Genomic DNA, 69,990 nt, shown 5'->3' with positions numbered 1-69,990 from the left:
ATTATTCATTCTTCTTTTCAAATTACCTTACTCCTTTTTGAACATTTCACAAAGCCTTGTTTTTCAATCAAACTTATTTTGTAAATCAATCTCATTCTTTTTCAAGAAATCATTTTCAGTTTTCAGCATCTTGTTTTCTTGAATAAGGCGTGTATTATAATGAAGAACAAAACTAATTTTGTGTTTTAATTTCTTGTTTCTAGCATAAGATTCTTTCAAAATATCATGTAACTTTTTAATGAAAGATTCAAGATCATCATTAGTTTCATCATCACTATCAAATTGAGAGTTACAAATTGTTATCTTATCATCTCCAATGGCCATAAAAGTCAATTGAGCAGATTCATCTTCCCCTTCAATTTCACCATTGGAGTTGTGTCCATTCCATGTGAACTGAAAATTGTTGAATTTTGGTTTTCTTTCACCGTTCCACTTCTTCATTGGACATTCACTTATGTAGTGTCCAAATTGGGCACATTCATAACATTTGTCACCTTATTTTTTGTTGGTCTCATATCTTCCTTTGTTTCTTGCATTGTTGAATTGATTAGAATTTGAATTGCTAGGTCCTCCTCTTCTAAATCTCCTTTTGTTGAGAATCCTCTTGAAACTTCTTGTGATAAGAGCAAGATCACTGTCATCAATTTCCACATCTTCTCCATCCAAGAAAGCCGAATCATCTTCATATTGAAATGCTTTTAGAGCAATGCTCCTTCTTACCTTTGCATCTTCTTGCTCTTGTACCTTAATCTTAAGTTTCATCTCATGAGAGGTCAAAGAATTAATAAATGATTCAATAGGCATAGTATTCAAATCTTTAGCCTCTTCAATAGCAGTCACTTTATTTTTCCAATCTTTGGACAAGACATTCAGGATTTTTCTATTTTTCTCACCTAGAGAGTATTCTTTTTCCAACACTTCTAAATCTTTAATGAAATCATTGAATCTACAATACATTTGATCAATATTTTCATGAGCCTCCATCTTAAACGACTCATATTTAGTAACTAAGATAGATTTCTTTTGTTCTCTAACATTCTCACTACCTTCATGAATTTCTTTCAATTTATCCCAAATTTTCTTAGTTGACTTGCAACCCTTGACTCTAATAGATTCATTTGAATCTAAAGCACAATATAATACATTCATGGCTTTTGCATTTAATGTGAGATGAGCTCTATCCATAGTAGTCAGTTCACTTCTTGTTTTTTGTATAGATCTATGAGTATTTTTATCTATAAGAGAGGCATCATATGGATTTTCACTAATAATAAATCACAATTCAATATCAATTGATTGCAAAAGGATAATCATTCTTTCTTTCCAACTCATTTAATTTGACTCATTAAACATAGGTGGTCTAATGACAGAATATCCTTCAAAAAATATGACATTATTGGTTGTCATTTTTACTCCTAAGCCAATTGAGTTTAATTTCAAGGAGACCAAGTTCTGATACCAATTGTAAGGATCAAAAACAACCTAAGAGGGGGTGAATTAGGTGGTTTAAAAAAATTGGCCAAAATATGAGTCACTTTTTGAGAATTTGTCCTCTTTTTCTAAATGACCACATAATGGAGCAATTGATGAGAAAGCACAAGTGCTTGGGAATAGAAGAGATAAACAATTTATATTGCAAGACAGTAAGTAAAAGGATAGAATAGCAAATCAAGTTTCAAACTCCACTTGAATTTGAAAATCACTTATATAGCAAGATTCTTCAAGTTGATCAACTTACAACCAATCTCTTGTGTACAAAAAAAAGATCACTTCCTCCTCCCCCCAAATCGCACTTGGTCAAACAAGAAAGTTTTACTATCATTCGGATAACCCTCACAAATCTACACTATTGAAGAAATAGAAACACACTTGAAAATTTTATCGAAAATTACACAACTAAGAGTACAAATCTTCTTTAAAGAGTATTTTCACACTTGAATCACTCAAGATCTGATGTAGTCTCAATGTGCAAAAATTATTTAAAATTTCTGATCATACTCTATTTATAATAGATCAGGAAAGTATTTCATTAATACTTCCAACGGATAGAAAGTAGGTGAAAAGCCAACTAGCCGTTAGAGTATTGGACGTCCGGTAGTCTGGTTTCTTGCGTCCGACAGCAAGCAGTGAGTTGAAAAATCTTCTTCAATTCTATCTGACGTTCGGTGCTTGCATCCTAAAGCAGACAATGAGTTAGAAGAAACATCTCAATTCTATCGGACGTCCGGTATTGTCCTTATGAGCGTCCAACAACTTTCGTCGAATTTGAAGGATCCTAGCTGACGTGCGATACTTGCGTCCGATCGAGATCACTAAGTCAGGGGGAATGTCTCATTTTCTTCGGACGTCCGGTGGTGGAGTTCTTCATGCGTCCGAAATTGCGCAATGATTATCGGACGTCCGAACCAAGCGTCCGACAGCTTTCAGCAGCCTTTGTCCCTTTCATTTGCACTTAATCTTTGAATCTGATTTGTTTCATAACTGAAAATATTTCTTGAAGAGATATTAGTATTATCCATTATTTTGTAAATATCAAAAGATACGGATCAAGATCAACATTATCATGCAAAATGTCAGCAATCCAGTGATCATTGATCAAGAATATTGCCCAAACAACCAATGCACAAACACTGTAAGTTAAAAAACATGCATGCAAAGACAATCAAATTCTAAAGTGCATTTCTTTTTGAGCTAATTTTTTTCTTTCCTCGTTGTTTTGCTTTACAGGCCCCATCAAGTGTTAAGATTGCTCAAGTCAGCTTCAAGAACATCACTGGCACTTTAGCAACACCAGCTGTTGTGACTCTTCTTTGCAGTAAGAGTATCCCATGCGATGGTGTAGAGATTGCTGACATTGACTTGGCATACAATGGCAATCAAGAAAATGTGTCAAGCAATTGTGCCAATGTGAAGCCAGCTCTGAGTGGCAAGCTGAACCCTCCAATCTGCGCCAATACCACCATTCCTGCTCAAGCTGCTTAAATTCCCTCAAGCTCAGGAACGAGCTCGAAATTTTTTTCTCCTTCTTTTTTTTTCTTTCCCCATTTTTTGGACTAAAGAAAACATTTTAGATGTTTTCTTTTCTATTAATTCTTTGATCTATCGATAAGAGCCAATGCCCCTTGCCAAAAAAACATGTATATTTGATCCGAGATCTATTGTAGAGCTCTCCATGAAAATGGGAGCATGTTTAATTAGTTAAGTTGCAATGTCGAGGTTATTCGATATTAATGTGGTACATACTTTTATCTGTGTACCAAATGATAAATTGCAGCACAACTACACAAGTGGACAAGCCTAAGTTGGTTCCTGAATTTGCTTAGGGTAGCCAATCGAGTTGTAAAATAATATGCTCAAAGAAGTCAATTCCAATTACTTGATAATTTTTTCTTGAATATAAAACTTATGAAGGGCTTGAACTATCTTATTTTGGCTCTTCTGAAAAAATTATGAGACGAATTACTGATGAGAAAGGGACTTACTAATTACCCAAAAAAAATGAGAAAGGGACTTACTAATTACCCAAAAAAAATGAGAAAGGGATCATAAGTATGTAGGCTTTGCACTTAACCCCTAAAAAAATGTTGGGTTTGTTACTCTTGTTTTCTTGCACTTCTTTGCCATGGTATTTCGGGTGTTAGTGTTGCACTCCACTGCAAATACGTTTATTAATTCTATTAAATGTGCTTGAATAGATTCTTACTTCAACGATGCCTCTCTTTGGTATATCATTGTTTTTCACAACTTGTTACAGTAATGACAACCCTAGTACTTTTCAGGCTGAGCCTTATATATAATTAGCTCTAAGCATCTTATATCGTATAAATATATAAAGTAGAACAGTATAAATATTTAACGGGTGTTCTATGGGCACTCACTAAAATGTATTTCAAATGTTAGATTTTTAGAAATATAAAATTGTTTAGGGAAAGTGTATAAATATAAGGGGATTAATTAAAAAAAAGTGTAAAATGCAAGAGAAAATTGTAATTATATGATAGGTTTAAATGCAAGAGAAAATGTATAAAATGCAAGAGAAAAAGTGTTTAAATGTGTGTATATACAATAGGTTGATAGGTTAGGTGGAATGTAAATATGTTAACAAGTACCCATTTAAACACCTGTTAGAAAAATTCTATTATTAATGCAAAGCATGCTTAATGAGTATTGTGCTTTATTATTGACCGAGCTTAATGGCAAGCTGGGACGAGAGGGAAGTATTAAATGCAGTTGGCAAATGCCAGCACACAATGACCAAACAAATTAAATATAGTGGGCTACTGGCCACCACCAAGCACTTAATGCTTGGTGGGATGGGAGAAACCTTGCCTCCCACCAATTGCCACAATAAGTGGCTCTTCTAAAAAATCTAGACGGGTGTGTAGTGCACATGTCTGGTCAGGTGGTGGTTCAGTCCCCACCTGCCCCCCGTAGGTCCAGTTGGGCCTCTCCCCTAGATAGATTAGGATAGAGTAGGATATAGATATAAAGTGACGAATGACAAACAAACAAACAAAAAAAAAAAGCAACCTGGGTCGGCCCACAACTGCTATGGGCTGCTTCTTTGATGTGCACTTTCCCCATGAGGCTTTCCAAACGTTTGGATCCATGTTGTATTTGTCAATCTGTTTGGAGTTAAATCAAGCAAATTATGTAGAAGATGCCACGTGGACACCTGTTTCTCTAATGACTAGTTAAAAATTTTATCGTAGATTGAAAATTTGTTAGATTCTTCCGCTTTAAGGTGGGACTAGAGGCTAATATGCAAATAAAATAAAATAATCTTTGAGCAAGTTACATGAACCTGTCCTTTTCTCTCTTTTTTCCAGTCGGAGACCCAGCACATCTCCGGATGTTCGTTGTAATCTCTTTTAAATATAAAGTTTAGATAATTTGCCTCCGGCCATCAACTAGCGTAGGTCAAAGTATATTCGGCAATTAAAGCAATTGCGGAATTAGGACCTTTGGGGAAAGGGACTATTGTATGAGGATGGGCAAAATTATCTACTACTCCAAAAACCTTCCATATCTGATTCGATTCGAAAATTAGGATATCCGATATGCATTATTTGATCGAGTCAAGAGAGAGTTGGGTACTCGCTAAGATATGGGGCGAGTTAAGGTCACATAATTAAAAATTTACAGGTACCCGACCCAACCCGCATATATATATATATATTTATACACATACTATAAAACAATTTTAGAACTAAATAAACAATTTCATTGAACAAATTGCATTACAAATATGAGAGACTATAGTTTATTTACAAAATTTATTTGTCGCGGTCATGATCTTATGTTTTATAGAAAAGAGTTTAATTAATGTAGAACATATATTTAAAAAAAATGCTACTTATTTCAAACTTTTATTGATTTTAAATTTTTTTTCTTTATCTTGTATTCTCTTCGCATGCTTGTTTCTTAGTGAGAGACTTTTTTGTAGAAAAGAAATCTGTATTAAATTTTAGATGAATATGTAAAATATAAAATTAACTTAGTATAAATTATTTTAAAAAAAATAAAATGATAAGAGAAACGAAGTAGGTACCCGTTGGTCTGACCTTGTCTCAGCAGATACTAGTAAATATGCGGGGCGGGTAAGGGTCAGAAAATGGCTGACCGGAAAAGCGCAGGTCAGGTCAGCCAAATGATGGACGGGACGGATACCCGACCCGCGCCAACTCCTACCATTGTCAACTTACAGTTTATTAGTAGAGTTAATTAGCCTAATTGTTTTCCAGCTAAAAAAAGGTTGAAATTTTTTCCCTTATAGAGTGGCATCCATATTTAATTTAGAATTCATCCCGTAATTTTTTTCAAAAGTAATTAGTTCAATATTCTTATATAAAGGAAAGAAGAATGTAGTGCTAAGAAGGAAACGTAATAAAGGTGTGAACTTTGTAAGTTTCCAAGGGGTTAGTGTGACGAATTTAATAAAATTATAGAGAGAGAAGGGGGCAAGTATGTAGGATGCTTTTACAAAGTTGGGAGACAAATAAAGTAAAATGTTGACAATATTGCAAAATATTTTGGTCTTTCATGTAGTTTTCTAGAACTTGAAGGGTGGCAATTGTTCACTCTCAAGTACACGTAGCTTCTTGTTGAATCAAAGGTTACGCATGAGATACGTACAAGTTTGATGAGAGATTATATCCATCAAGAAGTTTGATTATAAAGAGAGATTATATGCACTAATGGAAAAGAGAGATTATATGCATTATTAATGGATAACTTGTACGTGTCTCATGCGTAACCTTTGATTCGACAAGAAGCTACATATATATATATATATATATATATATATATATATATATATATATATATATATATATATATATCTACCTTGTATATAAGAAAAGAGAAAGGTTTAGTGTTTGCCTCTACTCTTGCCACGTGACTCCTTCATTGTTTGACAAGTGGCAAGGTAAAATATTTTCTACAAGTTGTCTGAAGCCTTGTCTGAAGCATTCTCTTGCTTTTGGCATTGGACCGTTTCTTTTCTTTCTCATTAGTACACTAGCCAGTAGCCACTCAGAGCAGTTGCGTGACCCATGAAAACAATACCAGAAGCCGCAGCCCGCAGCCCGCATTTTACCATGAAAATAAATATTTTTTTATCATAAATATTTAAGTTTTATGTGAACATGTTTTTTAATTATCTTTTTATCATACATGTCTACCTTGTGTATAAAAAGAAATCCAAATTACTGTAGCTAACCATTTTTTTGACACATGTATTGCATGTATTTTTGACAAGTGGACCTTTGATTATTTTACCTAAATTTTTCCTTCCCTTTTTTGATTCAATTGGGTTAAAGGATTAAAATATTTTTTCTCCTTGAGAAAATCAACTCCATCTTTTCTTTTTCTTCTTGCAGTAACTACTGTCATCTCTCACCTTTTTTATTTTTTATTTTTTAAAACTAATCTAACAAAAAGATTGTTGTCATGTTCTTTTTCTTTTTTTTTTGTCAAGATGATAGCTACTTAGCAAAAAGTATTCTTTATTATTTTTATCCCATTTTGCATTTTCTTTTCTTCCTTTTTTCTTCATCTCTAATCTCTCATGTTTGCTCTATTTTTTGATCATAATGTTATAGCCAACTGGCATTTGTTTGTTAAATTTATAGGATGATGTTTTTATTTGATAGTTCTTCATGGATAAAAGGTGAAATATTAAAATATCTTAAAATTCATTTTATACCAATGATCATTTTCTATGAATAATAGAACAAAAATTCATTCTTTTATTTTCTCCTCCCATGATTTGATTTCTGACTTCACATTTTGTTTCCTTTTCTTTGTTTTTTTGGTTCCATTTTGTAATTATCTACAATTTTGTGTATTTTTTTAGGAGAAAGATATATCATATGATGTTTCCACCAAGATAAATCTAGCTAGGCATTCTTGTATCTCCATTTTTCTCCATTTCTTTCTTTTTGCAATTACTTTGTGGCCTATTCAATTTAATTGAAGGACCCAATAAGATTTTGTATATATTTAAACTAAAGTTAATTTTTGTTTGTTTTTTAAGTACTCTAAGTGGTGTAGTATCAATTGGGTTGGTATTCAAAGATTGCAGTCGGTGGTGGAAGTCACAAACTCACAATTGAGGCTTTCGGCCTAGAGTGTGATTTGACAAAAAATTGTTAGAAAATTCAATTTTGATTAGGAAGATGGTTTTGCAATAAAAAATAGTTAAATTCTAATTTGTATATGTAGATCAAGAAACATAGCAATTCATATTTTTATCTAATCTTGCTATTTATATTCTGGAGCTGCAGGATAATGTTGTCACCTCTTCTATCAAAAAAAAGAAAAATATGAAAGTTTATAGTAAGCTATATTGATGTTGAAGTTTGTGCCATGTTTTAGCAGCTTGCTAAACTTTTTCTCATTATTAAAGTACTAAAAGTATTACGACTGCTTTTGATTTAGTTTTAACTAAAACTATACTACTATTAATACATCAATGCATTTATAGTGTATTAATTTTCTCTCCTTTTTGGGTATCATATAATAGTGGTTCAAAAATCTTTATTCAAATCACAAAAAAATAGGGAGGTTGAATTCATAGATGGGATTTCTCTTTACAACAAATTTTCAGAAAAATTTTATTTATTCTCCATATTTTGTTAATTGTATTCCTACAATAAACAAAAGCTATATGATAAAAATAATAGCGGAAGTATGATTAACAAAAATGAGAGTTCAAATAATATTTGTCAATTTTAATTGCTTTGATAGTCAATTTTTCTCCTATATTTCTATTCATTCATCATGTGGCAAAATAATTTGATGCCATGCATTCGACTAAATTTCTAGGGGGCCCAAACTGTGCTTTGCACAGTTCAAATACCTCTAGTATATATATATTCTAGTGGAGAGAATGTGAAATTTAAGGAACGGTAAGGAAAAAAGAAGATTTGAATTCAGAGCTTTTACCTCTCAGGTCCTCGACTTTCCATCAATACAGATGTTCGATGGGCAAGTTCAGTTGTTAAAGAACATGAAACATAGTCAAATATGCCACGGTTATTTGGTTAAAGTGATTGTAAATTCCCTTCTTTTTTTTATTAAAAAAAAAAAGTTCTAGTAAGGAAAAAGTAGAATTTAAGAAATAGGGAAGAGTAAAGGAATTTGATCCTAAGACGTCTAAGTTTGACGCCTCAACTTTATTACTAGACCACTGCCTCTTCGGCATAAATTTTACTCTTCACCATAATTTAGTATTTTTCAAATTATAAATTGTTAGAGCTTTTTTCAATCATATATTTCTCCCCGAGAGTATCTTTCTCGTGGGAGTATAAGAATTTTTGCTGGTGCTTCGTTGAAATCTATTTTTATAAGTTAGTATCCCGGTTGCGAAGGTTATCAAGTAAACATATTCTTGCTACTGATCAAGGGAGCAAGAATTGAATTAGATAGGGAATAAGGGTAAGAATTAGATAGGGAATAAGGGTAAGAATATAGATTCAACAAGTTAGACGAAATTTTCTATAACTGAAATTTGACTAGCAAGTTTTCTTGCGAGAACAAACTCATTCAAGTCATACGATTTTATCTAACCAATTATTTCTAAAATAGTTGGTCACCAAAAAAGATTTAATACTTGGGTATAGGTCAAGAGATCAAATTCCTTGTCCTGCATTCTACGCACCCGTCTATATCTAACAAAATATATCTCGATGTGAAAATATAGAAAAATGTAGAAGCATAGCTATATCTCAATGTGATTGATGTACGTTAATTTTTCTATTTTTTTTGCTGAAAATGGTACTAACAAACCAGCTACTCCATAAAAAAGTTCCAAACAAGAAAATAGAATCCCACATTAAAGAAATGAGAAGTGAAAACTTCAACCAAGAGATGCCATGTGGCCACAAAATTAAATTAATTGAACAACTTCGGTATGATTAAACCAAAAACAAAAAGAGTAATCTTATATACACTAACGGTGTATACACTATCATGGTTGGATATACGCCACATATACAAAATTTGAGTTTTAAATCCAAATTTATATTATGTGCCAAATATATGGATGAAAATAAATTTGAAGTAGGATATATGCCAAATGGGAAATTGCCTCTTTTAGTATACACTGGTAAGACACGCATTATACACGGTGACACGGATTAAAGTGAAAGCGAAAACTGAATTTAGAGCAGAACATTGCTAAAGAACAAAAAAGCTTTTCTTTAACCATTTTAATCAATGTTAAACGCGCCATCTAAGTTCTAACACGGCTGCAGGCCTCTGTATTATGTTTATTACCTGCGCTGGTTTTCAACTGCTGCTAATTAGTATTTTTTTTTAAACCCCAAACAGAAAAAAGTACTATGGATACATTCAGCACAAGGATGATGTATCATAATAGTCTTAGTTAAGTAATGTGGCCTGCAGATTCATGTTTTCATTATTCGGAGATATGAATGCAAACAATTCATGTTTCTAGTTCACTTTTTCAGTAGTGAATTCTAAATTCTTTATGTGGTTTGTGTCACAATGTACAGTGTCAAACAAATCTTAGCAGTCCAAAATATATTTATTCAAAAGAAGAACAAAGAATAGACGTTTTCTACCATGATTTAATGTTTGCATTATCTACTAGCTACAAAGCAAGAGAAGCCTCTTGGCATAAATGTTTTCTATTAATGTTATTTTTCTAAAATCCTACGTAAATTTTTTTTTTGGTACACATTTTCCAAATCATGTACGATGGTTTTTGCATTAAGCAACCTATCACTAAACCACTGGAGGGGTTGGTTCAATAATTAAGAAAGGGTTCCTAGAGTTCTTTCCATTGTTATATTTAGATTTGAATCATGTGCCTGATAATTGGGGACGGAAGGGTGTGGGAAGGTGTGAGAAAGCTATATATATATATAGATATATATATCACTAAACTGTTGCCAATTTTCTTTACATTTTAATTGTCCCTAGTGATATCAAAAGAATATATAGATAAGTGCAGTGCATTCAATCCTGACAACTTCTCGAGGCTTCAGATGTCGAATATATTTTGTGTAGAGTCAAAAATTAAAAACAAATGAAAAGAAAGGTAAATAGATTCATTTTATGTTACACAATTGTTTTTTTTTTTGGGTCACTTTTTATACTAGTAGTACTTCTACGCTAACTTATCTAAGGAAGAGTCCAACTGAATCAGGAAAAATCGATAGGCATTGAACCATTATCGGTCCAGAGATGTACACTATACAAATTCTGGACTAAATTACTATCGGACCATACATGTACACCACATAAATTCTTGCTCATCGTTTATTGCATATCATTAAACCATTGGACTATGGGCCACCAAAGAGGAATTTAAGTTACCCAACTCCCTCTTGGGTGTGTTTGACAAAAAAAAAAGTCTCTCTTGGGTGTAGGTGGAGGGTTCAAAGCCTCTTGCATTCCTAATTCTAGGAATTTCTGGCACTTTCTATTAGTGAATATAGTTGCATCTGTTTGGTTTCCATAGTACAAGAGTAAGTGTAGATTGTTGTCGTTTGATGAAGAAAAAATGTTTATTGCATATCATTATGGATAATGCAAGAAATATAAAATTCGCATTTATTCAATCCAGTACCTAATTTTTTAACAGCTTTTGAACATATTTTTTAAGTGTCCATTTTCATAGTAAACCCACTAATAAAATTTGACCTATTGACAAAGAGGTAAAGTGACACAACTATTGAAAATATGAGGAGAATACTTCAATCATAATAATGAAAAATAAAATACATTTTCTTACCAATAAACTAAAATAAAAGGTTAAGGAGAGATGAGAAAAAGTTGCCTAAATGCATGGTTTGTTTCCGGTCAAAGTCATAAACCCCGCCGATGGCCAATGCAATATTTTTTTATCTCCTCTAAATTTTATTAATTTACATTTTTTAAATCAGCCACCAAAAACTCATACCCAACCCTTCCTTGGAATGGGGCAGAAGAAAAGCCCACTTTTCAGTTAGTTTCACTTTTAGTGCGTGTATATAATTTTTTCATACATATAGCATATTCTTTCTTTACAGCAAAGGAAACAATAACAACTTCCCCCTCAGCCTCTCCTCTCTCCCCCGTCTCTCTCTCTCTCTCTGATCTGCGCCTGCCCTTTTCACCAGTCTTGAAGAATTTTCTTTTTGCTTTTCTTCTTGAATTTTACCCCTAAATTTGTTGTATTCAAGCTAGAAAATTATGGGATTGTCATTTGCCTGCAAAATCAAAATCCATAAAGTCTGATTATTAAGGTATGTCATGGACTTTCCGCTTGATTTTCATACATGTTTTAGCCTTTATTTCATATAAGTTCTGCTTAAGATGTGGAATTTGTCTAATGTTTTTTGCTTGATTTTCAACATTAAATGTGGAGTATTTGCATATAGGATTAATGGGCTTTTTCTTTTGTTGGTTATTGTACAGATTAATGGTGTCAGCATTCATTGAATTTTGTATAAAGTTTGCAACTTTGGACACGGGATTGAATAGTCGGGATAGAATAGGACAAAAACTGGGGTTAGGCTATTGGAATAACAAGTATTTGATTTTGATTGCTGGTTCGTTTGGCTGATTGACTATTTAAGCATAATATGTAAAGGGATGGTGACCACTACATTGAGAAGGATTGTATCGCCTTGTTGGAGACCTTCTGTTCAAAATGAAGGTCAAAATAGTGGTAGAGGAGGTGATTTGGGATGTCGAGTTGACGGATTATGGTGGTATAAAGATTCAGGGCGCCATGTTCATGGGGAATTTTCAATGGCAATAATCCAAGCTAATAATGTACTGGAAGATTATAGCCAGCTTGAATCTGGGCCATTGAGCTTGGAGGAGTCAGGTCCTCAAGGAACTTTTGTTGGAATTTATGATGGCCATGCCGGTCCTGAGGCTTCTCAGTTCATAAGTGATCATCTTTTTGACAATATCAAAAGTACGTTTTCGTATACCCCTTGTTTTATACATAATTTTGTGCCTTCTGTAATTTTCTGCTTTCACGAAACAAATATAGTTGCATATGTGTTAGTGTTATTATGGTGCTTTGATTAGCTTCCATGAGACTATCTAGCAAAGGAAATATGGGTGTACGGTGGACCTTTTACAGTCAAAATTATCGTCTTATTGCTGCTGCTGAGTTTTCATGCGGAGTTTAAGGTGTTTGTTGACAAATGCCTGCTAAAACTTTACTTTGTTATTCATATTATTGTTTTTATCTGCAATTATCATGAATTGAATAGCAAATAATTCTTTTAATAGTAAAAATATGAGGTCAAAATCTGGTCAAGTGGAAGAGTGGATATTTTAGTTGCTTGCTTTCAATAATTGAGAGCATATGCAGTTTGTCCAGTGCGTCTTCAAATTGGGATATTTGATTCCTTTCTCCAACAAACAATGTGTTCATGATAGTCTTTCTGTGCAAGTTGAAAGGGATAACAATGCTTTATCTGTATTATTGCCCATTAAATTCACAGAAAGGGAAAAATAATTGATAGGTTTTGAGATATAGTGGATCCTATAAATCTGGAATCAGCTTTGCAATTATGGGAATATGGGAATCTTTTAGTTTCCCTAGTGTAAACTATATTGAGATACTATTTGAAGCTACCTTTCTGGATCATGTTGGGAATATGTTGTTGCACAACTTCCCAGTGCCCCTGTGCTGAATAGGATTCTAGGTAGCATAATTTTGTAGCCCACTTGACTTGCTGAAGTTTCCTTACCTTCTAAGCTTGAAGTCCAAGACTAATCTTGGAGAATCAGGTTTCTAAATTACAAGTCATTCTCAAGTAATGTTATAGACAATTATTCCTTTTCCATAGATTAATCCATGTAATGATGTAAACTTGACAAGAAAAGTTGTAAACAGTGATTTATTGTTTATAACATCTTTCGTCCATCTCTTCTCCCCAGTTCTTTTCCCGTATAGTCATTGGTTTTGATCCTTTCTACTTTCTAATGCATATTTCACTCACTTAACAGCTATTCATGATGCAGAATATACTTCAGAGAATCAAGGAATGTCAGCTGATGTTATAAGTAAAGCTTATTTGGCAACAGAAGAGGCGTTTCTTTCTATGGTGGAAAAACAATGGCTAATTCAACCACAGATGGCTTCTGTGGGATCGTGTTGTCTAGTAGGTATAATATGTAGTGGAGTGTTATACATTGCAAATGCTGGTGATTCTCGGGTGGTCTTAGGGAGAATGGACAAATCCTCAAAAGAAGTGAAACCTGTGCAGTTATCAACTGAGCACAATGCAAGTTTTCCATCTGTTAGGGATGAGTTGCAATCCTCACATCCTGATGATCCACAGATTGTGGTTCTAAGGCATAAGGTTTGGCGTGTAAAGGGTCTTATTCAGGTGATTTTTTTGCTTTATGCTCTGTAGCGTACTTAAGGATTACCTTTTGGTCCTTTTCATAGAGTTGAACTTATGGTATAAATTCCTGTCAATATTGATGCATGCATTTGGTTAATCTTCAGATGCTTTTTGTTTGATAGAAGATTTTATTTTTTATTTATTTATTGTATGTTGAACCTTCGGATAATTTGTTACGAACAATCATCTTTTAATTTTAACCATTTCCTCTTATCTCATTCTTTAGTGTCTCTTCTTTTTGATGGTGGACAGTTACTTTTTAACAAGTATTTTGTTTTTGTAATGCAAGTTCGCACATCTTTTATGATTTATTATCCTCTACCTTTTCTGCCTGGCTAGAAAATCACATTTCTTTCTTTTCTGGCTGAAGCATAAATATAATGAAATTTTAACTCTTGTTTACCATTTTGTACATATCTGCATGTACTCAACAACTTTGGAGTAGAAAGTTTTTCTTTTTGTGGTCCGAGATTCATCATTAGAAAGTAGCAGTCATTGTTACAACTGATGGCTTTTATTGCTTGTGTTTGAACTTAGTCAATAATGATGGCTTTTATTGCTTGTGTTTGAACTTAGTCAATAAGTTGGGGATTTATCCAATTGAATAATTATGTTCTTAAGCAATTTCCCCTTCAAAAGAATAGGTAAAATTGAATAAAATAAAGAAAACCTTGACTCTGTTAAATACTTGATGAAGAGTGAGATCTAGGGCAAAAGTTCTTGAAGCATCATGTCATCCATGTGAAAGAAGGGTGGCCTGGTCTCTGGGATTTGAGTATGAAGCTGACTGGCAAGTTGATTGTATTGCTTGAGGACATGGGACTATGCATGCCTGAGTGAAAATGATGGAGCTGAAATTCGGGGCCTTTCCTGAGCTGAGGGCACCTTTGCTATATTGATCTTAGAGATAACATCATTTGTTGAGACGATGCTGTAAACATACTGTCCCAAGTAAATGTCTTGATTCTTTAGTGGGACAAAGAATTGATAACTCTAGCTATTTGGAAGTGGAGTGGAGCGTTTAAGGTTAACCTTTCAGGTTTGCACCATTAAGACAATGATTTTGATTTGTGTGCATGAGCATCATATGTTCAAAGTTTACAATGTAATCTTTTTTATTGAATAAATTTTGAAATGTAGCATTTCATTAATGTTGACAGTGTATAGTTTCATTAATTTGCAGGTTTCAAGATCAATTGGTGATGCTTATTTGAAGAAAACAGAGTTCAACAGAGAACCTTTGTTGCCAAAGTTTAGGTTGCCTGAACCTTTCCAGAAGCCAATTCTTAAAGCTGAGCCATCAATATTTGTGCAGAAACTCTACCCTGAAGATCAGTTTCTTGTATTTGCTTCAGATGGACTTTGGGAGCATCTGAGCAATCAGGAGGCAGTTGACATTGTCAACACCTGCCCACGCAATGTAGGATTCTTGTTCATCTTTTTGGGCTTGTTCATTTCATTGACATTGTTGCTTGGTAAAAAGATGCACATGAGCATGGACATAAGAGTCAAAAGGCAACATGTAATCATATGCTTTCTTATGTCATCTGTCTTGATGCATAGTTAGTCATGTCTACCAATTGTCCCATTGTAGATTCTATATAAAAATTTTTGAGTAAAGAAGGTGGCATAATGTACCTGTTTGCTTTATAATCCACATCTGCATTTGCCACGTAAGACTTGGGGTGAAATTTTGGTAGCTATCAGAGGCATGTGTAGCATTCTTTGAGCACCATTATCATGTGCTTTATCATCTTGGAACATTTTTGCATATTTTAAAGTTTGCCTGATTCAAGAAATCCGGTGGCCTCATTGTGTTTGCCATCATTCTGTCTCTGGTGTAAATGTGTTGTCTATCATTCTGTTTAGTCTTTTATTTGCTGATGTTATTTCAGCTACCTAATATTCATGTATTGATGCAGGGCATTGCTAGGAAACTTATCAAAGCTGCACTTTGTGAGGCAGCAAAGAAACGGGAAATGAGATATTCTGATCTGAAAAAAATTGATCGAGGGGTCCGGAGACATTTTCATGATGACATCACGGTTATAGTAGTATACCTGGATTCCCCTTTGATTAGTCGCAGTTCGTTGAGGGAGTCGGTGGTTTCAGTGAGAGGAGGTGGAGGTTCTGTTGAGGATGCTAATGCCTAAGGAAGAGGAGCTTTTAAATGGTGCACATTGTCCCGTTTGGGTGGAGAAGTTTTATGTTACCCAGAAAGGTAAAAGGAAAAGATGAGAAATATGCATAACTTGGCCTTGGGGATCTCACCGTAAATAGTGGGGTTAATGATTATGCCAAGAAGATGCAACGAGAAAAGAACACTGAAAACTTGCTCTGCTGATTGGCATATGAAACTCAGAAGGTTCTGGTTCATAATGTTGATATGGTTTGCCTTCAGAGGTAATGAATGGTATATGGAGATTAACTGATCACTATTTTGTTATTGAACTGATCACCTCATCTGGTATTATGTTCTTTTTCTTGGTAAAAGTTATACATATTTCTTCTTCGTTTATGGAGTTGAAACTAAATGTCAAAATTTTGTCTCTCTCCCCTTGTACTACATTGTTATGGGACGAAAAGTATTGGATGTCCATAATCCAGTATTCGTGCACCTTTCTTTGTTTGTGATTCTTTTGTGCTCCAATTCTGGCCGCCCGCGAGTCTTGATTGATGCTGCAATAGGCATCAATTCTACACCTACTTCTTGATGCAGCAGCCATAACTGATGGATTAAGCACACTCACTTTACTACATTCTCTTGAGCTTGTGTGGTTACAAATTCTTGATGATCCGAGTTCCAAAATTTGCTTCAGAAAAGGTAATGAGAAATCACATGTAATGTGGTACCTGACTAAGAATGAAACAAGCAAACATATCAAGCATTCTAACAAAATTTTACTACTTATTTGTGTGTACTAAATTGGTCGTTCGTCCATTTTAGCAAGTATCACAGGACATAGCACGCAAGTAGCAAGAATCGAGGCTAAGCAACCCTTTTACTTCATTTTGTTTGGCCGACTGGCGTGTCTTACCTGTGGTGTCACGTTTGTCATTCCTTCAATTCGCTAGTTCTATGAACTGTAGCCATTTTTGTAATGTATAATTGACCTTCAAAGTTATCCTACCATATAAGTACAAATTAAGCATCCAAAAGCACTAAATGATGCGAGTTAGACACGTTGGAATTGGAAGTGTGTTTTTTCATATAATCATTAAGGTTAAATGCAGAAAACTCTCACGAATTATTGTGGCCATTACACTTCACACCCTAAAGTATTGTAATAGGCAATTTATACCCTTGATCAACTAAAAAAAGACGGAAAAATCGACTCTATTATAAGTTATTGATGAAATGACCAATTTATTCTCCATTAAAAGCTTAAGTTCCAAAAATTATCTTTTTGGTGAAAAAAAATTGTGGCATAAAATAGACTAATTTTCACTTCATAATAAAAAACCAATTGAAAATACATAAAAATAAAATTAGGGTTCACTTTGAATGGCAATTAAAAAAAAAAAGAAGTAGAATTAAAAAAAAAAAAAAAGGAGTAAATCAACTTCAAGAATCTCAACAATCCCATTCCACTACATATTTCAAGTCAACGTAGGTAAGAAAAATTGCTATAAAGGAAAAAGCACTGTGAAATCCCTATTTATTCCTCCAATTCCAAGTTACAATTTCGATTTCTTTCTATATGCATATAGCTAAGTGAATAATTTAGCTGTTTTTATTGAAATTTCTAAAGCCAATATTTTGTTTACTAATATCTGGGTTTTAATTTAGGTTTGGTAATGTTTATTGCTATTATTGTGCTAAATTCATATGAAAATTTGTGGGCTCTATTCTGCTTGATTCTTATGAAGATTTCAAGTGAAATTTTGCCTATTATATGAACCTAAGGAGTTATGATGCGTTGAAAGAAAATGATAAGATTTTAGAAAAAGTAGTCCCTCAATTTTTTTGATTTTTTGCCCCCCTCGCCCTACTTTTGACAATTGCCATTAAAGTGACCCTATATTTTTATTTTTATGTGTTTTTAATTAGATTTTTGCTAAGTGAAAGTTAGTCTATTTAAAGTGATATGTATTTTCCACCAAAAAGGTATTTTGTTGGTATAGGTTTTAATAGAGGATAAATTAGTTATTTCATCAATTACTTTGATGGAGTTGAATTTTCATCATTCTTCTTAGTTGACCAAGGGTGTAAAAATAAAAATAAAAAAAATTGAGAGAGAGAGAGAGTACCAATGGTATAAAGTATCTAAAATACTTTAGTGTACAATTCAACTAGTATAGTAATTTATGAGGAGTTTTGGCATTGAACCCTAATCATTGGATGCTATGAGTAAGAAAACATGTACACGTTTAGGCATGTTAATAGGTAGAATTTGTAGTAGATCCCTTTCACCCAAATTCAAATTCATTAAATTTAATTAGACCTAGACCCAGATTCAAATCTGTCTAAATCTGAAAAGTACGTCAAAACCCAGACCCTCATAGATCTGGATATTCAATGAGTATCCGTTATATTTTTCTAAACATTCTAAAGTAAAAATATATTAAAAATTTAGAGTTCAAAAATAACATAAATATCATCCAATTTTTATTTTCAAATAATAAAATTATTATTCAAAAAATTAAATGAAATATTATAAACTCAAAAAAAAAGAACTATTATCAATTAGTTCTATTTATTTTCAAAGTTTCAATTATATCTACGTCCAATCTTTTATTACTTTGTCTTTACTTTTACTTTTTTTTTTTTGAAAAAGTTTGTACGTACCGATTACAAGGACAACTATGATTAGCTTGAAAAAGAAAAGAATCATGAAATCTTACCGTATTTGATCTAATGATCATAGAATAATAGATTTTTTGTTTTTATAAATTTGCCAATATACATGGGTCTAGATAGGGTTTGATATAGATCTAAGTTTGAATATGAATTATTAAAAAACCAAACCCATGACTCTCTTACATGATTTGGCTTGAGTAGAGAATGGATCTGAAAAATTAAATCCAAACCCTACCTAAATATATTAGGTGATTAAATCTAAATAAGACTCGATCCACTGACATGTTTATATACTTTTGTCGATTTTTATCTATATTTTCAAATTACCTTAGCACGTCTCTTTCTGTAATATCGTACGCACTCTTAGTACCTTCCATAGGCAAGGATTTGTATAGCAAACGACCGAGGATATACAAGCAAGCACGTCCCTATCATAAGCATTGTTGCTGGGCAAGATTCGGCTACTCGAAGAACAGAAACATTTTGGCATGGCCCTTTTCCTCTTCCAATCACCAATACAATTATTGTTGAAGTATTAGATCAGCTCCCCAAAAACTTACTTTATTTTTTTAAAAAACGACAACACATGCACCATTCTACTCTAAGAAAAAGGGAGAAGCCCATTTAAACCAAACGGGTGCATTAAACTCTCTTAATTGCTGGGATACAAAGTCTAAACCCGCAACGTATAGCCTAGAGAGAGATTTTAAATCCCTTCTTGTGACCCGACTTGCCTTTGAAACAAAAAAGGGGAGAGAGAGAGAGAGAGTCTAACAAGGAAAATTAGAAAACAAGGTGTACTTTTGATCAGAATACACTGGTTGATATCCACAAGAACTATTAAGCAAGATCACTAAGATATAAATAAGCAATCATGGCACTACATCCTTGGCAAGAGTTCCAAAAAAGATAAAAGGTTGTTCTGTGATCTGTGTTGAATCATTCCTATACCCACAAATATGACAAGCGTCTACAGACCTTTCATCTCTGCAAATGCTACTGGCCTATCTACGCAAACCAAAGATTGACAAGACCAGAAACATGAAAGATGCAAACAACTGGTCAGCGCCGAAACTGTTGTAACATTGTGAACCTGAATTTGTTAGAGAGTTACAACTTACGATGAAGAATACCTATTCAATCCACTAACAGTATCAATCAGTAAGTGTAGTTTAATGAGTAAGTGCAGAAGATTCCAAAACAGAGCCGCCTGTTGTCCTTGTGATATGAAAAAACCTCTCTTGTATAAACAAACGAAGGATTTGGTCAACAAGATACCTCAAAGATAAAATATTAAGAGCTCAAAGCAATGCTGATGCAGAAGAAAGCTACATCAACAAAACTTTCCAGATCTTTCTCATATACACGACCAAAGACCATACAGAGAGCCATGCGGAGATGTAGAGCAATACAACACCAGAAGCCACAAGTGTTCCTGCCCCTATCAGACTAAAGAGAAAGAGAGGCAGAGAAGAAGTGTGTCAGTAAACCACAGTTTTAAGGTCACTTCTCGATTATGTCCAACACTGCCCCCACAAAAAAAAAAAAAGGTCGAGCTACAGAAAGAGGACCAAACCTGCTATCTCTGGTGGCCAGCAATATGGTTAACGCTGTCATCTGAGTGGCTGTTTTCCACTTCCCCAAATTATTTACAGCTACAGCCTGGAAAATCAGTCACATTATGAGTTGCATTCAGAGAAGATGTAACTTGATTGGTCTACAATCACCAATGCAAACAAAAAAAATTACATGTAGTGGTATTTACCTCTGAGAGTTTGCCATCTTGAGAAGCAGCCCATTCCCTGACAGCAGACATGGTTATCTGAAGATAAATGAGAGAACCAGTTCATTAGACAAATCAATTACAAACCTTCCCAGAATGTTTACAGCAAGAAGATGATGAGAATGTAAAACAAGCAAAAGTTTTAAACTCAAAGAAACTACTGATCTCCATGGGTGAAGCCAAAATAACTTTATTATGCATTCTCAAGTCATGATCTTCCAAAATTCTAACAGATATCAACTCAAGTAAGCTGACATGTAACCAAAATAAAGGCGGTGGATATCTGCCAAATATATGATCCAACGAAGGTTGAAATTTTAGTTTGTACTTCAAGTGATTTAAAAGCCTAAAAAGTGGCAACCAAATGAAGCCTCGAATGCCAGAAATATGGATGAAGACAAGAACAAATATGTGAAACCAACAGAACACAATTAATACGGATCAAAACAGCCATGTTATGCAGCCCATCTAAACTCCATTACTGCGTGTAAAATCAAGTGCTTTACCTCTCTTCCAATTATGGCAATTGCAGGTACGGTTAGCAGCCATGAAGCTTGTCCAAATATGCCAGCTTCCAGGGGTTTTGAACACAGTAAAACCAAGGTGGCAGCAACCATAAGCTGAAAATATCAAGAAGAACTATGTAAAGAACCAAAGCCTATGGATCTGCAGTGGAAGTTCATTATGTTGTTCAAAGAAGTTTACTTTCCAAAAAAGCAAGAAAATACCTTATCAGCTACTGGATCCAAAAATGCACCAAATGCAGTACCTTGTTTCATCTGAAACAGCATACAGAAAACTTGAGTTGTCAGTTAGAAAAACAAGTTGAATCAAAAGGCCTCACGATTCATTGTTTGGGGTTTGGGAAGCAATACCTTTCTAGCAAGATACCCATCAAGCCAATCTGTAACTGCAGCAGCTATAAATATACCGGTTGCTGCATTCGGTCCCCACCAATTATCGGAGTAGAAGGCTGATACAGAACAGAGGGAATACTGTGAGTCTCCTCAAATATGCAACTATCCAAAGATGGTCCATAATAGTAATATAACATCAATGCGCTTCCTATCTTTTAGCAGCAATTAACATCAATGCACTTTCTATTTTGCCTCGGCACAACAGACATTATATCAAACAAGTTGGGTAGTTGCAAAACCATATTCAATATAAAATCAAAAAACCAAGTAGTTTTTCAAGCTGCAACCGAAGGAATCTGAATTTCATTCTGATTCGGGCACAATAAAATGAAATAGTGGCATTTGCATTCTGCGAATCTACTAGCATCATTCTAAACTTCATATTCTTTCGTGACCTTATCCTGGATTAAGAAAAGAGTAGGACTAGTAGTAGCATTAGAAACACAATTATAAAAGGATGAAACATGCAAAGTTGAAGCTGGCAAAGAGAATAATATGAATATGTCATAGCAATTTGCCAAAAAAACTCGTAAAACAGAACTAACATACTAACATATTTCCAACTTTTGGTAGCCATGAGAAAAAAGCTGCCGTGTAGGAGTGAAAGATAACGAGGAAAGGCATAAACTTTTCAACAACTACAAGTTCCGGATACTTGTTTTTCAATCAACATCCACCAGCAATTAAAAACATGCCAAATCTAATACACATTTACATCCACAAAAAGGGTATAAGCAGCTGACTTTTAAGACTCAAATTCATACATTAAAATAAATAGATTGTCGGGACAAAACCAAGAAACCATTTTTATTGATACAAATGGGTATTGGATCATAGGCAGGCAGAAAAGGGATTTCACAAAAACATACTGGCAACGAGAAGAGGGACGGCGGCGACGCGGCCGATGGTGAGGATGGTGGGCAATGTGAGTAATTTGGCAGAATTAGCCGACGGTGGCGGTGGTTTTTTCCCGTCGTCATCATGACCGTAAGGCGTGGGGCCCATGTGAGTGGCGAGACCACTGGGATCGTCGTTAAATTGAGTACTAAAGCCTTGCCGTTTTTCTTGAGAAGAGGAAGCCAAAGGGGTCGAAGAATGCAAAAATTTCTGACCACCAAATCCGTGTCGCTGTCCTAGTACTAGGTTGTTGTTTCTATTATTAGAACTAGAGTTTGAGGAAGGGAGGGGGATCTTAACATGCGCCGAGAGTGCGCACGGGCTTATCCTGCACCGCCGCCACCACCCCCCGGTCGTGGTGGTTGAAATAGGGTGCGTGAGCTGCCGCCCAGATGCGGCGGCGGCGGTGGTGGTGGTGGTGTTAAGGCTGCGGCGGACCCAATTATTATTGGTGGGTAATTTGTGGGAGCAGTAGAGGGAAGAGATTGTGGAGAGTTTAAGGATTCCCCCTGGCATGGTTGTTTATTCGGTTGGGTGGAGTAACGCGCACGGGAGGCTCACGTTAGCAAGGGGATGGAGTGATGGACAGGGCAGGGGTGGCCAAATGTAAGCTTAGGTTACTTTTGGCAGAGAAATACACTGTGTCAGCTCGACAGTCCTGTGTCCTTCCTCCTCCTTGAAACTAGTTAAGGGTGTGTTTGTTTGGGCGTAAAATACTTTCTAGAAAATGTTTTTCTTCTGTGTATAATGAAATCAATCTAGTAATCAACCAAGAACAAGTTTTGTCTCCATATCACCGCTGTCGCCAACTCTGTTGTCAATTGCCGCTACCACCATTGCTGCTTTTATATTTCATCGCCGTCCTCTTTTGCACTTTTTCAAACACATAACCACAATGATGAACAGACCTTGTAACAATTTGTTTTTTGAGATTTAATAGCACATGAAATTGGGAAATTACCCTTTTATGAATTTGAATATAGTTTTCTATCCATAATCAGATCTATCCATATTTGTTAATTGGAGATTTTCGTTGAGTCAATTTATGATTGAATATGAGCTATTGCACGAGTGTGTGTTTATAATATATTTTCAAGGAGTTGGTTGGAGACTTTGGAAGAATTTAATTCCAATTTAAGCTTGTTTTTCTTGAATTCCGGGGGTTTGAGGTTAGAATTTTTATTTTATTTTCACATCAAGTTTATTGAAATATTGAAACTTTAAAGCTTAAGCCTTAAAAAAAAAAAAAAAACTCTACAATTGACATTAGCAATTGGAGTGGGATGCTAATGTCAATTGTGCTAATGTCAATTGTAAGTCAGCGTTAGTTGACTGCCGACAGGATGTTTATGTTATGGAGTTTTGAGCTTGAGGAACATTTTGTGGTCTGGCCAAACATGAGGGGCTGATTTGTTATTTGGTCAAACCTCTGGGAAGATAAATATAATAAACCCTAGTATACAAAGAACAATTAAAAAAAATTAACAGGATTGGAATTTGGATGCCTATTTTTGGTAGGAGGAAATTGGATGTGTACTACTTTTGTGATAAAGATTTGTATTCTATAAAAGATTAAATAAATTTAATACAAGCTAAAAATAATACAAGAAGATTTGATGAATCATAGATTGTCTATCAAATTTACTTGCTCAAATCAGAAAAGGAAAAAAGAAGAAAAAGGGTTACAAATTCAAATCTTTCATTTATGTTGGATTGATTCATATTAGTAATAAGCCAAAGTGACAGAGTATAGAGGATTGAATCTGGCTAACTAGTGATACGTGGCATTGGGCATAGTATGTATAGTGAGCAGTAGGGGTGACGTTGAATCAAGTAATTCGACTCGAGTTTGCAGACTACTCAATCAATAGTTCGACTCGAACTTGTTTTGATCGTGTTCGAATTCCAATTTTTTGTACTTGAAGACTCGATAAACATAATCGAACTTTTTTTATAATATATATATTTAAAAATTTTTATTTTTATTATTGTCAAATGTCAATAACATTCTTTATTCAAAATTATATGTAAAATATTAATTTTTGTTACGTGAGTTTGATTATATTCGAATAGACTCAGTTATACTTGATTATACTCGAATATGATCGATTGAACTTGATTTGACCCGATTATATTTAATTAAATTTGATATCGAGTTCGAGTTCAAGTAAGGTAAATTAAAATTGAGTTCGAGTTCGAGTTCGATTTCTAAAAGTTCAATGGATTTGATCTCAACCTCGAGTTCAATTATTTTATCTCGACTCAACTTGAATGCACCTGTAGTAACTAGCATGGTGTGTAATTGCTTATTTAACGAACTAGATTAGTCCAATAAATTGCAGTCGCCAATTGCTCGCAAAAGTATCTAATTTTTTTATTATCTGTTTTCTTAATGGGAAAAAAAATCTCAATACATTTTCAATTTCTTCGTCAAGAAAAGGTAGTCTAAAATGTGAGACCTATCAAGCAATGATGTAGAGCAAACATGGGCCCCAAAAAAAGGTGATGGATTTTTTCTGTTTGGTAATAAAGGTGATGGATTTTACTCTTTTTCTTTTTGGCATGACTGAAATAATAGGTCCATTCATATCCCCTGTGCATGTCTGGAGCTTCTGTAGTCAAGTACAGGGCGTGTAAATTTTCTATATGCCCGTTACGAAGAAAAGTTAAATGGTCATGTTTGTCCACCTAGTTTAAGATTTGAGAAAATGACAACTAGCCATTATTTATTTAAGAAAAAGAAAAAGTCGAAAATTTTGGGATCATTATCTCAATCTTTAGGATATTTTGAGTTTACTTGGGTGTGTAGTGCTTATCCGTCGAATGATTTGGGCTACTTATTATGTGGTTTATGTACTTAAAACGCTTTATAAAAAGTTTACTCAATATTAGGGGTGGATTATGATTGTCTGTGCAAAATTGAGGGGTGACAAATTAATTTTTTAAACTACCCAAATAAAGGTCGAAACTCGAAAGGCATGTTGCAGCATCAATGATTATGCCGGGACCAAATCGTTTATAATCACACAGTAAAAGTCCCTTTAAATTGACCTTTCCGACATGTGGGTTTCCGTTTTAAATAAAGAAGAAGAAGAGAATTTACGGAGAAAGCGGCGGTTATCTGACAAGTCTTCCAGCCGGGGAAATGGGGCAGGGACAGTCATCAGAATGACCGTTTCTGAGCAATTAACGGTCATGATTTGGTCAAAAAATTTTGTGCGATCCAGATAACAAATTATGCATCGATTTTTACATCGTATGTGGGATCCGCAAAATTTTATACTAAAGTTACACGTTGTGCAAATAAAATTACACCGTGTGTAACCAAAGTTACGCGTCGTTAAAAATGGTCAAAACCGTTGGAGACAGTTGACGTGCCCCTTGTCCTCCAGCCGGACCTTTCTGCGCTCTTGCATGCGTTTCTAGTTATCTACCATAGCAGTTTATTTGAAATAATTATTACAAATTTTTTAAGTTGTAATATACGTGAAATAAAAATATATACTAAAAAAGTATATTTATAATATAAATAAACAATTTTTTATATAAATAATAACTATCCAAACACAATGGACTAAAGGGGCTCGAGATGAGTTATTCTTTTATTAGTGTGCCCCTAAAATGTTAACAATTCTAAAGTAGTAGTATTTTTGGAACACACGCAAAGTAAGTATGATTAAATGCACATCACATAATCTTTATTAAAAAAATTTTATGTGTGTAAAAAAATCATTACATTAGTAATGTAGAAAAAATTAGTTCAACATGTGTATTTACTCGAGTTGTTAACTTGTTATGTATTACGGGGCATTTGAATTGAGGTGAGGCCGCATCTAAGGGGACATTAACACAAATATATTGACAGTGGAGGAGGCGAGACCCTCGGATAAGCAGGATCAATCTTCGATGGCACATGAAATAATGTAATTGCAGAGTTAATTAAAACCAAAGGATATTTTTGTTAAACATACAATTTTTTCCCAAGTTTAGTATGTTTTGAAGTTCATGTTGTTCTTAAATTTAGATGTGAAAGAAAATTTGAAACAAAAATTGGTGTGTTTGGATTGCAATTTTTCCAAAAAAAAAATTAAAATTGCTACGTTTCTGTGGATACATTTTTCAATTATCTTTTTACTTCAAATATATCAGATCATTACAGTAAAAAATTTCAGAAAAAAGCAATCTAGACAAAGATTCTTCAAAGAACTTCCATAATTAAAGCACAATTCTCTCTATTAATTTTCTCTGCCCGTGATTGACAACAAACCGAAAAAGCTCAACATAGTCAATAGTGATGTTTGGTCCACCACTAAATCACATACCTCACAGCAATAATCATTAAAGCACAATTATAATATCTTATAGTTAGCATCAATCATGTTTACCATCAATCTTTACACTTTACCTTTCATTTTCTGCCGTCGCAAATTCCTGGTGCAGTTTGAAAGTCTTGCTTTGGAGCTTCTCTTCCCCTATGTCCTTTTTTCGATAATTTTCCACGTAACTAATAATATAGCAAAGGATACGATTTATTAATTTATGCCAACTTTTGAACTCGATCGATGTACACTGCTGAGCATTGTTGGGGCAATCGTCCTTTGGATCTGATAAGTGCCATAATGTCACTTAGAATTATTGTTTTGTCCTAACAATTAACAAGCGGTTTGCACATTAATAAAAGTGGTTTGCACATTAATAGTCGACCACCATTACTCGTCATGTACGATAAATAATAGTCTTGCTAGGGAAAATTATAGGAGTGTGAAAAGTAAAATCCAAATCAAGCTCACAAAGTAGCTCCATTGAAAATTTATTACTCATCGAAATTTCATTTTTTTAAAATTTTTTTTAATGCACGTGAGAGGCTTCGAATTCGAATACTCTCTCGAACCTCCCGCCCATCGTGGCTTCCCATTACCTACATAGATTGATTCATCTTTACCCAATTTATTGTAGTGTAGTACAATGCAAAAACATTAGGATTAAAGAATAACAAAGAGTTTGGACTCTAGTATTAGTGTATCCACAGTAGTGTCACGTCTACCAACACCAACTAGCTTTTCTCCGTATCTGAAATCACTGAAAAGAATGCTTAAAAAATTACAAAATAGTCCTTTATAAGTACGTACTTTTCCATTTTATCCCCTCATAATTTAATGATTCAATACAGCTCCTAAATTTGTCAATTTGTTCCTAGACTTGTCAATTTGTTGCAACCTATACATTATTATGTCTCACGTGATGTAATACATTATTAGGTCACGTGAGACGTAATAATGTATAGGTTGCAACAAATTGATAGGTTTGGCCTTAATGACATCAACGTTTTGTTAAAAAAAAAAAAGACATACGATGTCAAATGTAATATAATAAAAAGCCAATTCCGTACCCTTGATGATTTACAAATAAACAAGTCTTGTCGTGCATATTATTTAACCGAAATCTGCAATTTCTTTGTGCTTTTCTGTAAAATATGCACGAAACATGACAAAATCACATTTAATTTAAGTATACTTGTGGATTGCATTACACAAAAAAAGCTTTTTCAAAAGTTGAGGGGACAAATTAATTCAATTGAACAATTAAGAGAACGAAATGGAAAAACATCAGACTGTGTTAAAGAGGACAATGCGTTATTAATCGAATAAGCAACTGACTGGCAGAATAAAATCCCAAGATTAATTGATGCTCATAAAAATAAAAATTTAAAAATGTTTGACTGGCCAGCCAGCCAACCATGCTGTATAATTAATTACCATTTCTTTCAGCATATTCTTAAGGGACGCAAATGGTGTTGTCGACACTGCCGAGTGGTACAGAAAAACCCAAAGAATGAGTCCTAAAAAAATATGTAAAATGAAGATATAATCGATATTCCTTAATAATGAGTTGGCAATATTGATTGGTTTTCGACATTGTCGCATTAATGATAGTAGCTCATTTCTTTCCATCCATGTGGTTTTAAAGGAGAAAAGAATTAAATCCCAATAAATGTTAGGAATAAAATATATCTGGAGCATTGAAATGAAGCAGCTTCCTTTTGTTTTTTTGTTTTTTTACACTTATTGTCCTAGATTAATCCATCCGGGCCCTCCCTGCCTTTGCTTCCTCTTCCAATCTCCACATCCCTCCTGGCCTCCTCTTTTTCTAATCTCATGCAAGTAGTAATATTCCAGCCTACTTTGCCCAACAATTCTTGCCTGCCTTTGCATTTGCCTCGCCGGACGCAATCGCTCTGCTCGTAGTCCGTGCTAAGTAACTTGCCACTTACTGAATAAATACTAATTGTATACACTCGGTGCCGACGCCCCTAATTTTAAGTCTCTTTAACAAAATGTCACACCACAAGTGCGTTGCATAAACATACAATTAACTCATCAGCCGATAAGTATGGATTATTTTTTCACAAAAGCTCGTGTAGTTCGAATCTCGTTATTAATATACACAATCAATTTAGTTAGCAAGGACGGATAATTTCTTTATAAAAAAGTTGTGTAGTTCGAATATCTCGTTATTGATATATACAATCAATTTAGTTAGTAAAGAATGACAATTTCTTTATAAAAGGTTGTGTGGTTCAAATTTCGCTATCGATGATGTGAGGAATGTATTGATGACCAATTCGTGAAAATTTTTATAAGCAACGAGGACATGTTCTGACCTATAACACTAATCGAAACCAAATCCATTTAAACTCTTTACTTAAAAAAAAACAAAAACTTTATGTAAACGTTAATCTCGCCGATCCCATGTGACCGGTCCCCCACCACGCCCCATACGCCCTCTCTCCCCCATGGACCCATTAATCAACAAGGAAAAAGGATCAAATCCACGTCAAACCAATTCAGTACTACCAATTCAGTACAATTCCTGCTGCTGCTATAGCTGCACTAGCAGCCATGAGCCACCCTACCCATCCTCCGCCTAATCACTCTTCCCTCTTCGGTTATATTTCTCAATAGGTACTAGAAGTAGTATATATGGTTCTATAAATAGTTACTACCATCGAATTCTGTCTTCTTTTTCTTTTTTTAAATTGTTTTTTGGTTGATTAAAAGTATAGATTTTTAGATCAAGAAAAGAAGACCAAGTTCAATTCCAGTTCAAACCCCTGGGAGATTCCATTTCGCATTCCTCGCCGGCTTTTTCTTCTTCCCCTGCTTTTCCGAGAATGAAGGCCAAATCAGCATCTGCAGCAGCAGCAGCAGCAGTCTTGAGTCCTCCTGTCATTTCTTTCGATCACAAGAGGTACTGCTCTAACTACTGTTTGTTTTCTCAGTCCTATCCCATCCCTCGTCTCTCCACGTGTCTATCCCATAATCCCACGTTCCACATTTTTCTGTTTCTTGATTTTCTTCTTTTCATTTTGTAGATTCTCATGCCGGATTTTTACTATTCTTTCTTGATTCTTCTATAACTTGCCACGTGGATTATCTTGGTACCGTTTGATGAATCACCATGAGGAAATTTTCTTGATTTTCATTGGCAGTGTTAGATATTCTGATGGGCCCTTTCTAGTCCTGATTAGATTACGACAATTGTAAATCTTTTTTATTTTTTTTATTCACTTAATTCAAATTTGGGGTCTTTTTCTGATTTGACGGCAATGGGATTTTGCAATTCAACTTGAAGAAACTAGAGCGATTGACAATTTGATTATCACTACCATTCTGATGATGTTGTTATTCCTGATTTGTTTGCTTAAGTTGAATATAATTGAGATTTTCTTCCTTTTTTTTCTTTGTTTTTAGAAGCTTCCAAATCTTGATTTCAGTAAAATCTAAACGAAGAAACGTATTTTTATCCTAAATCTCTTATGAATTTGATTAATTACTAGTGTTCTCGTTGAGCGCCTGTTAAAGGGAAGACTGGTTTGTGATATAGTTAAAATTCAGAATGTGGTAACGGCAACGCCAAGAGCAATATGGATTCTAGGAAAATGGAAATACACAGTGGAAAATGTTGTTATCTGATATAAGCCGGCAATGTTTTGAGGCTGATGGAAGGTAGCAATGCACCTTTATTTCTAGTCTTTATGGAAAAGTGCAACGGTTTTTTCCTGTTATGGTTTCTGTATGTCGCTTCATTGGATTTGATCTTCATGTACTACTATGTTGTGTGGTAGGACCAAAATTTTTGAGCTGTTCAAGTTATTTGGTGTCTAACTAGCTTGGAATTTACTTTGATTGCCTTGTTGTGTTGGACCAATTAATGAAGATCTTTCTTGATCAGGGATGCTTATGGATTTGCTGTGAGACCGCAGCACTTGCAGAGATACCGTGAATATGCAAATATATACAAGGTGGTTAATCTTATCTCTAGTGGTTTTTAGTAATACAGAATCATGTATTTGATTCAGGGAATTTGTAATGGTATAAAATGCAAAAAGATTTGTGTAACACTTAATCTGATTCACACTATGCAAAATGCCTACTTAGGACAAAGCTAGATTAGTTTATATGAAACTTCAACAATGTGCCTCAGCCAAAAGATTTAAGCTTTGATTCTGGCTTATAGTCTCTCTTGTTGTTTGTAATCCCTATAGGAAGAAGAGGAGGAAAGGTCTGAGAGATGGAAAGATTTTTTGCTACGTCAAGCAGAGTCTGCTCGATTGCCTATAAATGGGTTATCTCCACATAATGATGGTATCACGTATCATGCTGGAACCAGAAATGAGGATGCTGATATTGTTGTCGGGAATGAAAAAGAAGAAGAGAATATAGGTGGTGAGAAGCCTGATTCTGGAACTTTGACTACAAATGAAGGGGAAGAGGGGCAACCAACAGTGAAGACAAAAGCCCATGGGGTCCAGATATGGACGGAAGTTAGACTATTGCTACATCCAATTGAGGATGCAATGAGCTTTCGTGTTAAGAAGACAGCTGGATATGTGAAGAAAGAGCAAGGTGTTGGAACTGGAAAGCATCTTCCTCCTATTGAAGAGGCTCGACCTGCAAAAGGAGCATCTGAAGAGGACTCTGAAGAAGAATTTTATGACTTGGAGAGATCAGAATCAACTGATAACATAAGTGCCTTAGGAGCGGGTGCCACTGGTGATTTAGCTTCTCCAGAATCTTTGATTCCTTGGAAAGAAGAATTAGAGATTCTTGTGCAAGGTGGTGTGCCAATGGCTTTGAGGGGAGAGGTAGACATACCAGTCTTTGATCCTTCTTTGAACTCATTCAATTCAATCTTCTTCCTATATGCTCAGTTTGTTCTTTTAATTATAGCTTTGGCAAGCCTTTGTTGGTGTCAAGACGCGTCGTGTGGAGAAATACTATCAAGATTTGCTAGCATCAAACGTTAAATCTGCTAATAACACAGATAACGGACATGTGGAATCAGAGGACAGTAAAAAGGAGTCAACTGCAGACTGTATTGCTATATCTGAGAAATGGAAAGGGCAGATTGAGAAGGTCTTTGGTTTACCCTTCTATTGTGATTATAGATAGCTTCTTGTTACTAATTTGATGCCATTCTGAGTTTTCTATTATTGTTTAAACTGTATAGGATTTGCCTCGGACATTCCCAGGCCATCCTGCTCTGGATGAAGATGGAAGAAATGCTTTGAGACGATTACTTACTGCTTATGCTCGGCATAATCCTTCTGTTGGGTACTGTCAGGTACTTGTCTGCAAAGAGTTTCTTTTTTTTTTTTCTTATGATTTAGCATGGGGAATGTGGCGGTGACAAGCTGAATTTAATTGTCTTGGGTAGTTGTTCTCACATTATTATTTTGTTTCTTCATATGTTTTTATACCTTAATGCATCAAGACAATATTGTTGATATACGCTGGTTTCTTTATATGATTTTTGCTCTTCTTTTGTGTTCCATAAAGTTGATCTCTAGTTATATTCGCTCGTGCCTGTGACCTTAAGCTAAATGACACTTGACATCTTCCAAATGCCACTGATTTATTGCTATTTACTTTGCAGGCAATGAATTTCTTTGCAGGTCTGCTGCTGTTACTGATGCCTGAAGAAAATGCATTTTGGTGAGTTTGGAACTTGCTCATGGTGTTCATTACTGGAACCTTTTGTTTGGGTGATAGTTATATGATTTTTCAAATTATTTTGTTGTAAATTTTGGTTGTCTGTTTGGTGTCATTATGCACCAAATGCATTGCTGTTAGCATGGGATTTTCTTAAGTGCTAGCTTTTTCAGGGCTTTGTTGGGGATTCTTGATGACTATTTTGATGGCTATTATTCAGAAGAAATGATAGAGTCCCAGGTAATGAGCTTTGGGTTTTGGTTGCTTTGTCAATTGGTTGGCCTTGGCCATATTGATTTGTAAGATTGTGGATGTCTAGTTCCTTTTGGATGAATCATGTATTTGAATTCTTGAACTAAATAATGTGGATATGCGAAGAAGTTTCAAAAGTTGATTAAGATATATTTTCTTTTTTTGAATTATGTTTCAGGTTGACCAACTTGTTCTTGAGGAGTTGGTGCGCGAGAAATTTCCAAAACTGGGTTTGTCTCTTGTTGTCATACTGTCTTCTTGTTTTTTTTCTGTAGACAATGCCTCTACTTGGTGCTTTAATCCCATTAATCTTTGATTAGACAACCTTGCTGTTATTCTTTGGTTTCATTCTACCTCTTTGTATGTTGCAGTAAACCATCTGGATTATCTAGGAGTTCAAGTGGCATGGGTTACTGGACCATGGTTCCTTTCAATATTCATGAATATGCTTCCATGGGAAAGTGGTCAGGTTCTTTGCTTCATTGTGCTATATCTTTGTAGGTCTTTATATGTTGAGGTTGTAGGAATGTGCTTATCTGCTATTCTCATGCCATCCAGTTATGAAACGTCTCTTCTCATTTTGCTTATCTCACTGGAAGTGCAGTGTCATATGAGAGCTTGAGCCTGATAAGTTTGCTTTTTTCCCAGTTCTTAGGGTCTGGGATGTGCTTCTCTTTGAAGGAAACCGTGTGATGCTATTTCGGACAGCCCTTGCTTTAATGGAACTATATGGTAATGTCATAAAGTGTTTGGGGTCACTCTACATACCTCGAATGTGTATATTGATGTGACCTTTTCGTAGTTCTTTGATGTGCTTAACCATTTTTACTTGAAATAAGGACTCTACTATTACATGAATGAAACTTATTTTGCTCAGTTTTGTTTAGGACCTGCCCTTGTCACAACTAAGGATGCTGGTGATGCAGTAACTCTGTTGCAGTCACTGGCTGGCTCCACATTTGATAGCAGCCAACTGGTTTTGACAGCATGCATGGGTTACCAGAATGTTAATGAATCCAGACTACAGGAACTGAGAAATAAGCATCGGCCAGCAGTAAAGGCTGCTATTGAAGAAAGATCAAAAGGACTTCGGGCCTGGAAGGATTCCAAGGGCTTGGCGTCCAAGCTATATAGTTTTAAGCGGGATCCTGGATCTATAATTGCTGGGGCGAATAGAGCAGATCAAGGGGTTAATAAACAGATAAATGGTGATGTATCCCCCATACATGCTGCATCTGCTACCATGGATCAGTTGTATACGGGCCTGACAGATGATATGGAGATTGATTCTGTTCCAGATCTCAAAGAACAGGTACCTTCTTCCCTTTCCTGACCTCTTGTCCTTATTATTGCTATGGATAAATATGAATACTAGGTAAATATCATTCTTGTGTAACATGGCAAGGTATTCTTGTAGAACTTTTGATACAGATTGATATATATGATTAAGGAGAGTTATATTATTGCTTAATCATAAATCCCTTCCTTTTCCATACTTGAAGTTCCAATGCTTGGTGCATCCCTTAAATGCACTTGTGTACCACTGAATAGCTATGAGATTTTAGAAAACCTTCGCCAATGATAATGATTTTGCCTCCTAAGGAGGACTCGCAGCTTAGAAGTATGTCTATTAGCTGATAATGACTGGAGGTTGAACTCAAACTGGTAATCAGTGGAATACAGGAGAGATGGATTGTTATATACTTTTGGAAAGTTGATATGGCACCACGCTATGCATATTGTGCAATTAATATATTCTTCCCTTGTACGAGTAAAATTTGTTTCACTTTGTTTTGATTGTCTTATTCATCAAAAAGAGTATATTTTTTGTTCTTCCCTTGGTGACATATAGAGCATGTGCAGGTAGTGTGGCTGAAGGTTGAATTATGTAAGTTGTTGGAGGAAAAACGGTCTGCTGAACTCAGGTAGATGTCAGTGTTATGTGCCGTGCAGTTTCTTGCCTCCTGAATTCTGACTGATTTGCTGTTCAATTTTCTTGGATCTTAATTTTGGGTCCTTCTGTTGGAAACATGGGCATTACTTTCACTCAGTTTGAAACAAAATACATGCAGGACCCACAAATCCAAAGGAGCCCAAATATTGGCTTTATCTTCTAAAGATTGTCTTCTTAATGGTGCCTGTATAGTTATTTTTTTTCACATCAATTTTTCCTTTCTAGCCAAATATTTTTGTGCACATGATGTCGAGTATAGGTCTTGCTTTATGTATCAGACATTTAAAAAACGATTGAGAACATTCCTTCACCTTGTAATGTATCTTAGTTCAAGTTAGCTTTTCTCTGATACTTCTAAACTATACATGCCTTTTTTTGTGATACTCCATAACTATACATAACAGCAACTTATAAGTCTTTTGGTATTTGTATGTTTTGATGTTCTGTGCTTTCCTGATGAAATATTTTGCTTGTTATAACTGCCTTCAAAATGCATATACGGCTGCTTCACAGAATTTTTACTTCTTGTACTGAATATCAAATTTTTTTTCTTTTCTTCTCTTGGTTTTACAGATCTGAGGAGTTGGAAACAGCACTAATGGAGATGGTCAAGCAAGATAACCGGAGGCAATTGAGTGCACGAGTACGTGAATAATTTTTCCCACCATGATTTTTTTCCTTTATTATTATCTCATTGATTTATCTTGCTGATTCTCCACTTATTTTGCTCTTTCTGTACGGTGCTTTTTTATGTCTCTGATGAAATTGCCTTTTCCTCCTGGTATCAAATAAAGCAATTACTATAAATTTTGACTGCTAGATAATTCAGGTCTTATTTGATTTTACCGAATATTGGTCATTAATTGAAAAAGGGATTTTTTTTTTTTCCGATCACCGCTATGTACATCACTTGTTGCGGGGTCCACTGCAAGAGGGCTATTCAATATTTTTTGTATTCTTATTGTATTTTGGCTTTTCAAAATTGAGCTTTTTGCCTGGGCTTCTTTCCTGATTTGCTGTTTAGTTGTTCTCTGATGTGAGTATAATCTTATTGCATGGGATCTACAGAATGAATTTCATATGCAAGTTTTTCTAATAAAAATTTTTGGCTTAGTGTGTCAAGTTCAAGAGTTGCTTCTTTTTCTTTTTTATTCTCCCCCCCCCCCTTTTCTTCAGGATTTTGGTTCCTTTTTTCTCGCTGGTGATATCAATGATGTTTTCTTTTCAAAATTTGTCTAAAATCTGCTTAATTTCAATGAGGGTTTTGTGGTGCAAATCTAATCACTCTCTTTTGAGATACTGATTTTCTGAATTCAAGGTAAATCATGTGTCTTCTCTTTAGGTTGAGCAATTAGAGCGAGAACTTGCAGAACTTCGGCAGGCTTTTGCTGATAAGCAAGAACAAGAAACTGCCATGCTTCAGGTACTATGTTTACTACTAGTAGATGATTCATGACATTGTAGCTGATTTTACCCCTCAGTCTCCTCAGTGTTTCATATAGTGACTTGGTCATGACCTGTTATCTAGGTTTTGATGAAAGTAGAGCAGGAGCAGAAGGTAACTGAAGATGCTCGTAGGTTTGCTGAACAAGATGCAAATGCTCAGAGATATGCTGCTCAAGTGCTTCAGGTTTACTAGGATATTATGTCTTTCTTGAGGCATCTCATTCTTTTGTTCATATTGCTATTAAACTTTTTCTTCGTCAATTATTCTTTTGTTTGTTGGAACTAGCAAAATATGTCAGTGTTGTGTTTGTGCATCTGTAACAAATTGACAGTAAAGGGAAAACCAGTTTACATTCAATCTAGTGGAGCATTAGTGATAGCATTTATACCGTGCTTATTCATTACAAAGTTTTAATATGGACTTGTGCTATCAGCTTGCCAGCCCATTCATTGTTTCTTTTTAACAGAGGACCTATAAGCAATTTATCTCAACTATTGCATTGATTTTGTTATCGTGTGGTTACCTTATTGAAAAGAGCCCACTGTTTGTTTGCTTTGAGGTGGATTCCTATCCTTTAAAGTTCTCCTCACAATACTGTTCCAAGCTTTTGAAAAGTCAGCCAGTACTTGAGTAATTGTTGAACTTGAAAGGGAATTAAGTCTGGCTCTGATTTATGGCTGAAAGTTGGTTAGAAGTTGAACCTTTATCCTCTGCATTTGTCTCTTTGATGTCCATGATATTGATTAGAATTTTTGCGCCTAATTTGCAAACTGTAATTATGCCGGTGCTTCAGAAAAATACACCAGCTGGAAATGTCAGTCATTAAGTTATATCGTCTTTCTAACGGCAGGAAAAATATGAAGAAGCTATTGCTTCCCTGGCTGATATGGAAAAAAGGGTAATTATGGCAGAGTCCATGTTGGAGGCTACATTGCAGTACCAATCTGGACAAAATAAAGCACAACCTTCTCCAAGGTGCCTATTGTCTCTTTCACTATCTACTTTCAAGTGTTTAATGACATTGACATTATGCTGTTTGATTATTTTTTTCTTCTTCTGCAATACTGAATTCCTTTATTTTTTGGATGTGCTACCGCTGGCATGAGCAGAATTTGGTTTTGTGGTTTGCATTTGTTAGTGTCAGTCATAGTTAACTCAACTGCACTTCATAGGTCTGTACAGCAAGATTCTTCTCAAGTTCGAAACAGTCAAGATTCTTCCCAAGACATCCCGATGAGAAAGATTAGTTTGCTATCAAGACCATTTGGACTTGGTTGGCGTGATAGGATTAAGGTCAGTTTAGACTTCTCCAATTTTGAAGAATTATAATGTACAAATTTATTATCAAAAGAGTTTCATTAAGGATCACTGTAGGGAGCTGAAAGAAAGATGGTTTAATGCAATAATAAGCTCAAATGTAGATTGTGCCACTTATTGCTTATATATGCCCTACATTTGCTGTGAATCATATAGGGAAAGCCATCTAATGTTGAGGAATCCAATGATGATAAATTGGTAGACGCGAAAGTGGAACAAACTCCAAGTACCCCACAGAAAGAGACTAACAGCCATCAGTTGGAGGACAATAATGTACAATAGCTTCTGAAGATGAAAAAAAGGCTTGGGAAACTGCAACTCTTGTTAGAAACAGGAACTGCTCTCCAGCTTGAATGTCACTTTTGAAACGAGTAAATGTGGTTTCTTTGTCTGCATCTTATTTTTTCACCCCCTCCATCCCTTAGAAGGTGAAGAAAGAAGGTATAAGAAAGTATAGTACCATTTATTGGTTTGTTTATTATAGAAAAACAATATTAATAGCATAGACAAATTTAGAAAAGATGAAAAAGGGGATCTTTTAGCTATCCTCCGGCTGTAAAATAATGCTTCCTGTAATATTATTGTTATATTTTTTTCTTCTCCCCCTCAGCTACTCAAATGTATAATGTTTTAGATGCACAGAGAGAGAGAGAGAGTAGTGATATCAATTCTTTTGAAGAAAGTTTTAAGAGTGATTTGCTCAATGTTCTAGCCTCATTTCCATAGAAAAATGTCACTGAGGCGTCCGGTAGTAAGAAATTTGTTGATGCTGTTGTATTGAACATGTGATGAAGAGTAGAGGGAAATCATCAATGCAGTAGTTTTTTTACTGCGGAAGATTATGAGTTCAGTACTATTATTAGGCGAATTAGGGATTGATTTTTTTTTTTTTCTTTCAAGTCATCAATCAGTCAAGTTGATGGTTGTATCATGACCGTCCCAGTCAATTTCTTTCGAGACTAAAGCGTGGGGTACTAGTTTGTTGCTAAATGAATCACACTTGGCTGAAATTTCTCCTTTAGGTGGGTGGGAGCACGGATGAATTCTCCTCATTTTGAAAGGGTAAATTAGGCATTGTCTTTTTAATGTAATCTCAGTTAATGAATGACTCCGGTCCCTGTAGGATCCAGAAAGAACCTTTATATGAGCATATTTTCAATTTCTGGTATTTGAAGCATCAAATGTAGCAATCAGAATTTCCATAATTACAAACATTTGTTAATACACATGATTCATCATCTAAATATGTATATGCATATATGTTCATATAAAAGAGAAAGTAAAGAAAACAAAACAAACAAAAACAAAAAGAAAATTAGAAAGAAACAACCATACCATGCATGTAGTAGCTGTAGTTCAAATTAATCATCACATTTCAGAAGAAAAACAGTTCCAACAAATTGCTCGAGTTTCTTTACATATTTATACATAAGAATATCGCTAGAACAACTTTCTTGTTCCCCTATATGATGGCATAAAGGTTACCAAATCCAGCTACTCAAAGCCGTGGCAAAATACTTCTACACAAGCAGATAGTGGCACAGCGGACAGGGAAAGTAAAGTATCAAATTAAAGATACCTATAACTAATTAAACTTAAAAAGAGAGAAAGGAAACGGGTTTCCTGGCAAGGCAACTATGGTGTGGTTCAAAAAATCCTGGTTCTTTCGCTTCCTTTCCAGGAAGAAATATGGTATACTGTAACAGCTTCATCAAACCTTTTGCATAGAGTGGCGAGAAAATCTGTTAAAGATGCATCACCATTCAGACGTACAAAAATTGCCAGCTGCAGCTAACCATCCTTGGATTGATACTGGTGGAAGAGGGATCAGAATATTCAATTAGGTCGTCAACTTAGATTGTGCTCTCAACCGCTGCAATCATCTTGTTCTTGGTGTGGATGCGCCTGAGCGCGGCCTTTGGACTGGCTGAGTCTCAGGATCATATCTCTGAGAAGCAAGATAACTTAAGGCTGTGACTACATCTGCCATAAGAGGGCGCATGTTTGGCTGCTCCTGAACACACATTGCAGCAACAGCGAGAGCTTGATACAAGCCTCTTGATGGGTATTGACCTTGAAGCAATGGATCAGCCATCTGAGAGAACTTCCTTCGGTCTTTGAACAAGGGACGTGCCTGCACAGTTGAATCGGACAACATACGAAATCAACAAAAGATGCTCCTCCAGAGTTTATTCAACTTGTTTTTCTTGATGCCATTCCTATCAATCTTTGAGTACCATTTAACAACCACATTACATTGGTGTTCAAATATGTTGAAATGACAAAACAAGCAGCAACTACATTGTTCAGACAAATGACCATTGTACAGAAAAAAATTGTATGAACAAAAAATCTGCGTTATGCCACCCAAACCATAATTGCAAGATTATTGAGATTTAGTCAAGTGATGTAGCTACTAAATCAAGTTGCCTATCTTCAATAAAGGTGTGCAGTTTTGCTTCCAAAGTCTTTCTGCTGGCAAGGTGTAACATAACCATCTACTTCAGTCCCTTTCAGTTGGTATCCATTAAGAGATCAGTATAAAGATATTTTTTTTAATGCTCGAGTTAGATTAGAAAGCATACAAGTTTAGTTATTCTCCAGAACACAGGAGTACTTGCATGAAGATGCAGACGCTTCCTTAGATTCAGGCCTTAGATTCAGGTACAATCTCAAAATACCAACAAAGATTCCTTACTAGAAGGTACTAAAGCATGATTTCCTATGATCCAGGTATCAGAACAGCAATTGATTTCCAGGAAAATATGATATAGCAGAAATCAGTAACAAACATCCAAAGTTTAATAGAACTGGACAGTCAAAACTATTTATAATCATTGGAACAATTGGTCATTACTTCAGCAGCGAATCTTCATGACCTTGAACAAGTTTACTTAGCAAAGCTCTCCCTTTTAGTTAGAAAGGCTATACGCTTCCCACAGTAAAATGCATGCTAAATTTTTAGAATCATATGCAGAGATAATTATGTGAAAAGTTCAAGCCGGTACTATTCCAGTCATGGGACGGGCCAAAGTTCTAGCTAACAAATCAAAAGAATTAGTCAAGTGGCAGCTGAACTCCTGCTATTATATTGAAAGGTACAAGTAACTAAACAGCAAAATATTGACCCCCTCAAAAAAAACCCCAATGGTAGGATAAACCTCTTACCCATGCAACAAGATTGTGCTCCCCAGCACCTCTTGAATTGTCAATTGCTTTTCTGCCTGTTATGATTTCCAGAAGAACAACTCCAAAACTGTAAACATCCGATTTCAGTGTAAGCTGTCCAGTCATTGCATACTCTGGTGCACAATATCCATAGGTTCCCATTACTCTAGTTGATACATGTGTCTTATCCCCAACTGGACCTAATTTGGCTAACCCAAAATCTGATAACTTGGGATAGTATCCTTCATCAAGCAGAATGTTTGAGCATTTTAAATCACGATAGATAACAGGAGGGCTTGCTTTGTCATGCAAATACTCCAAGCCTTTTGCAGCACCGGCAGCTATTTTCATTCTTGTATTCCAGTCAAGTGGATCTTTATCAGGTGGAAGGTCTGAAAAACACAAGTCAATATATTCCTTTGTCATTAGATGTTACAAGAGGGATCTAGCAAGAGAGTTTCAGATCACATATTCATCGGGAAAAGTGGCAGTTCCATGTGCATCATTGCAGATACCCGAACATTAAGAACTTGGATTACTTCTCTTCGCTGACAGGTTGACCCAGCCCAAAAAAAAAAATCCTTAAAGAGTTATCCACAAAGAGATGATGTTAAATTTGAAGACGCTAATATAACTGTTATTTTAATTCTAGAAAAAAAAAGGATAGAGCACTACAGTCATGTTTTTAGTGGCTCAAAGCCTTCCATGCGTGCAAATGAAGGTCGAGATCAACCAGACCAAGTGTCCGGGAAAACAGATTGGATTCATCAGATTTCAGATCTACAGGCATTGTCCACACCCCTAACTGAAGGTAGGATTCAATCTTAGGATGCAGTAACAAATTATAAGCATTTCTAATTTAGAGGGTACTAATTGTGGAATCATCATCTTCTTCAACATATCAATAAGAAAATATGATATATCTTAAACTCTCTTCACAAATCCCTTGTACATTTGGATATCCAAAAGAAAATACAGGTCTATGATGCAACACGGCAGTGCCTGTAGCCAAGCATGAATCTATTTAGTAATTTGAACATTTGAGTCTAATACAACACATACCATGGAGATGGTCCTCCAGTGATCCTAATGGCATGTATTCATAAACCAAAAGTCTCTGATCCCCATCAGCACAGTACCCGATTAAGTTCACCAAGTTCGGGTGGTGAAGCAAGCTCAGCATTAGTACTTCAACAAGGAATTCCCTGTTTCCTTGCAAGCCATTGCGATCAAGTTGCTTTATAGCCACAACCTACTCAATGGACAAAGTTGTATTATCTCACGATATTTCATTAAAGTTCTGAATGATGTACAAAGATACACGAGTACAAAATCTAACAATCGGAAAAGGCATAATGGTGGAAAAACATGCATGAACAAATATTTACCAACATACAACTGACAAATAAGATGCCAGATGTATAATATATAAAGATAAGCATATAGTTGGCTAGTTGACCTATTGTCACTGGCATCCAACAGATCTCAGATAAGTGTTGTATTGACGTATTTCTGTGAGTTTCAAAGGAGAAGTATAATCACATCATAACCTGAAGATTGGTTTCACACATCTGAAAGGTAATTCAGCAATACAATATCCAAACCTGGTAGTATTTTGCTCACTAACTGAGCGTTACTGATTGATTTGTTATCGAAATGAACCTAAACCCAACATTTCAGGTCTCAAAATGATGACAATTTATGTTTTCAACTTGTCTTTCTTTGCCAATTCTTGGGTTGTAAAGGGTAAATGGGATAGGAAAAGACATATATGCTCATGTGTGCTGCTCAAATGCTTTTCACATATCTTGACAAGAAATGAAAAGATAACTGGCCTTCAAAGGAAGAAAAGAAACAAAACAGACACACAAGAATAGAATACACCGAAGAAAACAACTGTAGCTGGATAGTACTCATTATGGTGAGGAATAATGAGACTAGAGCATCATTTCAAAGTTGTGTAATGTTTCAGACAGCAAAAGTTAAACAAACCTGATTAGTACCCTCTAATCGACCTTTGTACACTTTACCAAAGCCTCCTTCCCCTAACAGACAATCGGCCCTAAAATTCTTTGTAGCAGCTGCCAATTCACGAAATGTGAATGTATGCGCAGCAATATGTCCAGATCCTCCATCTTTAGAAGCTTCACTTTTGACACTGAATGAAGAATTTACCTTCAGCTTCTCTGAAATTAAAATGGACCAACAAATTTTTAGCTTCAAAATTATGTGATGCGAGCTTCTAACATGGTAGTTAAAGAGAAGTAACACTGCCGCAAAAAGATCAAATTTTGAAAAGACGAACAGAAATCGATGGAATGTATGAAAGGTAGGAAGCTCAAACACCACTACTTGCACAAATATCATGTTAGACTTCTATGAGCCAACACTATCTTGCAACAGTTGCACCAGTCATAGTCTTAGAATGAGTAAGCCATCTAAACTAAGATGAAAAATATGCCAAAAAATTCTTTCCACTAACAATATCCCAACATGCAAAACTATTACCAAAGCATTAGTTCCCAGCTGCATTCACCGACAACAGCGATCATGAATTGTTACCACAATCGCCCAAAGCATTTAAAACAGGTGGACTCCAAAGAAAAAAGAGAACTAAAGTCAAAAAACCAATCAATCTCCATTATATTATATCACACTCTAACCTTGTTGCCTACAACATATGGAACCGCTACTATCCATCAGAAAACAAAGATAACTTGATGTCCCGCTGAAGACAACATGACAAAAGCTTAAGTGTCAAGACTTCAATGACTTTATTATAAAACAACAAAAGTTCATTTAACTGCTTTTTGAAGGAGTCATACAATGAAAAGAGTCCAAAATTTACAAAATAACATCAATAACATAAATCTGATCCAGAACACGAGGATTTCCAGATATGGAAATTAGCACTATCACTTGCATTACTTGGACTGGGCGAAGTTCCTTTAAAGAAAGGAAATGTGATAATATCAGACAAAACTGGAATGACATTTAATTACCAGGCCCCAGCTACTATCATCCTCGAAAGTGTAATTTAAACTAAAATGAACTTTCAAGCCAACTAATTCAAACACATACACAGATAGGGGAATGATTTTAAAACCCAATAAGAAAAAAAACAATCTTTTGAGGCAAAACCAGGAAATAGTGAAGAAGCCCATTTCGCAGTACACAACATAGCACTGTACAACTAATATTTTGGTTTATATTACACACCAACGCCAATGATTATCAAAATCCAGTAGCAAGAAACAAATTCCAACCAAAAGTTACACAGATCAATTAAATGTCTCAGCATAAAGCAGCAATATAAACGCCATAAGACCCTTCTCGTCTATCCATACCGTAAACCCCACCGTGTCTCACAAAAAAAAAAGGAAAAAATCCTGTTTCCCCAAAAAAATGGAAAAAAAAAAGAATAATGTCCCCAAAAAATGGAGAGAAAAGTGCCAGAGGCGGTGACAATTAGGATAGCAAGATTGGTTTTTTATAGTGAAAATAGTATATTGGGAATAAAGGGTGAATGCTTACTACATTTTCTTGGATAAGTATGTATTGATGATGGGATAAACATGCATTTCCTTGGATAAGTACCTATTGATGATGGGATCTGATCATCAGACTTGTGGGATTTCTGGGACTTAATTTTCTTCTTTGATTTTCCTGTGCAGAGGAAGCATCCCATGGCTTTCTCCTAAACCTATTTCTTCTTCCTATGTAATTCTCTTCTATTTTGCACCTTAAACTGATAGTAGTGACACTTTGAAAAGAAACAAAGGGAGGGGCCAACAAGGGGAGACCAAACACGATTTCGGACAGCTGAGAGAGAATGTAAGAAGAGGAAAATAAAGAAGGTAAGAAGAGGAGTATAAAATACAAATTTAGATTGAAAAAAAAAGGAAACTATACTAAAACAATGGGTAATTTCAAAAACTTTCCCTTAGATTTTTAACATTAATATCACTTAGCACCCTTGAGTTTAAAAAATTATTTGTCACCCCTATTTTCCAACTTCCGTAACATTTCTTAAACCAACTCAAATTATATTATGATTAAAATACTATATATAGAGAAAAGTAGTTCATTCTAAAGTTGGCCCTGTGATTACTTGTTGTAATAACAAATCAATTTAAAATTTCTTAACACTTGAAAACTTGAGGAATGTTTTCTTTAATGAAAAATTATAATTTTGGGGTTGAGAGTTCCTTTAACAAATTTTATATATAATCTGGAGATAAATTTTAAAATTGACAAATTATGAATAATTAAAAAAATATAAAAACTATTCGACATAGTGTAAAGATGAAGAAATTACTATTTTTCATCATCTAAATATTTCAAATAAGTTTTATAAGTAATTTTAAACATTTTTCTTTTTTCTAATTTTCATGCTATTAAACATTCTAAACTATTTATTAAATTTGGTCAAAATATTTTACATAAAAATAAAGATTTTTCTCATTTGGTAATTTGAGGCCACACAATAAGCATCCATACTATATATAAAGGGAAATAAGAGAGTTTGATGTAAACATTTTATTGTCACTTTATACACATTTTTGACCCCTCTACCAAGATACAATATATCCATACAATAAACCCCACCCCGTTTCCCCAAAAAAATTGGAAAAAAAATAAAAATGTCCCTTGAAAAATGGAAAAATAGGGACAAAAGTGGTGGAGAGGGTGACAATTAGGATAGCAAGATTGGTTTTTTATGCTGAATATGACATATTGAGAATAAAGGGTGCATGTTTACTGCATTTCCTTGGATAAGTAACTATTAATGATGGGATATGATCATCAAACTTGTGGGATTTCTGGGACTTAGTTTTCTTCTTTGATTTTCCTATCTAGAGGAAGCATCTATAGTTTTCTCCTTAATTTATTTGTTTTTATTTTGTAATTATTTTCTCCTATTTTGCACCTTAAACTATAGGCAGTGAAACTTTAAAAACAAACAAAGGAATGGGCCAATAAAAGGAGACTAAACATGATTTTGGGATAGTTGGGAAAGAATGTTAGAAGAGGAAAATAAAGAAGGTAAGAAAAGGAGTATAAAATATAAATTTAGAGACAAAAAAGGAAACTATAGTAAAACAATGGGTAATTTCAGAAACCTCCCCTTAAGTTTCGAACAATATCACTTAGCACCCTTGAGTTAAAAAAATCATTTGTCTTTCCTATTTTCAAACTTTCGTAACATTCTTAACCCAACTCAAATTATATTATCATTAAAATACTATATTTAGAAAAGAGAAAAATATTTCATTCTAAAGTTGCCCCTTTATTGTGATCACATGTTGTAATAACAAATCAATTAAAAATTCTTTAACATTTGAAAACTTGATGAATGTTTTCCTTAACGAAAAATTATAATTTTGGGGTTGGAAGTTCCTTTAACAAATTTTATCTATAATTTGAAGATAAATTTTAAAATAAAAAAATTATAAATAATTAATAAAATATGTAAAAATGAGTATTTAATCATATAATTTGAATCTGGGTTGGGAATGTTACCAAAAAAATTTGAAAATAGGGGAGACAAATGATATTTTAAAACTTGTTAAGGTAGAGGGAAGGCTCTTGTTGTTATGGTATATACTTTTTTTTTTTTTGTTCTTGTGGGCTGTTTTTGCATGAATTAGTTTCTATCTTTCTAAAGTATTAGACAACTCGACTCTAATTATCAATGGATTTTCTTTATGTTTTTTTTTATTCTTGAATAGTGGAAAAAAATCTTTCGTTTATTATACTAATAATTGAAATTATCTGATAAAACCATCCTTATCTCGTCATCTTGACAATAAAAAAAACACAAAATTAGCTATTTATTTCTTCGTATTGAGTAAGTGGACATGGTATTTTCGCTTGATACTTTTTGGGTTTCTAATTTGAGCTTTTTTAAAAAAAAAAAAATCTATGCGGTATATACTCGTTTTTGTTCATGTGGCTGTTTTAGCAACAACAATCTTCTATCTTTCTAAAATATCAGACAACCCGACTCTAATTAACGAAAATTAGCTATTTATTTCTTCAATGATTCTTTTGCTTGATACTTATTGGGTTTCTTATTTTAGTTTTTTAACAAATCTATGCTAGTAATGGATAGGCATGCTTTTAGGGAGCCAAATTAAAAATCATTAATTTTGATTTTAAAATCTGTCTCTTTTCATCTCTCTCCTTCTTTCTTCTCCTCTCTTATGCTCTCATCCCTTTCTTTCCTTCTTTCTCTTTCCCTAAAGGGTGCAAACGAATCGAAATTAATTAAGTACCTCGTGAGTTTGTTTAGTCAAAGTTCCAGTTCAAATTCGCATTGGCTAAGTTCGAGCTCGAGTTCAAACGGCTCGAATTATTTGAGGAATCAAGTTCGAGTTTAATATGCGAAGTTTGAAAGCTCATCGAATTCAATCGAACTTCACAAACACACACACATATTATTTTTTATTTATTAGTATGAAATGTCTTTTTTGACCCTTTGTAAAATTTTATAGAAAGATAAATTTATATTTATTAAACTCGATTAACCTCCAAACAAGCTCGATTGAGTTTGATTAGCACGAACTCAATTTTGCTCTTGAACTCGAGTAATGTAAAATAAAATTGAATTTAAGTTCAAATTTCAAAAGTTTGAATTCGAACTTGAATTCAAATTCGAGCTCCATTACATCTCTACTCCCTCTCTCCCATCCTCTCTTGACTACGCGATTCAATGGGGAGTGAAGAAAGAGGAGGGAGGAGGGAAGGAGGAGAGGGTGAAAGGGAGAAGTGCCGGCTATTGGTGGATGCGGTGATGGGTAGAGGTATGGGGTGGAAGAAAAAGAAAGGAGAGAAGAAAAAAAAAATTTTGGCAAAAAGTTCACTAAAATATTCGATAATGCTTTATAAAACTCCAGTTGCAGGGGACTGCAACACTTGATAAATGCTTTATAAAATATTCGGGAAAAAGATCTATTTGAGAAAACCTTTAGGCGGCAAATTCGAGGCTTTGAACTGACTTTTGTCAAACCGTGTTTCAGATTTTGTCTTTTGCTCATACATCCTAGTATTTCACTCCTACATCAATTGACCCCTATAATTTCCTCAACTTTCATCTTTTTAGTCTTTCCCTATATTTTTGTTTCATCTTTTTAGTCCAAAATTTTTGAGAAAGAATAGGTGTGTGTGTTTATATATATATATAAACACACACACCTTTTTCTTTCTCAAAAATTTTGACCAAAATTGAGAGCTAGATTATTGTCTCCTGTGAATTATTCTGCCGCTAACTTTAGCATACCCGGAGAGAATGTGGGTGGTTTGTCATCCTCGTTGCATGGCTATGTGAACTCTAGTTTTTGTTTTTAATTCTGAATCATTTAAACTTCATTAGGTCATGAGAACCATTATACATATGTCTTTATTAAAAATATTTGATGGATGCATGCTCCACTGCCCCCACTCGATTTTCTTGTAATGGTGGGCTCTAATTTGATTGCTTAATTGATTAATAAATTCATTTTCCAGCAATGCACTAATTTTTTTTTTTTTTAATTCCTACTAAAACTAGACCGAGGTCTCATCTAAACGTTTTGCACCATGCATAATTATCAGAACAACTTTTAGGATTATGCATAATACTCTTCATAGTATGAGGTAGGTAGAAACCTAGTTAGGTTAGGTTAATGACCATCATAGGTGATTAAGAAAAGGCCAAGTACGTCTAGACCTTATTAGAAGTTAAAAATGCAACCCTACTTATCCGTGATTGCCATTTGTTTATTGGAATGTCTGCTAGCTTTTCCTTTTTCAAAAGGCAACAGCATGATGGTTAAATACAACACTTCAAAGCAAATTGATCCGCTGCCCCTTGGTCACAGCTTGATGACTGCGATTTTGTCAAGACCATAAAATCAATTTGGGTTAAAATCCCAGATCGATAAAAAATCTTGACTTTTTAGTTATTTTTAACGTCAACCTTGTTGGTCGAGCAACAACGGTCGTATTCACGTTGCATAGATAAATTCTGAACTTTTTTTTTCCCTTATATATTTTCAAAAAATTATTTCAAATAATCTCTTATCCAAACACACTTTTTTAAGTTCAGTACGTGAGATTTCCCTCTAAGCACGCACCACACACACACACAATATGTCATTTTTTAAACAGCTATATAGTGATGGATTGATGATGATTGAAGCTTTTCTTCTTAGCATACACTCATGGATAGAAACTGAACGTAATACACACGTACTTAGTTGTTTACATGTATTGGTAAGACAGAGGATATTGACAGTGCCAGCTGGTGCCATATGGCTGCCAAATTTTGTAGTAGTAATAATTGGTTTGAAGCAAATTTTTTTGAATTTTTTGAGGGACGTAGGCCAGGTCAGGTGATAGGAGACTCCAGTCCTATAGTCCATTTTTTTTTTTTTTATGTCTCTCCAATTAATACCTCTACTTATTGGGTATTTGTCTCAGAGAAGAAATTGTATGTTTGATTCGGCTAAGGTAATGGCAAAGATGGATGAGTTGGTGGGGGCTATAAATTGACATGTGGTGGTAGTGTTATAAACGATCATTGTACAATTAGGGTTTGTTATCTTCTTCTTCCTTATGACAAAATACCTATCATCTGTTTTGACGTATGGGATGCTTATAGCACTCGAATGATTTATCTGAAATATGGGTATGAACTTGTACTGCATTGAGCAAGCATGACAAGCTAAATGTGAGTATTAATTCGTAAAATAAGCAAGTTTAGGAAGATGGATAAATCCATATGGTTATTAAGATTAAACTTTCTTACACTGTCAGTTTATATATTAACAGGTCTAAATGCATACTATAATATATCACCTCAATTGAATTTAAATACCAAACTTTACATATTTAACGTGTATCTTGACCTGCTAGCGTATACAGTAACAGTACATAAAAGATTTATCCTTGTTACTGCACAAAAGGCAGTGAAATAATTGTAAAGATTTGTCAAGTGCAAATGTGTTATTAGATGTAAAATGGGTACAAAAAAGAAGCTCTAAGGATTTTTAAAAAAAGTGGCAGGAGAGAAAATATAATGGGTTATGAGTTGAGAAGTAGGCCGGGGCATGTTTGGCTTTAACTGGACCAATCCAGATGACCCTCCTCTTTGATAGCATGCGATCTCAAGTTCCAGCAGAAAGCCCAATTAAAATTTTCGGTCCAAAAGGATACCCATTTAGTTGGTGAAAATGTCTAAAGATTTGATAGGTGTAAATTTTTTTTTTTTTTTTTGAGGGTGATAGGTGTAAATCTACAATAAATAGAGTGCCACTTCCACTATCCTCCCAATTGACCCTTAAAAAAAAAGGAAAGAGTTTATCATAAAATTCGTGTTTGCTGAGTTTTCTATTGAAAAATAAAAGAAAACACTTGTCCCAAAAAAAATATAAAAAGAAAAGGAAATACTTTTACCTAAATTTTTTTTCACTACCTGCATACTAGTTAGCACCATAGAAAACAACTATTTTATTGTGTTTATTTCATTTCGTTGCTCTATTATTACTGTTAATTGTCCTATATACTTTATTTTCTTTCACAAGAAAAAAATAGTAAACAAATTGACCTCAAATATTTAACTTTCAAAGTATAGTCACAAAAATGATTTGTCATCTTCCATTTGCTATTTTCTTGATAAAACTATAGCAAAATTAACAGGAATTTAAAAATAGATTTCTAAAAGCTTATTGGGCCTCCTGTTAATATGAGGTTGGACTTGGTGGCAGGCCCAGTTATATCGTGAGTGGTCATTGAATCAAGAAATTGAAAACATTTTGTTCCTAGCCCCCTGATGTCAGGCCTACTTGCATTTGGAGTGGCCAATTGGATTGATAACATTTTACACGTTTCCTCTGATCACGTGCAATTCACGTGAAACATAAGGAACATAGGCAAGCGGAAAAAGGCCTGCGGGAGCTGGAGAATCAGAGCTAGAGGAACTGAGGAAGAAGAAGAAGTTGAATTACAGACAGCTGAGTCGAAAGAATGATGAGCAGCAACTCAGCAAATAATCTGCTGGACGAAGCCCTAGGTTTCAATGACGACGGCGGCGGCGGAGGTGGCGGATTATTGCTGCTGATAGAGGACCGCGTGGAGACCAGTGGAGCTTTCATTCTCCACCACCTCATCAAACGTCGTCTTTCTTCCCCAAATCGCCCCAATGACGTTGTCGTTTTTCTCTCCTTCGCTCATCCTTTTTCCCACTACGATCGGATCCTCCGCAAAATGGTACTAACTACTGCAACTGCTTTCCCATTACTCTGTTGGAAAAGTTTCTTTCTTTTCCTTTTTCTTCTTCTTGGTTGATGTAGTACTTGTTTTCAAATTCGAATAGGGAGGTTAAAAGGTTAAAATTTTGGTATGTTCCAGGGGTGCAACTTAGGTGTGCAAAAGGAGAATAAACGATTCGTATATTATGACATGCTTAATCTTAATTATCCAGGTGCGAATAACAGTCCTATCATTTGAATTAACCTTTTCTTTCTAATTTTGATTTATCTATTTTGCTTTTGCCGGCTTTTCGTTTCGTAACAACTTTGCTTCGACTGATATGCTGACATTGCAAGGTTTTGAATTCTTTTTAATCGGTTCTTGGAAAAATGTATAGAAAGACCTGCACTTTCTGCCATTCGTACTTATTAATTTTACTAGTATAACATTGCAAAGGCTTTGAAGTTCCGGTATAAGTAGTACAGTGACTGATGCTAGGATGCCTGAATGTAGATTTTTATGTTAACGAATTGGAAGCATGACAAACGAGGCGTTGATTTATGCATTTGTTTTGAACACGTAATGCAATGTCATAAAGGGTTGTCAGCAGATAGACTCCATATGCAAACCTGCCTCAGTTTGACTCCTAAGAGGAGTGTCATTTTTTTCTAATGGGCCGAATTTTCTGAAATGTGAGTTTTGAAGTCAGTTTTAACATGGATCTAATCCTACTGTAAGTTTTAAAATCAAGTGATGTTTAGTGTGTAACATTTTGTTGTATTCAGTGCACAGTAAAGTATAGTTTTTTATAATTTTTCAAACCTGTTATTTAAAAACAAAATTTCATATGTCCTGCAACAGGTACAATTGAATATTTTGTTGAAGTCATTAGTATTGGAGAATGCCAATGATTCAATCTGTGTGCTATGGTTAATAACTTGATAATTGCTGATATATTTGTCAGGATTCAAGTTTTATTCTCATGATAAACAAAACAGGTATGGTATTCAAAATAGTACAGCCATTCATTGGGGGAACATTTCCTTGCCATACTTTTCCATTCTCAAAACTCATTACTTTTTCTTTCCAGTCTGCTGTCATTCCTTCTTAGAGTCATTGTATTGTTGTGCTCCTCACCTTGTTTTATTTAAGAAAGAGCATGTCCATGTTGGTGGTGCATTAGTTTAGTTGTAAACTCTCTTATACTCCTAGTGTGATTTAAGTTTAAAAAGTTTTCCAACTTGCACTCTTAATTAAACTTGGAATTAAATTCTAGTGATGATGCATCTCTTACGAAATTGAGTACAGCCAATGCTGACAGAAAATGAAAATAAAATAGTGTTGAGGGTACTTTGGGTATAAATGGATCTAAATGCCTTAGCCTGTTATGGAGATGTAATGCAACCGTGACATACTTAACCTCCTGGAAGAATGTAGTGTAATTGCTCTTTTTCATGGTAATTTAACTATCTTGGGTGATAGGTGAGAGTAGTTCAATTTCTGGTAGTTTTACTTGTTTTATAGGTTCAGCTAAGATTGCAAGATGTTCTGTTGTTATTTTTATGTGACCATTTAAACAAAGTCAAAAAGAAAGGATGCTAAAACTAAATATTGATACTATGGATATTGATTAAAGATGTCTTTCTTTATGCCCTTGTTTTTCTTTTTGTTATTGTGGTTTGTCAAAATCAGTAGCCACAAAAGGCGTTTGAAATACTGAGGGCCACTGTGATTATTAGAACATATCTTTGCTTCCTTTGAGATCACTTGAGTACTAAATTTGGTACTTATAGTTTGTTTAGACTTTGTTTTTTCTTTATATCAATTGAATCACTGAAGTTTTCATTTTTGCTTTGATTGAGGATTAGTAACAGATGGAGAGAAAGGTGCGGAAGACTTGCTTCTTTCCGTGTATGGGAAAATTCAGAAAACAGTGGAACTGTGTTCATCACGTGAAGGCTACAAGAATAGTACTATTATGATTGATGATATCTCTCTTATGGAAGTGGCTCTTTGTGGCTCGTCAAATCTCGTGTTAGATTTTCTTCATTACTGCTACAGTTTAGCAACACAATTTGTAAGACTTCATTTGAAGTTTATTTTGGAATGTTGTGTGTAGGCACATATTGCTGCTATAAGCCAAATGTTATGCTTGAATTGTTTCCTCAGGATTGTCTGGTTATCATTCTTAATCACGAGGATGTTTATTCCACCATGGACGTGCCTAGCCCACTTCTTCAAATGGAATACCTTGCAAATATAGTCATAAAAGCAGAACCTTTAGCAACTGGTTTGGCAACTGATGTTCATGGCCAGGTACGTTTTTTTAAAAACCTTTTCCTTGTGTCTTCAGTGTGATTCATCCCATTCATGTAACTGTTGTGTGTTAGCAGAAAACCTTGATTGTGTAACAACTTTTAAACTTGTTGCTTGTAAAGTGTTAGAAATTGACTCTGGAACATAATCAGGCCTGGAAAAAGTACATATTGAGTGCTAATCAGGCATCGGATAAGGATGGTCTTTTTCCTCTCATTTTTCATTGCATTTGATAGGCATGTGTAAAACATGAAGTAGCAGCAGGTTCCCCACCCATCTTCATAATCTTGTGTAGGTGCATATAATTATTGAGGAGAAAAGTTAATGGTACGAGTCCAATGTAGTTCCTTCGACCAGCAAAGCATGCTCTCTTGAGATCAAGTTCTACTAAGCCTTATGACCTCTTTTGAATTATAAGCTATTGGAAGAGTTAAAATCAAATAACATTGTCCAATTTAGAAGTACTGAACCATGCCCCTTTTTTCCTCGTCTGTCTATAGTGCATCATCTCAAACTGACGAATGGTTATAGTCTGAACTGGCTTTTACACTGGAAACTTTTGAACTGTTTATCTCTAGATCCTGCAGGGCCCTTCTGACGTGATTCTCTGTAATACATTCTTAGAGCTGGAAAAAAAATATGAGTAAATTTATTTCTTCAATTTGTTTTGTACTTCTTCTGAGCTGGCTTGTGATTGATCATGTTGTGTTTTCCATCCAGTTAACTGTTCTCAACAAGGGAATTTGTCAAGGTTCTGGATGCTCAAAAGGCAAGATTCGCAACTTCCATTTCAGGGTGAAAGAAAATTGCGTGGAATATTTCTATCCTGGGAGTCGGACTTGAATACTAAATATCCTTGTGAAATGTAATGCATGAATGCATTTTTTTTTTGGTGGGAAACTGGTGCAACTGGTACTCCCAGTCCTAAGGAAGCTAGCAAATTCATCAACATTACTCTTAATTGGCTGGTGGTTGTCATCATGCTGTATACCTTCAGAATTTAAAGGATGATGCGAAGATGGTCGTTTGCAATGCCTGTTTCTTCTTGTTAGCCATTTGCAAGCACGTCACGGGCTCCAATTTTGGAAAATCATGATTCCGGCTAGTTCTTGTTGGACATCTTATTCAAGCAGTGATTTCTCACCAGGCCGGGACGGGAAATGACTTAAAATCTCTTATCCAGCAACAGACGAGACAACCCTTTAAAATCCAAATGAAAAGGGGAGAAGCGGTTTCTTCAGTCGGACCAGTTTTTTGGAGTTTTTACAAATTGTATGATTGTAAGAAATCCCAAATTTAGCTTATTTTGGTCTTTATTAAGATTTTCAAACACAATCCTTGTCATTACTCATGAGGATGGAGATATGAAAGTTATTCGATCTCAAAACAATGCAGAACTTACATGGTTCATACATACGCTAAGAGCAACAATCCCCCGGTGCATCTCATGGAATCCTTATGTGGAGTATATAATCTGGTTTTGGAAAATACATATTGTGTAACGCGATTATACACTTTTTATTATCAGTAAAATAAAATATTTTTTTCCCTTAGACCGGTAAACTAGAAACACACATCAGTAAGAATTATGGTTAAAAATCTTAACATCCATTACGCCCCGGGGGGAAATTAGGAGAAGAAAAAAAAATTAATTTAGAATTATTGCATCTCAAATGAAGTACAAGAGATTTTTTGTCTCAAATTCTTCAGCACGAAATTTGAAGTTTCATAGTTCATCAGTTTTCTACAATCCTTATTAGAAGAAAGAAAAAAAAAAAAAAACAGGTAAAGGTCAAAGAAGTAAAGGAAGGTTGATTAACCAGAGTAGGGAAAAGAGTTTTTAAGTTAACAATTGAAACAATTAATAATTGGGGAGCGTGGCCTATAATTATGGAGATAATTCTTTATTTAAGCACATGCCCATATGCTTCACGTGTTATTTAAGCACAACTCCTAATTTTCCTCGTTCTCTAACTGTAATGCAAAACAACAGAAGCACCATTCAATATTCACCATTCATCACTACGCCTTGACTTGAACAATATTCATCATTCAAGACAGGTATGTTGTGAATTAGCTCACAGTCAAAAATGGAGGAATAAATGTGTATATTATAGAAAATATAGATCGCAGTTGGTGTACTTATTTATCTTTAAGATCATTTTTATTTTCTGATTACCAAAAACTGTAGCATTTGATATTTGCAAGTGTGTGATATTTCACGTATCTTTTTTATTAACTGTTTTAGCAAAGTGTGCAGTTTCTTGCAGAACAATATGGTTCTTTGCATTGCGGCCATCAAGGTATGAATCTCTTCATCCTATGTTTCAATCCTTCTTGATGCAATATGTAGTCTAAAAGTGCATAATTTGTTTACAATCCTGGAGATTCTGAGATCTCCTGTTTGTGCTATATTGCTGCGCACGTTAATTTTTTGTGTATCGTCTCATTTTTTTTCCCCCTAATCTGTACGTAATTCTTAACATGCATGGATCTTATATCACGCTTAATTGTTTGTTTTCCAGCTTCCCAGAATCTATTATTCATCTGTAACCATATGATATGAGAATTACGGATAGGGATCAGAAGTATGAATAACCAATATGCGTGCATGATTGGATCTTATTGTGTTGATCTCTATGGAGATGCAGATATACTTGCATCTATACACGTATGTGGTGCTGGCTTGTGCTATGTCAGTACGCCTGTTTCTATACAAATAAACACCTGCGTCTGTTAGAATTTAATCATCAAACGTTGCCATATTCAATGTTAATGAGAAGAATCTCAAATGGATAGGGTTAGAAAAAGAATTTTAGTTGCTAGGAAATACTAGATCCCAAAAGTAAAATGCTGGCATATAATCTCATCTCCATCGTGTATTTTTTTTTTGCCTTTTTTTGGGTCGATATGTCGGCTTAGGAATCCTTCTTGTTACACAATAGGGATTCCTTAAGCTTTAATGCTTTCAGCTCCTTCTTCATTTGAAGTAGGGTGCATTCGCATCAGGTCAAACTCGAGTAATGAGTTAAAATAACTCGTCGAACTTTTAGAAGTTGAAATCGAGTTTGAACTCGACTTTAATTCACCTTACTTGAATTCGAGTCTAATCGAACCTAATCAAGCTCACTTAATAAAAATTAATATTTTATATATAATTTTAACAAAGGATATAATTTACATTTCACACTAATAAATATAAAAATTCTAACTATATATATTTATTTATTTAAGATTCGATTAGGTTTGTCGAGTCTACGAGCATATGCATATAATACTTGAGCTCGACTTGTACGTATTCTCGAGCAACTTGAACTCAACTGGAGTTTTGTCAATATTGAGTTTGAGTGGAGCAATTGATCGAGTTAGTGGCAAACTCGAGTCGAGTAACTTGGTCAACTTGTAGTCCTACTTTGAACGCTGACTAAGCAATACATGCCGTTCTTTCTTGGTTTGGTCTTGCAGTGTTTCTAAATTGAGAGATTTTCTTCCCTTTCCCTTTCCCTTTTTACCCGAGTCTAGCTTTAGAGTAACTGAGCATGTTCAGTACTTTACTGCCGGAGTCTAGCCTTAAGATAACTGATGAGCATGCTCAGTACTTTACTGTACTTGAAAGTTTAAGCTGCTTAGAGTTCCATTATGGTCCATTTTCCAATTTCTTTTTCATTATATTTTTGGTATACTCGATTAAACTGGAGATCTAGCTGTCTTAGGTTTCATCTGTGGGCACCAGTCCTTTTGTGTCTCCGTCCTGAGTGCCTTTAGCTATTGCTATTAGCCAACAAACCGTCAATTTTTGTTCTATAGGAATCTGATAATGGCAGAAGTACCCTAGAGTTAATTTTCATCTAGTGCTAGCTATAGGACACAAATTCTGTTCCCGTTGAGAAACTTTGCATGTGAGCACTTCGATCAGATGATAATGAACTAAAACTGAGGAGAAATACACTTTATTTGAGAACTTTTCAGACATCGTCCAGGAACAAATCATAAGCAGAAACACATTCCCGATTTTAAGAATCTTATTAGCATAGACGCGGTCATGAACACTTACTAGCGGTACAGTAGCAACTATATAGAATAGACAACCAACAGAACTCAAGAAAAGGGTTCATCACTCGATTACTATGGCCTTCAATTGCCATACATCCAGTTGATAGCTTTTCTGACCTTTGCAAAAACCACCAATCATGTACTCATAATACTCCTGCCCTATCTAGGATCAATGCTAATCTTCATTTACATATCTGTGATACGCACCCAAGAAAGGGCAGGCGTTAGCTGTCTGGATCTTTGTCTCTGTCTTTGCTTTTGTTATCATCAGCTGTTTGTCGCACAAATTGCCCACGAACACGTGGCCTCTGTTCAGCCAACTTTTTCCTGCTCTGATATCTCACCTGAAGTCCATCATGAAATTAGAAAAAAAGGTAGTTCAGCAATTCTATATAACATCACTAAATGCACTAGCAAGATAACTGAATGCAAATTTTACCTTCTCCCCACATGTGAATATTGAGCACGATGTCTCAATAGTGTTTATGGTGCTTAATGTAATTGCAGGCAAACATGTATTTCTAGAATGACAACCTAAAAGAAGATTGGTATCCCATAGTATCCCTAGATTCTTCTAGTGGTTTAAAAATAGAATGCAATAACTAAGTACAGATTGAATGCAAATACCTTCTTCTCAAAGCATCTTTCTTTCCTCTTCTGGCGAAACTTGTACAAAGCAGCCTCTCTTTGTGCTAAACGATCCTGATCTACACAACTCCTGCTTCCACTGGCAATTCCTCCACCAGCCCCACATGTTCCAGTGGCTCCATTATCACTTGCCACGTTTGTTCCTTCCACAATCACAGCAGTGCTGCTCCCGTTCTGTCCGCTGCTCCCGTTTTGCCCGTTACTTCCATTGTTGCTTCCAGATGCACTACCATAGTTAGCGGCATTACCTTCAATTGCGACACCTAACATGTTGGAGGGCCCACATTGTGGAGCACCCGACATCATGTTTCGCAAAGACAAATCATCACCATTAAGTAGCTGCTGTTGTTGCTGCAAGCTATGAACATGGTGGTGATGGTGATGGTAATGGTGGTGGTGGTGGTGTTCCACTTGAGGTTGCTGGTGCATGGCCCTTGCTTGAGCCACCATTGTCTTCGCAGAATCAGGCTTCCCCGCTGTCATAGGCTGGGGGGAAGTATCATAGCCATTTTGTACTGGCTGAAAGGCAGAACAAGGACGAACACTAACCGCAGCTCTGGGGGTTGTTTTCTCGCCAAATGTTTCCGCCTTAGTAAAACCGTTGTTTGTAGTGGAGCCCATGTCATTGTTGTTGCTACTGCCATTAGAACCCTGATTAGGTGTTCCACTTGAGTTAGACTGTAAATTTTGCATTGATTCAGTCTTTGCGGCTTCTGAACTATTATTAACTGGAGAACAGCTGCCGACAATTCCAGTTGGTGCCTGGTTAGTGGTAGATGTGGTGTTATACCTGCATAATAACAAATAAGCGTTGAACTCTGAGGGGTCATTGCTCAACTCGAGGATAGCTTTAGGCCTGAATTCATATACCTAGAAAATGCGGAATGATCCGAATGTCTTAATATATTACGTTCTGGGGTACTGTTTCCACCATTGCCTACATCTCTTAGTCGCTTCAAACTAAGCTCAAGGGATGGCAGTTCTTTAGCATTGTACAGGTCCATATCTTTTTGTACAGCGATCTTTGATGGGTCATTCTGAACTTCGTTGCGTGCATTACCTCCGTGAGTCATAGTGATATTGGTAATGGCACCCATCAGATCATTGTCTTTGTCCTGTATTTCATCTTTCGCCATCTCATTGCGGTACTCCACCATACCCTTTTCCATTTTCTCCCAGTCTTTCTTGATGTCTGGAGTTGAAAATTTGCGCTTCTCAGTACTTGCCATATTACCTTGTACCTCATCACTTTGGTCTTTGAGCTGCAAGTCTGGGTCTCTAGGAACTCCTATTCTCAAATCTTTGCCCATTGCAACATTATCTGCAAAAATCAGAATTTGGTAAGTTAAGAGCTGTACAGCACAAATAAGTGTAAAAGCTTATTCCGTTGAAGAAACGCTACCAGGATCATCATCACATTTATGGGCCTTTCTGGTGGCATTTACGGGCACCCAGTTACTGCTATGTGCCTCTGGCCTTGAATGAATAACCTGAGCACAGGTGCTATCAGGGGGATCTGCTAAATCATCCCATGGTGACATAGGTTGAGGACTGTCAACTTCTACAGCCCTTTTTGACCAAGAACTCTGCTGGAAGGAGATATTACAATCAATTGACACTATAAACAGACTAGATCACGGTATGTTTAAGAGTAATCACACGTAAAGTGGACATTATGAATTAGTTTCCACAATGTTTTTGTGTTTTGCGGTGCATGTGAATAGCTATACATACAAAGAAAATCTCCAACAAGAAAAAGGAAAAAAATACGGGTAGCAGGTCAGGCTACTTGCTCAGTACATCTTTAGTTGAAAATAGGAAAGACAAAATTAGCTATACCTTGAAACAGTTGATTGCACTTTTAGACCTCTGTCCACTCTCCCAAAGTGGTCATGGTTTACTTGTACATTACATTACTTTATGGGCATAAACTCCATACCAATAACATGTTTTGGTTCCATTAATGCAGGTGTACTTGGATAACATATCAAACTTAATTCTCCACGTACATCCAATTTTAGTTAATGATTAGGTTTTCACCCCACTTGATGTGTTTTACCAACTATATGATGTTTTACCAATTGTATGACTAATGTACAAGTATTTTAAGTGGTAAGCTTTTACAGGAACACACAGTTGCAGGATGTCAGTCAACATAAAATATCAAAGCTTTTGCAGTTAGAAGGTTTAAATGAAACAAAATTATATTCTACTTTTTCTTGTCTTACCCCAGGTATTTAAAAAATAGGACTCAGGTGTGATAATAGGTCAATGATGAAGAATTAACATAAAATCTTGTTGCAGGGGAAAGACAAAGGTCAATGCTGACTCAGTACTTCCAATCATCTCCTAGTAGTCTTATCTGGGATCATATAACTAGTCGCACTTTATCACTCGAAGATGAACACAGACTCCCTAAATTACAAATGCATGATAAAGTATTTTTACTATTTCCATTTTGCAGTTGATGACGCCAAACAAAATGAATTGGTCAAGGTCTTCTTGCATATCTTTCCCCTATGGAACAATTTGGTTAATGGTAATATTTCAATCCAATTTGATCACTCCCTTACTAACATCCAAGTTCCCTTAACCTTTCGCATTATAACCTGTGACATCACCATTGCAAACAGGGAGTTCCTTGCTTGAATACGACTGAGTTACTTTTGCAGGTTTAGATGAAGGCCTTGCAGTATCATATCCCCAAGATGAATACCAAAATTTCTCTTCCTAATTTCAAATCAAGTAAAAATGACTTCATAAATCAGACAATATAACTACAAGGTCTAACCTTCAGTTGTTTGGTTTGTCAACAGATGCAGACATGGATCGACTATGGAATCAAGAAATATGTCTACCAGCAGTGATGAAATCTCAAACTTCTGATTGGCAAGAAAATAAAGTTGAGTATCGCGCTACAGAGATATGATTGTTTAAAGTGATATTCTGTTCTGGGTAAATTTCACGTTCTCCACCAGGATAAATGTTGCCCAACCTATTCTTCATGATAGCATTTAGAAACACCAAGCAACATAGACATAAAGCAAGGAGGGCTTCATTATAATATTCTTTTCTATGGACCAGATTACCTATTTTAGAGTATAAAGACTCCGATAGAAAGCTGAGCAAGAGAAATGTAAAGCTCACACCAAAGGGTGAATTGAAAACAAGGATAGCCAAGGTAGAAGTATCTCATGTACTGAAACATAAGCTCTTTATTTCCTAGCACTACAGTCCTAGCACAGTAAGAGTCTAGTAAGTGTCAGGTATGAGAGGAGTTGGTAGGCTCATTAATATAGTAATGGTACAAGAGCAAGATAACACCATAGGGTCATTATCCTCGATTCTCATCTGGAAGAAAGTAACTGAAAATATATAGTATCTTCTAGAGTATAATATAGTACAATTACTTACTAAACAAGAATATACTATTTTCTATGTACTATCTTTTATAACAGAAAACGAAGTACGTACCATCTTCTAGAACTTAATATAGCAACAACACATACTAGATGAGAAGAGGAAAGCCGAAATTGGTGAAAGAAGAGCGATATCAAAGAAAAGCTGTTGGACAAATATATCCAAACATTTTGGACAAATTGAGGACTGTTGAAAATGTTCCACTGGATTGCAAGTAGCACAGGATTATCTGGAGAAAAGAGGAACTAGCGCCAAATTCTAGATGGATGAGTGGTACTATGTGAAGCTAGAGTAGCAGAAATGTTCAAAAGTAGAAAGCCACAATATAGTTGGATATCTCTAGGCTAACATATGGAAATGGAAAGGAAAAAAAGGTATATTTGACCAATGAGTCTTTGCATTAGACATATTCCAGGTCTAATGATTTGAAAAACATTACATTATCATAATTGATGTATATAATCATACTGCAACATCTTGTTTTTTCTTCTGTAACCGTCTTTTATATGATTGTACTTACAGAGATTTTTTTTTTTCTCTTTTGCCCCTCTATCTGGAACCATCTCAAGCAAAATATTAACATCGCTATGTATATTTCGATAACACAGCAGAGGAATGTTAAATCCAGTGCATGAGATTACAGGGCAGGCAACAGTTACTGGTTTATAAGAAACTTAAAAAAAATGGTTCTCTGGAATGAAGCAGATAAAATGGTTCTCTACTCTACAACAGAAAATTAATTAGCATAGAATTTCTGCAACATATCTGTGCTAGAGAAGAGTAGCTTTACAAGTTTACCCATTTGAGACAACCTAATACCAAGTAGAATGCATATTCATGAAAAACCAAGAAAGAAAAAAAATGTATATCCAGTTGCGCTGTCAGGCAAATGGCACTTAAGCACTCGAAGCGTCAAAATGTTGGTATTTCAAAGTAATGCAATATCAAGCAGGTTCTATTTCACTGCTAAGGATGCTTTGGTTGCATCAGTTATAAACTTTGAAATTCCAAGGGCATTAAACTATGCATAGCCATTAAAAACCAAAAACAAGTATACTTTTTCACAATTCTAGCTGATGCTTCATTTGGATTAAATCATGGATTCTAAGAAAAATATGCACCAGCAGACAAAATGAAGATGAAAAACTTCTTAAGTATGAATAATGACATCTTTCATGAACAGTAACTCCACAAGCATCTCTAGCACATTATCAATTATTATGCCCCTTTTTGAGAGCCCCTCTAAGTACAAACTTCCGTTCTACTTTTATTTCAACAGTACAAGCTTTCTCATTGATTATGCCTTTCGGAGTACAGGCTAGATAAGTCTAGGTGTGAGACTTTTTAGCTAAAATGATACTATCTAAAACACTAAACCAGTGGGATCTCGCACTGGCTGCTTTTGGGTCTTTCGAATTTATGCAATTGGCAAACAGCTTAAGCACTCTATGCATCAAACCTGCAACCTCTACCATAAGCATTAGTTGATAACAGATCTATGCGATCCAAATACCTCTAACAAGTGTGACAACAGTTAAATGAGCCAAAACAATGGCTTCACCTTTCCAGTATTTTAGGCCTTTTAAAACAACACATTTTTCTAAGAGATCGCACCCCCAGACAAAAACAGAATTTCCAGTTCTTGTGAGTAATCAAAAACAGTATCCAGTGTTACTAAATAAATTGAATTCTTCATTTGAACAAAATAATTTAAGTATCATGGTCAAATAAAACATAACTTTAATCTGAAAGACACAATTAACATTTTTAAGTATCAGTAACTGGTCTTCCTGTTGCATTTCTATTTATGAAATTTGTATTCTTGATTCAGTGGTTAGATTTTAAGAATTATGAGCTTTTTCAAGTTTAAGTTGCAATTACCTGGTAGAAAAATGATACTGCAAACATTACTCTGTCATCTATGTAGAACTTCCAAGTTTTAAATTGATTAATTTGTACCACTTCCATCTAAACTTTTTGGCATTTGAAAGGCCTTTTTCCCAGGTCAAGGCTCAACAGAAAGATAAATAGCTGACTGGCTGAGCAAGAGTGTTGACAGAATATAATAGTTAAGTACCTTTTACCTACTTATCTGGCTAGACTGGGACCCAATGACTAAATCCTTTACAGAGTTGATGCCTGGATTTGTTCAATTTAAAGCCTACAAAGGCCCCAACGTATCCCTTTATCCTCATCACTAAAGTCCATCATGGACCATTCTAACAACATTAATACTATAGATCCAAGTTTTCCTGTTCAGTCTCACCTCCCATATTGTAAAACCACTGTTATGGTGTACATTCCCATTGCAGTCCATTCTTAAACTGGTAATAGTATGCCTACACTGTAGCATCAAGAAAATTCAACTCTCACACCACTATTCCATTTTTGACAACGGTGGATAATGGATTTAAATTTTGCTAAATACAATAAAGTGAGTAACAGATTCCTACAGAACTAATCAAAAGCTCCAAAAGCATTTCAAGGTCTAAAAGGCAACATAACCACCTGATTGGATGAGCATAATGGTCAATGAAATTATTCAGAAGAAGACAAATATTTTTTGGCTGCACAAGATAATGCATATAAGTTAAACAAAAAAGGGTAGAAAGACATAATTTAACAAGGGATGGAATCCAAAATTAGGCAATACCTGAGTGCCACTTCCATTGTCACTTCCATCTCTATAATTCAGCCCAATGCTTCCATTGTCATCCTCATCATTACTGTCAGTGTTATTCTCCGAACCTTCAACACTTTTTGACATTGTTGATTTTTGAGTCCGTATCCCACTTTCACTCCCACTACCACTTGACTGCGGAATGATACAAGACAGAACAATATGCTAGACCCATTAGAGGAAAGTGATAAATCAAACCATAGAGCTCTAAGAACCACAAACAGTAGTTAATACGTCAGATTTGTTTCAGATGCTATCTGACGCTCCTTTCTCATGGAATTCAATCAAAGAAACCTTGCCAATATTACATACTAGCACCAACCTGAAATAGTTGTCTAAACCTGTCTATGAAAAAATTAGTGTTGGGATTAACTTACACTGTGACATTTCCTCCAAACATGCTGCCAGAGATTTTTAAGCTCATTCTTTCGAATAGGCTTCACTAAAAAGTCAACAGCACCCTTTGACAGACACTTAAAGACTATGCCCATAGAATCATTAGATGACATCACTGCACACAAAACTCATCAGTTGTAGCAGTTAAATGTATCAATCGGCAGAATTATAAATGACAAGGCTTGTATACAGAGCTAATACATATAGTAGGAACAGTACTCACTAATTACTGGGATATTCTTGCAAGTTTTATGATTCATGATCTTGGATAGGAGGCCAATCCCCGATAAACAGGGCATGACTACTTCTGTTAGAACAAGGTCAATATGATTGGTTAAGTCCTCTAATAGTTTCCATGCTTCCACACCATTTGATACAGCAGTCACTGCCAGAATCAACCGGACAAAAAATAAGAACAGTTGGAGTAAGAAAGAAATAATAAATGAAATGCTTCTTTAATATGGAGAACAGAACATCTAGAGAAAAATAACAAAATTTTCTAAAACATAAAACTTGAAGTATTAAATTAATCTCACATTTATTGATTCTATTTTGAAAATGTGCAATTTTGTTCTAGCCAACAAAACGACAATCGAAGATGAGAAAAGACATTGCATTATTCCCCTTACTTGAAAAAGGAAAAGCAACAAACTTAGAGAGAAACAAAGCTACATATGCATAATAAAGCATGGAAATTCACAGAGATTAAATGAAACTTCTATATCAAGCGTATCAATATGGAAAAGTATAGTTAATTGCCTTGTATATTCTGGTTAGAAGGAGCTAAGGGAAGACCAGGTAAAAATATTCTAGATAACAAGTAACTTGGAAAAGTGCAAGGCTGGTAATAGGAATTGCGAGTTCTCAATTTCATTTCAAGGCCAGTAATTGGTGATTCTAATTGAAATAACTAGTAATATGGAAAAGCACAAGGCTAGTCATAAGTAATTTTGAGTTTCAAAATTTCATGCAAATTAATTCCTGTTTTGATAAGTCCAAGTCGCTAATGCAGTTTTTGTAATCCTGCTCTCACTTGAGATTCAGAACATGTTTTAAAAATTCAAATTACAATTTCATCAAATTTAGCCTTTCAATCAAAGTAGCCAAACCATTAGTATTCCTTTTGGTAACCCAGCTGGCATCATCTCACAGGCAGTGTGCATGTTGCTCCATGCTTCATGAGTGGAGGAAATAACATACAAGCACTGAGCCAAATCCTCAAACACTTCAATTATTAACATCTTCGTCTTCCAGATACTACTGTTCATGTTTCTACAATGGTCAATCTAAATACGAGCCTATGCCTTTAATCTAAATCCTGCTTTGAATTTTTTCTTTTAACTCCTCTAGGTAAACTCTCCTATAGCCACTCATGTCATCCCATTTTTGTTACCTAATATTTTAAAAGCAATAGGCAATAGATCCACAAAGAAGTTCCAAATAAAAATCAAACTAAGTATAAACATATTCAAGGCTAACATACGATGATAAGAAGTCAGGGGAGAAAAACAAAACTTAATCGATGAATCTAAAATGAACAAGTAAATTTGCCGTATGTTGTCTATGACATACTTAATTAACCTTAATCAATACTTTAACAAGCCTTTAATCATACCATTCAGAGACAGATACATGGCCTTTCTCCTATTTTCTTCAATAAATGGCAAGATCTGGAAGTCTTGAAAGATATAATATGCATATAAAGCGTCACCCAGCAATAGCTAAAGTCAATTCAATTGCCCTAGGGCACGTTTCGCACTAAATAGAAAACCACATTTTCTTTTTAAGAAACAGACCACAGTAAGAGTCTGTTTGGTTTGAGGGACTTGTATGAATTGATTTCAAACCCTCGAAGTTGAAATATGTCATCTCCGCTTAAGGTGAGTTATAGTCAAGTAAGGTAAAATTTCAAACTATAATCTGATTTTAGAACACACATTCTCTTTTTAAGAAAGAGATCACAGTAAGAGTCTGTTTGGATTGAGGGATTTGCATGAATTGATTTCAAACCCTCGAAGTTGAAATATGTCATATCTGCTTAAGGTGACCCATAATCAAGTAAGGTAAATTTTTAAAATATAATCTGATTTTCAAGTATAAAGGAACAATAACTGCTCTTAGCAAAAGAGGGACAACCAAGATACATGTCAAAGGATCAGTTTTCATATAGCAGCAAATGGTAGAAAATTATCCATTAAAACCACATGAGGCCATACTGGAATTACAATCTATAACTAACCATGTAGCATAGACAAACAAGAGACAAGCAATAGATGTCAGGCATTAAAACTCAAAAGTATAATGTAAATCACCAACATGCCGATCACTTTTCTTTCGTTCAAAAAGCATACGACCAAGTTAATGAGAAACAGGTGCAGACTTGGTCAAAATAAAAACGAAGAGTGAATATATTTTGTTAGTCAATGATGATTGATCAGATCATAATTCCAAGACAAGAGAGTAGGCAGATAAAAATGTGATAACTCACCTTCATAGCTGCAATTCCTAAGCAGTGCACTGACGACATGGCGGGTTGAATCATCATTTTCCACCAACAGAACTTTTAGGGACCTGACAGGAAGAAAGCGCTCCCAACGGACAACTGGCCCCTGAGGCTGCTGCTGCTGGTGATGCTGAGCAAGGAGAGCAGTCTGGGCCTGTACAAGATCTAAGCGCCCATTATTAACTTCCTCATTGGTCCTTGACTCACCTTCCTCGGAGATTCCATGTCCATCGCCTGTAATTCCATTTTTTACTGCCCTTTGGTCATCCCGCACATGATCCTGATTAACTTCCACCAACCCTTTAGTTGGCAGCCCATCCATGTCCACCCGAACACCCCTCATCAACCAGATTCAAAAAGACCAACGATGAATAAACCACCAGATTGAGTCGGCAAGGAAACCTCTAAGTTGGAAAGGTTGCACATACCGTTGTCTTCAAGTTACCATAGATTTTAGACTGCAACAGTTCAAGGACTTCCGCTGTTAAAAAGCTAAAGCAAAAAAAGAAAAAAGAAAATCAGGTATGTTATAAGAGGCCCTTTAAATAATTCAAAGAATAAGCTTTCATAAAAAGGAAAAAGAAATACCAGTAATGATATTCACAATGGACTCCTATGAATGCAAGTATGAAATTCGCGCAAAAATCAGGAGAGACAATACGTGACAAATTGTAGCAACATATTAAATACTCCATAATTTCAACATAAACCGACAACAGACATTTTTCTTTTCTTTTTTCCTTCTTGACTTATCTCTACTAATTCTCAAGCACAGATAAGGAAGGAGAGAGAAAGAGAGATGGAGAAGATGAGAACTCAACCTTGGTTTTCCTTGATCCAGTGCTGAAATCCTAGAAATCAAACAAAAAATCAACAGGTCAATAGCAAACAGTGAACATTAATTCAGCGACATGTAACTAAAAAAAAAAAATCGACCCAGCGCACAGATCCTAAAAATCAAGAAAAAATCAGCACCTCATTATTCGAAGGAACAATCATTCATTCAGCAATATATTTAAAAGAAAAAAAGAAATATCACAGGACAAAAAATTCGAATTCCTCTTCATTTCGACACATCAAGCCACTCATTCTTAGCTACTTAAAAGCAGAACCATTTCAGTCTTCAAATATTCCGAATTATTTTGCCTAAAAGATGAGAAATTGAAGGCAATAAGAACTCGCCATTCAAAACACTTCGCCCCTCCTTATGTGTCGCTCAGTCTCGGCAGCCAAGCAAACAACAACACAAGACTAGATTTCATACTTCAATAACTCGAAAGAAACAAATGCAAAGAAAAATGACAACAACAATAACAAAAACAAAAACGCCAACAATTATCCAATATAATTTCCAAATTAAAAATAAAAAATTTCTAGAAAAAATTCGAAAATAAACTACAGAAATCATTACCTACAGAGCCTTGATCGATTTCATTCACCAAAAATCCCTAAAACCATCGCGCGCACCGAATTTTCCTATTCAGCTGGAAATTTAACTGCTATACCGGTGAATTTCTCAATGATTTTACTAAATTATGGCGGAAACGTTTTACACTAGGGTTTGGTTTTTGAAATGTTTGCTGGGAAGAGTTCCCTTTTTACTGGTTCAGAAACTGCGAGGCTAAAAGCTGAGAGAGAGAGAGAGAGAGAGAGAGAGAGAGGAAGAAAAAAAACCACGAAGTAAATGGCAGTATAATAAACAAAAAATAGATGTGCCTGCGAATGGAGAGAGAGAGAGAGATATTATATTATATTACCCTAAACGCCGCTGACGTGGACAATGTGGAGGCGGGGAAGGGCTTGACCCTGCCAGGTGTATGACACGTGTCTATGACACATGGGACGATCCGGTGACGTGGATGGTGTATCTAAAGACGGGCGCTGAATAGTTTACGGCGGATCTTATGAGATCTGATCCGCGACACGTGGCCTCATGTGAGCGCAGTTAAAGGTTTCGCGCTAGCATAAATAACTAAAGCGCTGTGCGTGAAGACGTCGTTATCCGGTGACGTCAGGGTTGCCCACATTGGCTGGTTGGAAACTAACGGACCAAGTAACGCTGGTCACGTAATTTGTGGAATGCCTAATTTGCCCCCCTGAGTTGCTCGTTTTTCCCGGATTCTGTTCCACGTCAGCAACAAAATATCTGGAAGTTTTACTCCCATGGGTGAATTCAGGATCACCAATCTCTCTCAGCCTACTTGCAAATTAAAATGCCACGGATAAGGGAAGGTTTTGGCTCTCGTCAACGCCATGAAAACTTACAATTTTGTATTCTTGTAAAATAAAAATACCGTACTTTTTTTTTTACTATAAATAGAGAATTTAAAAATCCGATGGCCCGAGGACAATGATAATATATCACGGACGAGGGACCTCCATGCTTTTTATGGTCTTGGTTTTGGACAAAAACATTTTCATTTTCATTTTCATGAATGAATTACATTGTGTTGCGTACATAAACAAAATCTTTGTTTGTCTTAGAAGGGAACGCAACAAAAGGAGTAAGCCGTACAAGTGCACTTTTGTGTTTTTTTTTAATATAATTTTTCTTATAAATGCAAGATTTTGAATCCAAAAACTCCTTCTTATGATTCTTTTTCCTTTACAGCCTACGGAGACTTTTTTGTGTTGATTGGTGCTTTGCTTATGCAATTATGTCATTTGAGTAGATAATACCAAAACATTTGCAAATGTTACCACATTTAAAGTCACCAAAAAACCGTCAATGACCTCTAGTCTTATTTCTCTCTTTTTGTGTTTTTTGTTTATAAATGTGAAAGAGGAAGATCCATCAAATCACTAAGGATGGAAAATAGGCAATGGAGTGATTCAACACATTATTTAGAGTGCAAATTGTGAAGTCAACCAATATTTTGTTGTATTGGGACACACTACTATAGTTGTATATATTAATGCTAAATGTTGAGAGAAAATGAAGAGTGAAAGAAGTTGTTTTATTCTTTTCATTTAATTTTTTGGATCAACGTACGGGAGACACCAAACATATCAAGGGGTAAAAAATGGAAAGCATAAAGAATCAAATCAAAGACCTCATACTTATTTAGCTAATGTCCTTATCAGTTGAGCTAAGTCTTATAGACTTTCTTTAATTTAATTTTTTTCTTTTTAATAAGGGAGGGGTGAGATTTAAGGATCAGAAAGGGGTAAGAGGATTAAAATCTAGAATCTCGACATTTTGAGGTCTTAATCTTTAATTTAGTATAACTCGTTGTAAAAGTGATATATTCACAGTCCGTCGTGAGTGTGTTTGGATTGAGATAATTTGAAAAAAAATAATTTGTTTTTCAAATTTCAATTACCTTTTTA

At 35.2% G+C, this 69,990-nt stretch overlaps 6 protein-coding genes across 14 annotated transcripts; 3 read left to right on the top strand and 3 right to left on the bottom strand.

Moving 5' to 3' along the window:
* The first annotated feature begins 11,487 nt into the window (after window positions 1-11,487).
* Window positions 11,488-16,517, top strand: LOC113709215 (probable protein phosphatase 2C 38). 3 transcript variants are annotated; one of them, XM_027231919.2, is made up of 5 exons: window positions 11,488-11,756; window positions 12,104-12,436; window positions 13,483-13,865; window positions 15,067-15,303; window positions 15,806-16,517. In XM_027231919.2, exons 2-5 carry the CDS (start codon window positions 12,106-12,108, stop codon window positions 16,034-16,036), a joined length of 1,182 nt encoding a protein of 393 aa, XP_027087720.1. In that variant the 5' UTR covers window positions 11,488-11,756; window positions 12,104-12,105; the 3' UTR covers window positions 16,037-16,517. The 3 variants fall into 3 exon arrangements, with proteins under 3 accessions (XP_027087720.1, XP_027087719.1, XP_027087721.1); XM_027231918.2 differs by having other exon boundaries at window positions 11,489-11,756; window positions 11,929-12,436; XM_027231920.2 differs by having other exon boundaries at window positions 11,492-11,756; window positions 11,929-12,436; window positions 13,498-13,865.
* A 2,950-nt stretch (window positions 16,518-19,467) lies between these two features.
* On the bottom strand, window positions 19,468-22,938 carry LOC113709364 (CDP-diacylglycerol--glycerol-3-phosphate 3-phosphatidyltransferase 2). Its single transcript, XM_027232111.2, has 7 exons — window positions 22,254-22,938; window positions 21,343-21,440; window positions 21,196-21,246; window positions 20,974-21,087; window positions 20,450-20,506; window positions 20,261-20,346; window positions 19,468-20,133 (listed from the first exon to the last, which is right to left on the bottom strand). The coding sequence occupies exons 1-7, from the start codon at window positions 22,795-22,797 to the stop codon at window positions 20,013-20,015; spliced, it is 1,071 nt and encodes a 356-aa protein (XP_027087912.1). The 5' UTR covers window positions 22,798-22,938; the 3' UTR covers window positions 19,468-20,012.
* Window positions 22,939-28,989: 6,051 nt separating this feature from the next.
* LOC113709614 (uncharacterized) lies at window positions 28,990-37,947 on the top strand. The gene is made up of 18 exons (XM_027232410.2): window positions 28,990-29,529; window positions 30,514-30,583; window positions 30,827-31,426; window positions 31,512-31,697; window positions 31,792-31,905; window positions 32,218-32,276; window positions 32,447-32,513; window positions 32,704-32,755; window positions 32,897-32,989; window positions 33,174-33,257; window positions 33,413-33,837; window positions 34,389-34,450; window positions 35,053-35,122; window positions 35,822-35,902; window positions 36,008-36,109; window positions 36,777-36,901; window positions 37,099-37,219; window positions 37,400-37,947. The coding sequence occupies exons 1-18, from the start codon at window positions 29,453-29,455 to the stop codon at window positions 37,523-37,525; spliced, it is 2,514 nt and encodes an 837-aa protein (XP_027088211.1). The 5' UTR covers window positions 28,990-29,452; the 3' UTR covers window positions 37,526-37,947.
* Window positions 37,948-38,593: 646 nt separating this feature from the next.
* Window positions 38,594-44,281, bottom strand: LOC113710522 (probable serine/threonine-protein kinase PBL7). 5 transcript variants are annotated; one of them, XM_027233573.2, is made up of 5 exons: window positions 43,946-44,281; window positions 42,404-42,597; window positions 41,474-41,663; window positions 40,412-40,803; window positions 38,594-39,377 (listed from the first exon to the last, which is right to left on the bottom strand). In XM_027233573.2, the coding sequence occupies exons 1-5, from the start codon at window positions 44,097-44,099 to the stop codon at window positions 39,123-39,125; spliced, it is 1,185 nt and encodes a 394-aa protein (XP_027089374.1). In that variant the 5' UTR covers window positions 44,100-44,281; the 3' UTR covers window positions 38,594-39,122. The 5 variants fall into 5 exon arrangements, with proteins under 5 accessions (XP_027089374.1, XP_027089376.1, XP_071922521.1 ...); XM_027233575.2 differs by having other exon boundaries at window positions 44,009-44,279; XM_072066420.1 differs by lacking the exon at window positions 43,946-44,281 and adding an exon at window positions 43,631-43,895.
* Window positions 44,282-50,244: 5,963 nt separating this feature from the next.
* On the top strand, window positions 50,245-54,374 carry LOC113709538 (elongator complex protein 6). 2 transcript variants are annotated; one of them, XM_027232325.2, is made up of 5 exons: window positions 50,245-50,662; window positions 50,804-50,876; window positions 52,513-52,721; window positions 52,814-52,960; window positions 53,681-54,374. In XM_027232325.2, exons 1-5 carry the CDS (start codon window positions 50,420-50,422, stop codon window positions 53,801-53,803), a joined length of 795 nt encoding a protein of 264 aa, XP_027088126.1. In that variant the 5' UTR covers window positions 50,245-50,419; the 3' UTR covers window positions 53,804-54,374. The 2 variants fall into 2 exon arrangements, with proteins under 2 accessions (XP_027088126.1, XP_027088128.1); XM_027232327.2 differs by having other exon boundaries at window positions 50,247-50,662; window positions 52,519-52,721.
* A 2,520-nt stretch (window positions 54,375-56,894) lies between these two features.
* On the bottom strand, window positions 56,895-68,379 carry LOC113710291 (two-component response regulator-like PRR37). Of its 2 annotated transcripts, none has more exons than XM_027233210.2 (10): window positions 68,072-68,379; window positions 67,482-67,511; window positions 66,646-67,152; window positions 64,381-64,542; window positions 64,139-64,272; window positions 63,735-63,896; window positions 59,064-59,250; window positions 58,532-58,982; window positions 57,641-58,451; window positions 56,895-57,357 (listed from the first exon to the last, which is right to left on the bottom strand). In XM_027233210.2, exons 3-10 carry the CDS (start codon window positions 67,001-67,003, stop codon window positions 57,238-57,240), a joined length of 2,385 nt encoding a protein of 794 aa, XP_027089011.1. In that variant the 5' UTR covers window positions 67,004-67,152; window positions 67,482-67,511; window positions 68,072-68,379; the 3' UTR covers window positions 56,895-57,237. The 2 variants fall into 2 exon arrangements, with proteins under 2 accessions (XP_027089011.1, XP_027089010.1); XM_027233209.2 differs by having other exon boundaries at window positions 59,064-59,247; window positions 68,072-68,377.
* Between the last annotated feature and the right edge of the window lie 1,611 nt (window positions 68,380-69,990).

This window comes from Coffea arabica, chromosome 9e (genome assembly GCF_036785885.1).
Source record: "Coffea arabica cultivar ET-39 chromosome 9e, Coffea Arabica ET-39 HiFi, whole genome shotgun sequence".
Lineage (NCBI taxonomy): Eukaryota > Viridiplantae > Streptophyta > Magnoliopsida > Gentianales > Rubiaceae > Coffea > Coffea arabica.
Note: the sequence above shows the minus strand (reverse complement) of the source record. Positions and strands in the feature narration are given on the sequence as shown.

Coding starts and splice junctions, on each gene's coding strand:
- LOC113709215 (XM_027231919.2), top strand. CDS start 12,106: ATGGTGACCACTACATTGAGAAGGATTGTATCGCCTTGTTGGAGACCT. Junction 12,437..13,482: donor TCTTTTTGACAATATCAAAA/GTACGTTTTCGT, acceptor CTCACTTAACAG/CTATTCATGATGCAGAATAT. Junction 13,866..15,066: donor GTGTAAAGGGTCTTATTCAG/GTGATTTTTTTG, acceptor ATTAATTTGCAG/GTTTCAAGATCAATTGGTGA.
- LOC113709614 (XM_027232410.2), top strand. CDS start 29,453: ATGAAGGCCAAATCAGCATCTGCAGCAGCAGCAGCAGCAGTCTTGAGT. Junction 31,906..32,217: donor CTTCTGTTGGGTACTGTCAG/GTACTTGTCTGC, acceptor TTTACTTTGCAG/GCAATGAATTTCTTTGCAGG. Junction 32,277..32,446: donor CCTGAAGAAAATGCATTTTG/GTGAGTTTGGAA, acceptor TAGCTTTTTCAG/GGCTTTGTTGGGGATTCTTG.
- LOC113709538 (XM_027232325.2), top strand. CDS start 50,420: ATGATGAGCAGCAACTCAGCAAATAATCTGCTGGACGAAGCCCTAGGT. Junction 52,722..52,813: donor ACAGTTTAGCAACACAATTT/GTAAGACTTCAT, acceptor TTGTTTCCTCAG/GATTGTCTGGTTATCATTCT. Junction 52,961..53,680: donor CAACTGATGTTCATGGCCAG/GTACGTTTTTTT, acceptor TTTTCCATCCAG/TTAACTGTTCTCAACAAGGG.
- LOC113710291 (XM_027233210.2), bottom strand. CDS start 67,003: ATGAGGGGTGTTCGGGTGGACATGGATGGGCTGCCAACTAAAGGGTTG. Junction 64,543..66,645: donor TAGGAATTGCAGCTATGAAG/GTGAGTTATCAC, acceptor TGATTCTGGCAG/TGACTGCTGTATCAAATGGT. Junction 58,452..58,531: donor GATCATTCCGCATTTTCTAG/GTATATGAATTC, acceptor GTTATTATGCAG/GTATAACACCACATCTACCA.
- LOC113709364 (XM_027232111.2), bottom strand. CDS start 22,797: ATGCCAGGGGGAATCCTTAAACTCTCCACAATCTCTTCCCTCTACTGC. Junction 21,247..21,342: donor ATGGGTATCTTGCTAGAAAG/GTATTGCTTCCC, acceptor ATGCTGTTTCAG/ATGAAACAAGGTACTGCATT. Junction 20,507..20,973: donor TTGCCATAATTGGAAGAGAG/GTAAAGCACTTG, acceptor ATTTATCTTCAG/ATAACCATGTCTGCTGTCAG.
- LOC113710522 (XM_027233573.2), bottom strand. CDS start 44,099: ATGGGATGCTTCCTCTGCACAGGAAAATCAAAGAAGAAAATTAAGTCC. Junction 41,664..42,403: donor GATTAGAGGGTACTAATCAG/GTTTGTTTAACT, acceptor TCCATTGAGTAG/GTTGTGGCTATAAAGCAACT. Junction 40,804..41,473: donor ACTGGAGGACCATCTCCATG/GTATGTGTTGTA, acceptor TGTGTTTTTCAG/ACCTTCCACCTGATAAAGAT.